The 72089-nt window shown below is 45.3% G+C and overlaps 2 protein-coding genes across 2 annotated transcripts in view; one reads left to right on the top strand and one right to left on the bottom strand.

Moving 5' to 3' along the window:
• Positions 1 to 8254: 8254 nt before the first annotated feature.
• Positions 8255 to 51164, top strand: ntrk1 (neurotrophic tyrosine kinase, receptor, type 1; the record flags this gene model as incomplete). The annotated part of the gene is made up of 17 exons (XM_083918979.1): positions 8255 to 8451; positions 15305 to 15379; positions 17261 to 17332; positions 21630 to 21698; positions 24199 to 24353; positions 27399 to 27544; positions 30219 to 30357; positions 32460 to 32792; positions 35497 to 35514; positions 35610 to 35668; positions 35760 to 35862; positions 37619 to 37774; positions 38030 to 38160; positions 39524 to 39696; positions 43547 to 43787; positions 45019 to 45177; positions 50979 to 51164. The coding sequence occupies 17 exons, from the start codon at positions 8255 to 8257 to the stop codon at positions 51162 to 51164; spliced, it is 2412 nt and encodes an 803-aa protein (XP_083775105.1).
• Positions 51165 to 57180: 6016 nt separating this feature from the next.
• paqr6 (progestin and adipoQ receptor family member VI) overlaps positions 57181 to 72089 on the bottom strand; it is a 26719-nt gene continuing 11810 nt past the window's right edge. Inside the window, exons 2-8 of the mRNA XM_083918897.1 lie at positions 70773 to 71056; positions 67813 to 67940; positions 66250 to 66455; positions 63564 to 63690; positions 63225 to 63321; positions 62240 to 62384; positions 57181 to 60642 (exon numbers count right to left, since the gene is read on the bottom strand). Of these exons, the coding sequence (XP_083775023.1) occupies positions 60377 to 60642; positions 62240 to 62384; positions 63225 to 63321; positions 63564 to 63690; positions 66250 to 66455; positions 67813 to 67940; positions 70773 to 71056 (1253 nt within the window). The 3' untranslated portion in view covers positions 57181 to 60376. The remainder of the gene's footprint in view (positions 60643 to 62239; positions 62385 to 63224; positions 63322 to 63563; positions 63691 to 66249; positions 66456 to 67812; positions 67941 to 70772; positions 71057 to 72089) is intronic.

Consider the following 72089-nt stretch of genomic DNA (forward strand, 5'->3'; position numbering starts at 1 on the left):
ACAAAAAACTCAGAGGTCTACGGAAAGATCTGGAAACAAAGCCACGCATCGCCATGACGTCATCAATGCGTGTGACGTGTTACGGCGTGATGACGTATAGGCAGCAAGAAGCATTCTCCGAGGCCCAGGTAGTGTGAGTACAAACGAGCCTGGAGGGGGGGACAAGGACCCTAAAGCACGGGGCACGGGACGGAGGCACAGTGGGAGTGAGCTCTAACAGAAACGCACCCATCGACTATCGGGTTGTCACAGCCTTGAGAGTGTTTTCAAGGTTTGTTATTGTGGTAGGATGCGAGTGAATTCATTGATAACTTCCTTCAGAGTTTCAGGAAGCATTCCCAACAATGAAGACACAATCCTTTCTTTCATTCTTTTATAATGTAGTTGTAGATCCTGTTTACCTTCTGTAGGCGTGCAGCATGTTTGCTGAAAAGCATAACAGAGGGGAAAGTGTCATCACTAATACATCTATCCATGTGCTTGGGTTACTGAAAAAATAAAAAGGTAAATACAAGGTTTAATACACACTGTACAAGAATAGTTTGCAGGTATTTTGATATATATACATAAATGAAAGTATTGGGCAATTCAATGTTTTTCCCTGATGTAGGGGATCACCATAGTTATGATAATTCACCGTAAAGGGAACGTGAATGTCTGAACCAGATTTCCTGTCAATCGATCCACTAGTTAAGACCTTTCAATCAATACCACACAAGTCAGCCTCATGGTGGCGCTGGAGGAAAAGTCAAAGTGATTTGATACATCTTCTGTGGACCATGAATGTCCGTACATAATGTCGTGCAATTCCATTTAGTAGATGCGAAGATACTCTGCAGGAAGTGAGAAGTAAGGGGATCACTGACGTCTATTAATTTCTAAACTAAACGTTGCTGTAATCCATCCAGTAGATCGAGATATTTCACTAAAAACAGCAAAATTTCCACTTGCTGGTGGTGCTAGAGGGAAAGACCGTGCTGCCAACATGGCTATAATTAGGCAAATATAGAAATAGAAACAGACGGACACTAGATTTGAACAAATATCACTCAAGCAGGAGGAAGGAGCACATTTGTTGGGGACTATTTTCATTTTCAGCCAAGGACTGATTCACATTTGGTGTCTAGTGAGTGTTTACAGCAGCAGGACGGTGTGTGTGTGAGGTTGACTGAAAAGCTCAAGTGCCCAGACTCATGATGATGAAGGCAAATGTCTCCAGTTTCCATAAACATATTTCAATGCATGTGATGAAGATTTGCATTAGGAAAGCTTTACGGAGGGGGGCCTGGCAGATCACCTGGTAGAGAGGGCGGCGCCCCATGAGTCCTCACTGCAGCAGCCTGGGTTTCCATAAAACCTCCTCAAATGCACGTTACTTTTCACACTTGCTCGAGGTTTTTACCTTTTTCAAAATAGCATTGAATAAACCCTAAATGTAAGTTGTGACGTATCAAACATTAAAATCATTTCCATTATCGACGTCGCATATAATATTATTTTGTCTTCGTCTCCGGACAATATGGACATGAAAGAGCAATTAAAACTTGAGAAGATCTTACCATTCTTCTCTCGTAGATGAGTTAGAGGGCCAATAAAGCATCTTATTGTATATAGTGTTTTAAATTACAATACTATACTCTTATTGTATCTTATATTTCTGATATTGTACCGCTGCTACGATGACCTAATTTCCCCTTGGGGATAAATAAAGTTATCCATCCATCCATCTATCCATCTATCTATCATTCTATCTATCTATCTATCCATCTATCTAACCATCCATCCATCTATCTATCTATCTATCTAGTTAGTTCCGGTTAACAACCTCTGCTACTCAGCCATGCGTAGCGCGTAGCCCCAACTACAATGTAGCCTTGTTCATTTGCCCCAAACCACATGATGATGCGTTTGCTTTGTGTGAAAACAGAAACTGATGTGTTACAGTTCTTAAATAACAATGGAGCTGAATTCAAATGTGATAACATCAGACTTTCTTTTCATGGGATTTGTTGCCTTATCCTTTCATCTCAGTGTATGGATTCATTTCATGCACTGTGTATGTGTGTGTGTGTGTGTCAGGGAGATACGGAGAGGAAGTTAGGGGGAAACATGGTGCAGATACGGCTGGTAACATGGTCAAGTCTATAACACAGGATGCAACAGCAGCCGTGTCTGTTCCCTGCGAGCGGAGTCCTAACCAGTGTATTTATCTTTGACGTGACAGTGGGGGGGGAGATTGATTCATAAGTCAAGTGTCGCAATTAACCCCTTCTACGACCATCAATCACCATAATGCATAAAAACAGTAATGTGATTAAGCACCCGGAGAGAAATGAGGCCATTATTATCAGTCAAATATCCACTATGCTACCAAACGATGTGAGGTCGAAAACTGTCCTACGCCTCGAAAGAAATTAGATTATGTGTGAATGAATTGTGTGGACAGAAATGAGCAGTATTTGGTAAACCGGCAGCCACGTTGGAATAAACTGCATCTCTTGGAAGTCAGGGGACAAAAGACTGAACGCCAAATACAGAAATCTCCACAGAAATGATTCCCCCTTCCCCCTGTATGTGTAAAACAATTCAGTTTAATTAGAGGGCTCATGTCAGCTCAAGACTTAGAAACACTTGTCCATGCATTTATTACCAGTAGGCCGGACTACTGTAACGGTCTCCTTGCAGGTCTTCCCCAAAAAAACTGTCAGGCAGCTACAGTTCGTTCAGAACGCTGCTGCTCGAGTTCTGACAAAGACCAGAACATGTGAGCACATTACACCAACTCTTAAATCATTACACCGGCTTCCTGTACGTTCAAAATCCTCGCCGAGGCCCAGGTAGTGTGAGTACAAACGGGCCTGGAGGGGGGGGACAAGGACCCTAAAGCACGGGGCACGGTACGGAAAGACAGTGTGAGTGCGCCCTAAGAGGGCCAACACGACTGGATAGTTCCGGTTAGCAACCTCCACTTCTTCTACTTACATATAAGTCACTACATGGTCCAGGGCCGAAGTATATCACTGATATGCTTCCACTGCATCAGCCTTCAGGATCACTGAGATCCTCTGTGGTTCGCAGAGTCAACTCAAATCAAGGGAAAGCATCTTTCAGTCATTATGCAACAAACAGCTGCAATAAACTTCCTGAAGACGTGAGACGTTCACCCACTCTGACCACTTTTACAACTAGACTGAACGCTTTTAGGTCTCTGCTGATGGTGGTGGTGCCTGCTGCCCTGGTCCTGTGTGCAGGTCTCTGCTGATGGTGGTGGTGCCTGCTGCCGTGGTCCTGTGTGTAGGTCTCTGCTGATGGTGGTGGTGCCTGCTGCCCTGGTCCTGTGTGCAGGTCTCTGCTGATGGTGGTGGTGCCTGCTGCCGTGGTCCTGTGTGTAGGTCTCTGCTGATGGTGGTGGTGCCTGCTGCCGTGGTCCTGTGTGTAGGTCTCTGCTGATGGTGGTGGTGCCTGCTGCCCTGGTCCTACATGACGCTTCCTGCTGCTATTATCACTGTTACTCATATATACTATCACTAGTTTAATAAACTATAAAATTTGTAGCTGTATCGTAGCTGCTATTGCCACTACTCATCATTGATCATGTTTGCCACCATTATTATTATCATTTTCATATTCTGTCACCTTAGATGTGCTTGTTTCTACTGTTCTGCTGTTTAACTGCCTTAACATGAGTCATATTCACATTACTATAGATATTATTATAGTTACTGTTACGCTTTGCTTGCATCTCTGTCTTTGTCTCTCTCTCTGTCCATCCGTCCATCTTTTCTCTCTCTCTCTCCTTCTCTTCCTCTCTCCGGTGCAGACAGATGTGCGTCCTCCACAGAGCTGGGTCTGTCTGACGTTCCTGTCTGTTATAGTGAAGGTTTTCAACGCCACCGTACTCTACGGGGGAATTGTTGGGTCTCTGTAAATCATAAATAAGTCATAGAGTGTGGTCTTTACCTACTCTGTAAAGTGTCCTGAGATAACTTTGGTTATGATTTGGCACTATAAATAAAATTGAATTGAATTTTACGTTCACCTCAGCTTTCTGCTAAATCTTTGCACTTTTAACGTCCGCACTGTTTTTATTATTGTCTGTGTTTTTATTCTCTTTGTCTTCTGTGATGCATTTGAATTCATCACGTTGTGCTGTGACGCACTTTGAGTCTGACTTGTGTATGAAAAGTGCGTTACAGATAAAGCTGCCTTGCCTAATGTTGTTTATCATCATCGTGTAAGAGGAGTAGTGGATAAAACTCTTCATATCACGTCTCATTCATCTGTTGTTTAAAACAAAAGTCTTTCAACTGATTTTTATGTTTGTTGTCGACTTCATGAAGTTAACAAGGACGCCTGGAGGAAGCTGACTGATGTGTGTGTGTGGTCGGTGCATGCGCGTCCCCTGATTGGTCATTGTTTTATCAGGGCTCATTGTCTTTCACATTCATGATGGAGAGACTCCTCATGGCAAAAGCTTGCGCTGCACTTTGCAATCTTTTGTAGAAAATGAATATAAATTGATTTACAATCTATGCAAAATGGAGAAATCCGTGCACGTAAAGTGTGCGGACGTGTGCATTTAAAGTGTAATCTGTAAGCAGAGTGTGCGCAGTGAACCCAAAGGTAAAGCCGGACGATCGAAGGATGCATTGTAACATAAACACAGGACATTTCGACCCTCTTACGTCTCATTTGTGTTTGTTTTTCCTGATTATGTTGTTAATTACACCTCCCAGCAAACGCTTCCCATTGAGTTGTTCATCTTTTAACTGCTCCGTCTGCGCTCTCACACACTTTTCCTGCAAACAGGAGCCGTGTCCTACCACTCAAAGTTGCTGAGCTAAGACAGAGGAAAAAAGGGGCGTAAAAGGAAGAGTAATTAAGCCACCAGAGAATCCTGACGACAGCAGCAAAAATGGCCATTCAGCTTATGGCCAGTAATTGTGGTCGGGACACTTTGACCCTACTCATTCACAGAGTGACTAAGAGGGATGGGGGTGGGGCGCAGTATTTGTCCCATGGGTAGAAACCGGCTCATGTAAAGAACATATATGTGTGATGGACAGCAAGTTGCAGGATTAGAGGCGCCGTCGCTGATGCTAGAGTTCACCTGCTAGCATGGTTTCACTCTCCTGTATCCTCACATAGTAGGACATATTTTAACTTGCTTCAGTTTCCCTGGCGAGTCCAGCCCTCATATCAGATGATTAGCCTTCATTTTGTGATAGAACAAGTGTCTAAGCAGATTTATCCAGATGTTAAGATAAAAACTTGTCTTTTTAAAGCCTTTCCCACTAACTTCTCACAAGTCCTCTTACTGGCTGTTGATAACAACAGCTCCCTCCTTAGGGCGCACTCACACTGTCCGTCCGTACCGGGCCCAAACAGATTCTACGGGTAAAGTCTAGTTCATTTGACCAGTGTGAGTACAACCGTACCGCTCCTAGCTGCGGCACGCTTGCCGGCCACGGGCCGTTTGGGAGAGGTGGGCTTTTGTAAAGCACGTTTGCACGTGTACGAGCACGAGTATGCGCACGTGTACGGCGGTTCTGAGGTCATTTCCTGTGCGCCTGTTGGGACATAGAAAAAAGAAGGAGGGACCATGCGCGGACATTTAAAACAATGGCGGTGAAAGGTTCACGTTGGTGTGATGCGGAGGTGGAGTGTTTACTGCAGATTTGGTCGATGAAAAGATTCAAAAACAGTCGACAAGACGCACAAAAACTCAGAGGTCTACGGAAAGATCTGGAAACAAAGCCACGCATCGCCATGACGTCATCAATGCGTGTGACGTGTTACGGCGTGATGACGTATAGGCAGCGAGAAGCATTCGCCGAGGCCCAGGTAGTGTGAGTACAAACGGGCCTGGAGGGGGGGACAAGGACCCTAAAGCACGGGGCACGGGACGGGCGGACAGTGGGAGTGCGCCCTTATTGCAACAGTTGTAGAAGAGGCCATGTGATTCTTTAAGAGTTTATAAAGAATATAAAGAAGCTGTGACTTTAATTCAGATGTTGTGTACTTTATTGAGAAGCTTACAGGAGTAAATCAGTGCTATCAATCAAATATCATAAACAAAATAAAAACATTCAACCAATGGGACCTTTCTGTCCTCTCTCCTTTCCTACTTTGTCCAAAGGTAATCCGCTCACAGCCTCCTCTGATTTTGAAGAATAAGGCAGGATGTGGTTCTCAGCCTGATTTCTCTTTAGTAGTCCCTTCGGACATCCTCCGTGGGGTTACTGGAAAGTTCAAGTTCAATTGTGTGCTACAGATAGTTGAGTGAAGAAGGCACGTGACACAAATATCATCGCCACTTCTTCTACTTTAGGTCATGTCCCCGAGACATCTAAGGTCATGAACCAGTTTTTTTTTGCTGATTTATTAATCCGGCCTCCTATTTCGGTCAAGCTACTTCCTGTTTTCTCAGCCATCTGTGTCCACTTGACCTACTCTGTCCTTTCCACCACCTTTCATTTCCTCGCAACATTAATTTCAGGCACTTTTATAAAAGGTCAGCAGTTTTCAACTTCTCAATTGTGTGGATTTGATCTTTCTGTGGGACCGTTTTGGACTGTGTGTGAGAGGAAACAAGCTATTTTCATTGGTCGCACTGTAATCCATGAAATCAAAGTTATTATATTTGAGTAACAAGAAGTTCTCATCTCATCTTCTCATCTCATCTTCAGCCTCTTATCCGGGGTCGGGTCACGGGGGCAGCAGCTTTAGCAGGGGACCCCAAACTTCCCTTTCCCGGGCCACATTAACCAGCTCTAACTGGGGGATCCTGAGGCGTTCCCAGGCCAGTGTGGAGATCTAATCTCTCCACCTGGTCCTGGGTCTTCCCCGAGACCTCCTCCCAGCTGGACGTGCCTGGAACACCTCCCTAGGGAGGCGCCCAGGGTTCATCCTTACCAGATGATCCTGAACCACCTCAACTGGACAACAAGAAGTTCTGTTGGTGTAAATGTTCATGAAGGGTGGGATGGAGGGAGATGGTCTTGCTGCTTGTTTTGATTACATTGATTGATAGCAAAAGCTCTCCTAACCGTAACCATTTGAGCTCAGTGCCTAACCTTAATCATCTTACAAGAGTTCAGTGATTCTTGGGTTACCATCCAGACATGGCGGTCTTAGATTTGGGTGTGTTATGCTAGCAGCAGCTAATGTAGCCTCGAGTTGCTAGCCTCAAGCAGAGATGAGGAGCAATCTACAGAGGTCTGATAACCTCACGCCATCTCAAATTCGCTCTGACGCCGTTTTCAGTGGAATATTTAGGCCTCAAATCTATGGGAAATGTTTCCCTTTGAATCTCCACCCTCGGTTTGTCCAGTGAAGTGAAGTTCCACAGCGAAGTATCGGAGAGTATCTGTCCGCCAACTGTTGACGTGTGTGAAAGCGCTTTCCCTATTGAGGTTTTTAAGCTCACATTCAGTCAAATGCAAACTGTGTGCAGCGCTTACAACACTAACTCAGAGACATAGTGTCCTTTGCTTTCATTTCCTATTATTAGATCCTGCTCAGAGTTCACACTGTTGAAAAACAGCCGATTGCAGCGAGCGTATCTCTCCAGCCCTCCCCACTTTTCCCACAGCCATTAAATTTATCACTGACTTAACAATCACCAACCTTCCAGCAATCAATTCTAGGGATGAAGACATCAAACTGTCGGTACAGCGGGATGTTGCTACAGTCGTGTGAGAGCACCCGAGAGCCCTGACTTCTTGACTCTGCCTGCACCTCTAGCTGCTGGCAGGACAGCAGACCTCTCACCCGGGGGGGGGGTTGGGGCAGATGAGATCTCCATCACCCCATCCCATCTCCTCCTCTCATCATCATCAACACACACCCTTCACCCCAACCCCTCCCTTTTCCCCCTCTCGCTCTCGGAGGTGTCTGGTGACTCTGGCCCCTGTTATCTTGCCCCTCCCTTCATCGTGGAAGAGAGGAAGAGAGAGGGAGAAAGAGAGAGGCTGCAGCCCACTACCACCATGTCCCCAGAGGCCCCTTGCCTGCCTGCCTGCCTGCCTGCCTGCCCCTCCTGCTGCTCAGTACAGCTGTGGCTCAGCACCAGACCCTGACCAGCTGGGATCTCAACCCTGCCAGAGAATCACGAGAAGAGCCACTGTGTGCATGTGTGTGTGTGTGTTCCCACTGTGTAAGCTGACTCTTCATTAGGTGAAGTACACAGGCGCCAACTCCAACTACAGCTGCCAAACCTCTCCGTTGGTTCTGAGAAGATCCTCTTTAGAGCATGGCTGTGGCACCCAGGGCCCTGGCACTTCCCTTGCCCCTGGTGCTCGCCCTGCTCAGCCTGGCACCGGCGCCCACCTTGGGAGGATGCCCGGCGGCTTGCCGGTGCTCTTTTGCCATGCTGCAATGCCTGGAGCCCAATGGGATCAGCAGCATCCCGACACTGGCGCAGCAAGAGAGCGAGAATGTGACAGAGATGTGAGTATAATGTGCCACCTGCTCCGCCGTGCCTCTAAATCAGCGGGAGTGGATCAGATGCCTTGATATTGGTGGTTTGCCAAGCTTGATTTTCTGTTTGTGTTTGCTTTATCACTCTGGGTTAAAGTTGTGTGAGTGTTTCATCGGCATTGGGGGGTTTTGGTTTTGATGGGACGATGTGCAAATGGTTTCATATCTGATGGGCAGTTTCAGTTTGTCAGGATTTGCTTGTTTGTGCCAGTCTGTTCGTCTAGTCCAGGTGTTAAAATCTGGTAATCATAGAAGTGACTCTGCAATCACCGGTAAGGTTTTGTGACTGAGATGGACGGATATGGATCCATTACGCTGACTGTGTCATTCAAGGGTGTGCAATAAAGTTGCTTTCCATTGCTTTCCCTGGGAACAAGTGCCTCTCTGCATGCTAAGGGCTGATACGTTTCCATTTTATCTTAAATTGGGAGTGCAGACATCTGTTTGTCTCGGTATTTGTTTAATTTTTCACATTATTTGGTGTGTTTTCATATGAAGAAAAGTCTGTTCTCAGCAGTGTGTTTGTCTAGTTATGTTCAATTGTCAATTAGTCTGCAAGGCTTTTGTTTATTGTTTGTTTATTATTATTTATTCCTCCCTGTTTGACACGGTCTGATTCTTCTCTGTGGAGAGGAGAGAGAGTTTGTTCTCTGTCTTAACTAAATCCAGATACAGTGCGACATAAAGTAAATTTACTCCTTTTTAAGATGCATTAGCAGGGCAGTCATTCTGTCACTTTGGTCATTGGAAATCAATTATGGATCTCTGCTGACAATGACGGGCATAGAGTGATGGGACCTGATGACTTATTATCCATTGTACCTCAAAGTGAGGCCTCGGGGTCTTTAAAGGACCTCGGCACAATCAGATCCTTTACTATAGTGGAAAACCTGGACAACTCTGGAGTTTTTGGGTTTTTTTTTAATGTCATGAAAGCTAATTATCCAAGTTCAAGATCCGAGTGTGGTCATTATGATGGAAAATGAGTCCTGAGTGATTGCAAAGATCTGTTTTTTTGAGTCTAGCGACACAACATTAACAGAGTTCAATACTCTACTATCTCCTCTCTGCTGCGGTGCCGTTTGTGTGCCTCCACAAAATGTACTTGAACTATACACGCCTGTAAAATTGACATTAAAAATCATACTTTTTCTTCAATAAATTACACCTAAAGGATGGTTTTAGTTAAACCTATGCAGTTTGAGTCCTGACATTTTGGGGAAATCATTATAGTTATTATTGAAGCACAGTTCCCTTACTTCTACAGGGACAGGAGACGTGTGCACTCTAATCTGTACACTGAAAATCAGAGCTACGCTTGGCTGGAGAAGGTATTTTTCAATTTTTGAGGATCAAATGTAAATTCCACTCTCGATTAAAAGATCTTCTGAGGTTGTTCTGACCCAAGTCATGTCCCTTCGCTGGGGTTCAGCTTGTGCTCAATAGATAATAGTTGAGAGAAGTGGAAAAGTTTGCCGATGTTCATTTGATGCTGTGGTCTGGAGGCTAGTTTGATGCCGGCCGTTCTTTACAGCCATACATGTCACACTTTTGATTGTTACATATTTATGAAAATGGCGATGGCGTGGGGGGGTTGGTCGCCCTTTTCTCTAGGGAGGTTATTGCTCAGATGAATAAGACTCCTTCGGCTAACAGCAGCAGATCACTGTTATTTCACATAGGCTTTTCAAAACTTTGTATGGAAAAAGGAAGCAGAAACTGACCACCTGTGATTTAAAGACGGCTGCTGTATTATTATGCAACCCACCATCAGCACCAACGTGGAAAACTAAATGTCACTCTCTGCACCGCCACACTGTTCTCTCTTTGTTCCTGTCCCCATATCTGAGCAATTAGCACTCTTTAAGAAGGAACTGCATTTGTGAAATGCTATTTCAGTGGAGCAAGTCAATTTCTTGCAGTTTCCTGCCTCTATTCACCTACACCCCACTTTCCTTCCTCCCCACGCCTGCTCATTTCTCCTCCTCCCCACCTTCTCTTCCTCTCTCTCTCTCTTATTTCGGAGGTATTTCCTTGTACCTGCAGCTAAACATGTTTCGTAGAGATCAGGGTGAGGCTTGACATTCTCTCTAAACCGGCAGATCGATAAGTGAGCGGAGCCTTTCTCTGGCTCCTGTTTACCGCGGTGCTCTACATGCCAGCAAACAACAACACTTCGCCGTATTGGCAGTGCAAGGGAATACAGCCGATACGCGGAACAAACAAGGGGCCATTAACTGTGGAACGGGGGCCAAAATTCATCATACGCCGAGTTATAAATTCAATTTTGTGAATTGCCAGTCAATGCATCCACCCGGGAACAATAGATGATATACAACCCACTTGGCTCAATCCAATAAGTAAGGGGCGATGGGTGATCCTGGGCCCACCTGCCCTGTAATCACATTATTGCTGTGTGGGTCAATCACACATGAATAAAAGGGTTGTGTGCTGCAGCTGACAAACAGAGAACTGGGAGGTTGAAACAGTGCCACAGGCTGAAAGTGGCTGTCATCAGCTGGGAATTAATGCAGGTATCCTTTTGGCATATGCCCTAAACATTATTATACAATAGGAAGAAAGATCTATATTCAATTAATGTGGTGACTGTACGCCACAGGGCTGTCCGCCGTGGACTATTTATGTACAGTATCAATCCATCAAGGCATTTTATTCTTCACTGCGTCTCAAGGCGCACTCACACCGTCCTTCCGCACCGTGCCCCGTGCTTTAGGGTCCTTGCCCCCCCTCCAGGCCCGTTTGTACTCACACTACCTGGGCCTCGGAGAATGCTTCTTGCTGCCTATACGTCATCACGCCGTAACACGTCACACGCATTGATGACGTCATCGCGATGCGTCGCTTTGTTTACAAATCTTTCCATAGACCTCTGAGTTTTTGTGCGTCTTGTCGACTGTTTTTGAATCTTTTCATCGACCAAATCTGCAGTAAACACTCCACCTCCGCATCACACCAACGTGAACCTTTCACCGCCATTGTTTGAAATGTCCGCGCATGGTCCCTCCTTCTTTTTTCTACGTCCGAACAGGCGCACATAAATGACGTCAGAACCGCCGTAGGCCTCGTGCTCGTACACACGCTCGTGCTCGTACATGTGCAAACGCGCTCTACAAAAGCCCTCCTCTCTCAGGCCGCAGTTATGCGAGGAGCGGGTGCACTCACACTGGTCAAACGCACTAGGCTTTAGCCGAAAAAACGGTTTTGGCCCGATGCGGAAGGACAGTGTGAGTGCGCCCTTAGAGGAAAATACTTTTACTATGTGTTTCATAGCGTTCAAGGTACTTTGTAGGAAACCTTAAGAACACCTTTAAGGAAAATGTTTATTCTAGGTTTATTCTATTTAATTCTCCTGGATATTTCTATAACCCATAAGTTAGCACGGGCTTTGTTCCCCTGACAATTTCTCTATTAGGTTTTGGATTATTGCAGAAAATAAGCTTATTATACTTTATGCGTGTTGTTCAGCAAGATAATCACAAATAAACACCACTTTTATGATTTCTTTTAAACTTAATGCAAAGGCCAGAGGTAAAAAGCGTAATGTTCAGCTCTAAACAGACTACACCACCCACTAGCTTCTAAAAGATTTTTACTTGTATGGCCAACACAGTCTTACACCCAACACGTGTAAAACTGACGCTTGGTCAGGGGCCATTGGCGTTAGTTACTGACTAAAAAGACCTTAGTGTTGGGTGTGAGACTGTGTTGTGTTGGCGTGATGGTTTGTATAGTCTCATTTAGCCACTTGTTAGCAACCCCCTTTTTAAAGAAAGATTCAGGTGTGGGTTTGTCACTGACATCCAACCAGAAACCCGTTCAGAAAACCATTAACTTGGAGACGAGGGAACCGGTGGAAATGCTAACTCATCTCCAGGTTTAGGACACATTCCTGCAGCACTCTATACACTATCAGGAGCAACAGATGATTTGTTTGTTTCTTGCGGAGAACGGGACCCACAGAAACCATTAGTTCAGTTCAGTTCAATTTTATTTACAGTGCCAAATCATAACAAAAGTTATCCCAAGGCACTTTACGTATAGATGAATCCTGCGAGGTACCGGAAGTGAACGCTGTATTAGTCCGGATATGTCACATGTCACCCTAAACAGTCTGTTATCTTCAACACCTGCTGTGGTGCCTCAACAAAACCCAAATTTCCAATTCATAGTTGGGCTGGAATTGGCTTCCTTTTGGTACCAGGTCCTTTTCTCTATTTCGTTGTGCACCCTGTCAGTGTAGGATGTTTCCTCAGCTGATCACCATAGCAATCCCATGTGAGACTGCCACGATATCATCTTTAACGTGACATTTGTCGAATCCTTTCAAAAGAGAATTTCGCACTTTGTCAGTTGTATGCCGTTGTTTTGTGGGCTGCGATTTCTTTAAATATTGGTCAAGTGAATTAAAAAAAAGCTACAGGTATTGACGGTAGTTTGGCCGGTTAAAAATGTCGAGTTTGTGAAGGATGTCCTGTGTCATATAGAGTTTGTTCTCTCTGATCAACCAGTGGTCCACAGCGTTTTAACCTCCATTAGTCATCAACAGGTTCATATGATATCTTACGCAATATGAGGTTCTATTTAATGCTGTAAAACATGATCGGTATGTTACCATGACCGGTTAAGTTTGTGATCATGGCGGTTAAGATTAGCCCCCAAAACTTCTCGTATCGACTCGTGGCGTCTCGACTGAGGTGTTACCAAATAATGTTACCAGGTACCTTTGGCAGTGGCAAACCAAAAAAGCATTGGTGGGGTGCCACAAGCTTTTTACGAGTCAGAAATCGGATTTCAGGGGGCGTCCCAGTTGATATTTACATCCGGAAACTCAAACAGGGGAGCGCATCATATCATACCTGAAACGCAGACCAAACTGCAGTGGTTGAATAGCATTTTGGGTAATGTAGGCGCCAAGTTTTGACAGATGATATCTGGTTGTGTCACATCGATTTTGATACTTGTCTATTTAAACTATCCGTCGTGAGTGTTACAATGTTGTAGGAGTACAATTGTAAAATGATCGACAAAACAAAAGCAGACTACAAACAGCTGATTTGATAATATTGTAGTTCTCACTACATTTTCGTTGTATTTCCTCATATTCAAGTGTTTTAGAGTTTGCTATTGTTTAAATAAAACATGTTGGGGTTCACTTTACTTTGAATGATGAAGCTCCTTAACCCTTAATGGATCATCCTGATCTCGTGAGATCCATTTTATTTTACTGGGCCTTTGATCCGTAAATTCACGTTAAACACAAACGGCAAATATCCTTTACCAACATGTTGATTACTTTCTGATCTTTGCCTCAACGCTGTTAGTACGTCATACGCTTCGTAGATCTGATTGGTCGATTTGACTCATATGTTGGTGATAGATAGGTGGTTTATCCAATAAGCTGCCAGTATTTTCGCCCCTCCCCAAAAGATCTCCAAACGAGAGTTCCCAGATGGATCTGCTGAGAAAATGTGAATCAATCTGGCGGAGTTTACTTCAAAACATGCTAATGTGTTAAAGCTGCGGTACACGCCATTTTTTTGATCGTATTCGCTGAAAACGACACTATACGGATGCCTCGCCACAGATCCCAACCTCTGTGTACTCCATCCCGTTGATCGACACTGAAGAGACAGCGGAAATCTGGTGCACACGCACTGACGAGCACGATGGGCGGTAGTGGTAAAGGGGGCGTGAGAGTTGAAAACATTGGAAATTTGGCTAAGTCACGTCGATCTGCCAGACTTGCCGACTGAATGGACGATCTGAAGAAGATCGTCCATTGTGGTCTCCTAAAGGCTTCTGAAAATAATGTTATTTCGTAATTTCATTTAATTACGATTACTTGGAAAAGCCTTTCCACGCACAATTGACCAAGGATATCATCATGTTTTCAAGAGAGGGCTGAATACATGTGCGTGGATAAATCCGTCACTATTTGAATAAAGATAATGAAGAGTCCTCCTGAGCTAAATGGACAACATTCATATACTGTGTGGCACAGAAGAGGGCGGGAGAAGAAGATCCTACAGGTCCCATCTAATCAAACCTCTCATGTCAAGAGCTGGCTGCCATTGCGTTGAGTGCTGATCTGCAGCACATCTTAGTTATTCTGAGGTAGGCTGTGTCTGGAAAAGTGGAAAATTATCAGTTGACAAGAGTTTCCCATCAGCCTCATACCCGGCGTCTCTTGCGGCATTATTCCTTTTTCCCCACTTAGCAGTAGATTAAGTTCTGATATGAGCTCGGTGGTTTGGGGGTCTTTGACATCCACCGAACAAACAGATAACAAAACAGGTAAGATTTCCAGAGAGGTCACACATATGTCAGTGGGTTTGAATTTGGACACTACCCTCCTTCAAAGCCTTCTCCATTTGCTGATCGATCCCATGGTTTGTGTGTTTCTCCGCACCCCCTCTCTCTCCTGTTCTGAGTAACAATGCCTTTAATAATGGGGTAAATGGTTAAAGTAATTATCTGGCCATTATCGACACAAAGGTTACACACGACTGTTTTGTTGCTTTCGGTGTTTAGTGCGGGTTGTCGTCGTCAACAGGTTTTTCTCTAGTTCAGGTTGTTGTGGTCTTGTCTTGGGTACAAAACCTTTTAAAAATGGCAAATCAGTATTTTTTACCGATGTATTTGTCTGGGTGAAATGGCCGTCATGATAAACACAATTGCTGATGAACTCTCATCTCCATTCTTTTGAAAATTGTGTGTAACAAAAGGGTGAAGGTCGCATGTATTTACCTTGCATCTCTGTCTCTCTCTCTGTCTCTCTCTGTCTCTCTCTCTTTTAAATCAGTTACATAGAAAACCAAGCAGCCCTGGAGAATATAACAGACATCGACCTTCTTCACTACAGAGAGCTGAAGAACCTGTAAGTAATGATTTTTGCACAAATTGGACAACTTATTGTAAGACGGCACTTATGTTGGTTCTGAAAGTACAATTCTCTGTACATTATTCAATACAACTGAATGCTCAATAACCTCGTCTTACTGTTGCCACTCCTATCAAGCTTAGATTAAATAGATTATGTGGCAGATTTAGCTGGATAGCTTTATAATTAAGCTAATGTTAGCTCTATGATTTGGTGCAATTGGTGTTTCGTGCCTTTTAATGTTTGTGTTAAAAAGAACACTTAAGATACTGATAATTTTTAAATAACCTATGATGATTATTGATCCCCAGCAGGGAAATTCAGGAATAAGTAAAAATGTTTGTTAGCATGACTCTGTTTGCCACCCCAGCTTGGTGCATATTTGTATTTCCAAGCGGTTTTAGCGTTAAGACTAACTGATAAATAGCTTAGCACTTTCGCCTCACAGCGAGAAGGTTCCAGGTTTGAATCCCAGCTGGGGCCCTTCTGTGTGGAGTTTGCATGTTCTCCCCGTGTCTGCGTGGGTTTTCTCCGGGTTCTCCGGTTTCCTCCCACAGTCCAAAGACGTGCAGGTGTTCGGTTCATTGATGACTCTAAATCACCCGTAGGTGTGAATGGTTGTCTGTCTCTGTTCGTCTCTATGTGCCCTGCGATAGACTGGCGTCCTGTCCAGGGTATACCCCGCCTCACGCCCGATGTCAGCTGGGATCGGCTCCAGCCCCCCACGACCCCGACAGGGACAAGAGGCTGAAGATGAATGAATGAACAGCAGGAGAGCGCTGCTAACATGACCTTAAATGTTGATAGCATTCATGCCCATCATCCACAAAGTCACTGGATAAATAGTGCATGCACTTGTTGTGAACAGGGCTCTTTTTAATGCAATCTATAATCGGACAAACCAGTTACCGTAGTTAATGTCATGCTCCGTGGACTTGGAGGTAACGTTTGGTTACTGTAAGCCGGACGTGCCAACAGCAGCTTTTAGCGCAGCAGTTAGTCTAATTGAATCCATTTGCTCTTGTATTTTTGGATCTGGAAAAGCTAAAAACTCCTCACATGCTCGAACTCTTACTACAGAGAGAGATGGTTTAGAAGTGAGAAGGACATGGATCCCCAACAGTGAAGCCGAAGCATCTTAGTTACACCCTATAGGTCATTAACCCCGCCCCCTCCATGTTGGCAGATGGGCCAAACTAAAAAGTCACCACAAATATATATTAAGATGTTCTCTGTCAATGTAGATCACACTGCTGTTGGTTCAAGTGTTAGTTTTTCTTGTACGTTTGGTTTGAATTAGTTATTTGATGCCATGAACCGGGGTGAAATGTCATGAGTGACAGTTGGGATTGACTCCCGATCGTGGGGTCCGGTGTATGGACGTCACTTCGATGACAAGACTGTTTCTGTCAATGTAGATAGTTTTAAAACCACACTAATGTTGGTTGAAATGTTAACTTTTCTTGTACGTTTGGTTTTAATTAGTTATTTGACGCCATGAACCGGGGTGAAATGTTATGATTGACAGTCTTGATCGGGGGGTCCGGTGTATGGACGTCACTTCGATGATGTGACTCTCAACACGAACAGAACAGAACTATTTCAGTATCCGAGATATTTTGGCATTAAATAAAGATAAAGCAGAAATACTACGCTGTTGTTCTCAAATGTATCAAAGATTTTTGGACTGTTGAACGCACTACACAAGCAATATGTCAACGTGGGCGTCGGCGTTCACCGTTTTCCAACATTTTATACACAAACAATTCATTGATTAGTTGGAGAAAACAAACTCACCCACGTTTCAGCATTTTCTGGGTACTTGTGCTTCATTTATACCAAAACAAATGCTCATTGTGCTTATTCTTCCCTCTGCAGCACGGTCACGCTGTGTAAGCTGAGGCTCATCTCTGCCAATGCCTTCCAATACAACCTCAAGCTCCAGTATGTGTAAGTGTCCTTGTCAATACAAAAGGTTTGTCCTCCCCGTGTCATGTTGTGACCTGTATGTGGGTCAGCCTATTTGTCGCTGTCAGTCAGTGTTCAGCGGGCCCTTTACTACTGCACAGCACATGAAGTGGTTGCTGCATTTCTAGAAAATCACAATGACTCCGTCGCTTGTTCCAGTTGTTGTATTACTCATCTGCAGATCTGGTGAATCTGTGAGCTCATTTAAGAAGCTGGACCCGTGCAATTGGACCCATGTGCAGCCTCACTGTCGGCCGTAAGGGAGCAGGCGGATTTGACTATTAATTCTAGACACTGTACCAAAACACACTCCTCCACTACCACCACAATCCTCTTTTTCAGCAGCATCGCCAGTTCATTTTTATTCTAAACCTAAAAACGACATCCAGCATAATTCAAACTGCGTGCATTTATTATTATTATTAGTAGTGATTGATTGAAATTCTTTATTGTCATATGCACAAGGGTAGGAGAACAAAAGTGCATCAGGATAAAAAGGATAACACAAAAAAGCCCAAGGGCTTATTTCCATTGTGGTCCCTTCGTAGTGTATGCATTTGTAAGTGTGTGTGTGAGAGAGTGATGTGTGAGAGCGTGCGTGTGTGTCAAATGCAATGTATATGAAGGTGTAGGAAGGAAATAAAACAACGCAATTCAGTCAAACACACATACAAACATACACACATACATATGCATAAGTTAAAAAGATACCATAAACACCACCATCTTGTGACCGTCTGATACTCAACCATGTTTGAAACTCACTAGAGAACCCATTGTCTTCAGATTGGTCTGTAACCCGTTCCATAAAACTGCCGCTGAATATAAAAAAGAGCCCTTTCACAAGCAAGATACCACTAAATCAGTAGCACCTCTCCTGTGGAGTAGCTGTGTGTGTTCAGTATTATAGAAAAATAAAGTAGTAGTATAACATACAGCTGTTTATTTATAAATGCAAGGCAAATTAGTGCACTTCAGTATTGGTAACAGGCACTCTTGCTTTGGGCTCTGGGAGACTGTGATGAGCACTTTCACAGTTTTCTATTTTCCAGACTGAAGGGTTGTTGATGAATCCAAAAACTAATGTGCAGATGAATCTATAGTGAAAATAACCTTTTATTGTAGTCTTAGTAGTCTAAGATTATTTATGACATACCACAGAAACACACGGCTGTTATAGTAAATATGTATAAAATAGTAACCACCTCCTTTTTAATGATAACAAGCAGCCTGGTGTTTAACCCTCCTGTTGCCCTCAAATTTGACTAACACCATTTATTCTTAGGGTCAATTTGACCGCAGCAGTTTAAACATCTGGAAAATGATCAGAATCAATGTGTGACTCAAGTGAAGTCGGGTTCTTTATGTTTTTATTTAACAGAATGAAAAATATCACTGATGTTAAACTGCATGGAGGGATTTCTGTGTGTGTGTTTTAAAGTAAGTCTGTTATTTTAAGTGCTATTTTGTGTTATTTGTAACATCTGGAATGAAAGTAACGTCCGTTATCAAGGACAGCAGCATGAATTTGACCTCATATAATATTTGAACTGTAAAATAAACAATAATAATAATGATTAAATCATCCAGATTATCAAACTGACCCAAAGGAACACCGATGCCACAAGTACATGTACGATAAGAACAATAAAAAAATTATATATAATCATGACAAAGTTAGGTTTTTTATGAGTCGTCCCCATAAAATGAGGAAAAGTCAGAAATATAAAGCAAAAAAACACAAAAAAGTCATTATTTAGAGATGTTAAACATTAAATGGGGTCAAATTGACAACAGGAGGGTAAAATCACAAACTTCTCACTTATTTATAAAATAGTTAAAGCATTCGTTGTTTCAGTTTTTATTTTTTTCATCAGTTTGACCCAGAAATAATGAATACATAATGATACTGTGAAGACTTATCGACAGGAACCATCACATCTGTCTATTCATCAGCAGCCGACCCTTATCGCCACCATCTTGTCCTCATCGTTTTACGTTGTTTGTCTGAAAGGCCGGCGGGTTTTAAGGACCAGAGATTGGGACGTGAGGGAGGAGGAGGAGGAGGAGGAGGTGGTGGTGGTGGTGGTGGTGGTGGTGGTGAGGGTGAGGTAGGCGGGGTGAGCTCGAGAAATTGGAGAAGACATCCACCAGTCACCTTTTACTCGCTCACTTTGGCGGATTATCGACAACTGATGCATAATAAATACACTCCACTAAGGGTCCATTATCACTTAATCAATACTCCACCGTGGAGGGAGAGGCTGGGCCGGGGTTGGGTGCAGTAAAGGGGTTTCTGTGTGACAGATGTATCTCTGAGATTAAGAGGGACAGACTATAACCAAAGTACGCTGGAGGACAGGACGGCTCGGACCGCTTTCCTTTCTCTCCTCCTGCTCTCGTCTTCATCCACAATCCGGCTGCAACTCAATCCGCCTTTTTTCCCCAAATTCATTACTTAAGAATGGCGTAAAAGAGAAAACGAGCTGCTATTCCCGGCTCTGCTCTCTCCCCCTGTGGGCCCGAGGAGGAATCGAGCCGGTAATGGATCAGCCCCAGTGGCTAACCCATCTGACATGAACTTTTGGGAGCAAGGAAAACAAATAATTGAACCCTTGGCCCTGCCAGAGTGAATATGTATTAGCTTCCCTGTGCGCACTCCCCAGTGTGGCTTTTGTCATCTTCAGAGGGAGGTTTATTTACAGCCCCGTTCTTTGGCTGTCTGAGGATCATTTGAGAGCTGCCGTGATGATATTTTAGTGCCCTGAGGGGATTGGCAAGAAGATATGGAGCATTTATCTATCGCAGGATTATATCGATAGCCTGACATCCACAATTTTAGATGCACAGTTACGTTATTCACAAGGTTTTCATTTACAAGTTCTTTAAATGTTGTAAATAAATCAAGAATAAGAGTCCAAAGCCATTATAATGTCCCTTTAAGGCTGCACTTAGGTACAGCCGTGCCTGAAGCTAAATGCTAATGATAGCATGCTAACAAGGATGTAACATGCTGACGTTAACGATGACCTGGACAAATGAGAACATTCACAGGCTTCATGCTGACGTTAAGCATCTTTAATCTCAACCAGTTATCATCCTAACTCACAGACTGCCGTTATTGCCACCGGCCCTGCGTGTAAATAATGTTACGCAGAGTTTGCCGCTCTCGATCCTGGAGCGCTTGCTTGTGTCTAATATCACCGCAGACAGGTTTATAGTGGGTTTTGCTGTGACAAAGCGGCGGTATTAGACACCTTGCTGTGGAGAACGGGGTGATAATATTCAAGTTTGACGGTAATTCACCCATAATGGAAATTATATCAATAGTTATAACGAGTCAGCCTCACTACAGATATCTGCCCCAGACTGGACGGCAGTCGCCACAGTAGGAGCCAAGATATTTGACGAAAATGTCAATGTGCTTGTGGCGCTAGAGGAAAAGTCAAGGGATCACCAATCATGAGGCCTCTGGGGACCATGAATGTCGATACAAAATTTCACGGCAATCCATCGAGTAGCTGTTGAGAAATCGGATGTTGCTATCTCCAGAGTCATGTAGCCAACACGACCAAAACCTCTTAGTGGTTTTATACTACTCCGTATAAAAACAGTACCACCCCCCCCCCCCCACACACACACACACACACACACACACACTCCCCCTAAAATCCAACTGTGCAGAGTTTTTCAGTCCGAGTAGCCGAGCCGCATCCTTCTTCTGAGAAGTGTTTGTGACTGTGGACTAATCACCTAATGTACTGAACCCTAAGCAAACACGCCGAGGTGTGCTGGAGGTGTTTGTGAATGTGTCTCCTGGCTGCTGTGACATACTTGCAGAGGTAATTGATCAGAACCCATTTGGTGCATTAACGTTTTTTTCCACTGAGAGTAATTCAAAGCAGGTAGGCACTGCTCGGAAAGCAAAAGCAATAAAATCACAGTAGGACTCAACTGCTGTACAGGACTGGATCACATCATCATGAGAACGGAGGATAGTTTATATTCTGAAGCCGACGTTTGAGCGGACGGCATGACACAAAACTTAAATTACACTGCAACTGCACTGTTATCTCATCGTCTATGTACAATCTGTTTAATCAGGCGGTTCTTTCCTCTCATGCTCACGATTAAGCTATTAAAAAAGAAGCAACACACGTAAAAGCTTTCCTGAACTAGGCACAGCACACTGTAGGGTGAACTACTGTTGCGTTGCATAGCGACAGAACAGCGAAACAAATGTTGTAAATATCACGTGTCTTCTCTCTTTGCTTCACAGGAACCTGGCATCGAACTCTCTGGAACACGTCTCCTGGAGGGTGTTTCATTTTCTACCACTGCTCAACCTGTGAGTCCCTCCTCAACACAACAAGGACACTCTCAGTCCTTCAACTACGTTTACATCACTGCGTTACTTTAAGAGTACAGGAGGAAGTCATCTCTCTCACTGGTGGTTGCCTACAGTAGATTCCGCAAACTGGACCCACCATTAGTTTACGATAAGTGTGCAATTTAACTTGTGATGTGCGTCGATTGCTGACATTATGTTAGTTTTAGGGTGCACTCACACTGTCCGTCCGTCCCGTGCCCCGTGCTTTAGGGTCCTTGTCCCCCCCTCCAGGCCCGTTTGTACTCACACTACCTGGGCCTCGGCAAATGCTTCTTGCTGCCTATACGTCATCACGCTGTAACACGTCACACGCATTGATGACGTCATGGCGATGCGTGGCTTTGTTTCCAGATCTTTCCGTAGACCTCTGAGTTTTTGTGCGTCTTGTCGACTGTTTTTGAATCTTTTCATCGACCAAATCTGCAGTAAACACTCCACCTCCGCATCACACCAACGTGAACCTTTCACCGCCATTGTTTCAAATGTCCGCGCATGGTCCCTCCTTCTTTTTTCGATGTCCCAACAGGCGCACAGGAAATGACCTCAGAACCGTAAGCCTCGTGCTCGTTCATGTGCAAAAGTGCTTTACAAAAGCCCACCTCTCCCAAACGGGCCGTGGACGGCAAGCGTGCCGCTCCTAGACCCTTATTGAGGAATACATCTTAAAATATTTGTATTCTGCATATTTAAATAATTAATGGTCAAAGGAGTTGTGCTAGGCCAATGTTCAAGCCTGTTTCCTATAAAATTAAATTCCCCCTACAGTGAAACTGCATTCCCAGTTGTTTAACATTTCAGCCGATCCCAGCTGACATCAGGCGTGAGGCGGGGTCCACCCTGGACAGGACGCCAGTCTATCACAGGACACATAGAGACGAACAGAGACAGACAACCATTCACACCTACGGGTGATTTAGAGTCATCAATGAACCGAACACCTGCACGTCTTTGGACTGTGGGAGGAAACCGGAGAACCCAGAGAAAACCCACGCAGACACGGGGAGAACATGCAAACTCCACACAGAAAGGCCCCAGCCTGGAATCGATTGTGAGGCGACAGTGCTAACCACCACACCACCATGTCGCCCGCTGGGGAAGGCGTGATCGGTGATTTTTGTACAGACAAGCGTCTTGGCGACAAACGAACCGTAACCTTGATTTACAAAAGGTGTCTGTCGTCACAATCCGACATTTGTCGTCTTAAAAGGCAAAGCAGCGACGTTAGCGAGCTAAGGAGCGCGCTTGTGCAGCCTCAGCGGAGAACGGCTGCTTTGAGATCACAGATTTTCCAATTACTAAAACATCATTTTTTAATTTTTCCGGTCACCGAGGGCAACATTATTTTTCAGCGCTAAATAAAGACGGACAGAGCGAAGGAGGCTTTTGTCTCGCTCCGCTGACATTACGTGCACTTACTTCTCAGCACAAAGACGGCAGGTAAAAACACAAAAGAGGACGAGTTAGAAAAGAACGAAGTGTCAAAACAGTTCATCTCGACAGCCTTTCAGTGTTTCTGTGCTCTTTATATTATTGTTCTATCAACTCACATTCACAGGAGGTCAATGCACAAGTGAATACTGACGCGCTGAAGAAACCACTGCTGCCTTTTGCACATTTAAAAGCAACGCTGTGTGAAAAGTCACAGGGTTTTAAAGAGCTGAAGCAGATAGAATCATTACTGCACATGCACTGGGTATGAACGGCTTTTATATGAATTCATAAATCTCTATGTTTCAAGTATAAACTGTTCAGATGTTTTTAAAAGGAGAGTGTGCATGTGCCCTCCTAGCTATAAAGATCATGATGTTCATACAGCACAGTGAGCCAATACTGTTGAACCCAATACATCAAGAGAACACATCTGCCAACGAACTGTTTAATTAATTTCTCCGTATAAATCTTATTTATAATCTGTGGAAAGTGGAAGCCCTAATAACGCTTGTGTGTTCTTTTTTTAGAGAAATTGAATAAAATGAGGGGCGACACGGGGGTGTGGTGGTTAGCGCTGTCGCCTCACAGCAAGAGGGTTTGGGGTTCGGGGTTCGAATCCCGGCCTGGGCCCTTCTGTGTGGAGTTTGCATGTTCTCCCCGTATCTGCGTGGGTTTTCTCCGGGTTCTCCGGTTTCCTCCCACAGTCCAAAGACGTGCAGGTGTTCGGTTCATTGATGACTCTAAAATCACCCGTAGGTGTGAATGGTTGTCTGTCTCTGTTCGTCTCTATGTGTCCTGTGATAGACTGGCGTCCTGTCCAGGGTGGACCCCGCCTCACGCCCGATACACCCTGTGATAGACTGGCGTCCTGTCCAGGGTGGACCCCGGCTCACACCTGATGTCAGCTGAGATCGGCTCCAGCCCCCCGTGACCCCGACAGGGACAAGCGGTTATAGTTGAATGAATGAATGAATAAAATGAAAGAGAATTGGTTTCTATAGTGGCTGATTTTCCTGTTTCTCTTCAGGGTTTTGAGGGACAACCCTCTCGTCTGCTCCTGCGACCTCCACTGGCTCCAGCAGTGGCAGCGTAACGAACGCGGCGACCTGGAGAACCAAATGTTGTCCTGTTTCTCCGATGATCAAGAAGTACTCCTCAACTCTCTGGTGATAGATAACTGCAGTGAGTGATATCTGGACCGTGTTGTGTCGCAGTATCGTGTTATTAGTAACGCACGTTTACAATAAGATGTGAGAAACATTCAAAAGATGGAAAATTATTAGGATTTTTTTGCATATTCACAGATTCTGGATCTTATTTAATGAGCGAGAAGAAGGATGTGTCATTTTAAGAATCTAAATTAGGTAATTTCATTGAAATTGTGATTTTTTTTGGGGGCATAAAATCACAGACACAAATTATTACTCAGTATTTTTCTATAACTTAAAAGATAGTGGCTCAAACTGCGGCTCGCGGGCCAATAGCGGCCCTCGGAAACATTTTGCCTGTCCCCTGAACTTGACATGAAATACACATTATATTTTAATCATCCATGATCCGATTTAATGCTTTCACTTTCATAAGCTTACATTTAATTCACTTCTTTTACTGCGTGCCCAACTGTGCGTCCTTAACAAGCGCCTGTCAGGTTTGAAGCGGGGGCTGGTAGCTGTTCACATGGTAACGGTTGGCGTGGGTTTGGTCAGTGAGTGTCAACGCTCTGGGAGTCCCATTGTCCCATTGGCAACAAAACTACTTGGGTAGGTTTAGAAAAAGATGGTGGTTTGGCCGAATGTTTTATAAGAAAGTTCATTAACGGAGCCCAAAATGTCAACTTTGACTTTCACACAGTAGACAAACAAGAGTCCCCTGGATGACGTTTGCTTCTCCTTACACAGACGTTTGAGCTTTAGACCATAATCGCTCTTCATACTACGTCATCTTCGTCAAATATGGCCACAGATGGGCTTGAAATTAAAGCCTACAGAGCCGCCTAGAAGGTAGTGCACCGCCTCACATCTGTGGCGGTGAAAACAACTGATAACGCTCGTTTAAAGCGACTGATAACATTCAAAGCAGGTGCTCAACCCCACATCTTTAAACACTGCAGAGTTCTTGACATTTATTAATCTCCTCCCTCTCTCGTGTGGTGTCGTGCATATTTGACATTACACAGCGTCATCCGGTAGGGCTTGAAAAGGACAAATAATCGTAATAATTGTTCCTATTCTGCATATTAATGTCTCCAACGAGCAGGTGCAGGGAAATGCAGGGAAGAAATGGGCTCAGCGTTGTTGTTTTAATCGCACGGAGCGGGAACGTCTTGTTGCCTGGAGACATATGAGGCAGTTTTGGCCCTGTGCTTTTTCTCTCAACTGCTGGAGGGGGGGGGGGGTTTTCAGCGCGCTTCACTCAGCTGTACCGTCACATTAGCGACCTGATACTCAAAGAGGATATGAAAATTTCCAGGAGTGATCATGGATTATAAACCTTGTTGAAAGCCACTTATAGAATATACCTAACATAAATGATCTATTGTTGAAGTTTGGGGATATAAAACAAATTTAGATCCTATAATTAAACTTCAAAAAGAGCTATTAGAGCGGTAGGTGTTGAAGCCTCAGTGTGACGCTCATAGCTCTCTTCCACCGGTCCACATCTGAATAATCCACAAAAGGCAAACTTTAAATATTTTACCCCAAAAAATGCTTACTCCAGGTAGGGAATGAGTCCTGACCCCAAGTGAAGGAGTTCAAGGACCTCGGGATCATGTTCACGAGTGAGGGGACGATGGAGCGTGAGTTTGGCCGGAGAATCGGAGCAGCGGGGGCGGAGCTGCAGTCGCTCTACCGCACCGTTGTGATGAACAGAGAGCTGAGGAAGACAAAGCTCTGGATCTACCGGTCAATCTTGGTTCCTACCCTCACCTGTGGTCATGAAAGCTGGGTCAGGACCCAAAGAACCAGGTCGCGGGTACAAGCGGCCGAAATGTGTTTCCTCAGGAGGGGGCTGGAGTCTCCCTTAGAGAGAGGGGGAGAAGTTCAGCATCCGTGAGGAACTCGGAGTAGAGCCGCTGCTCCTTTGTGTTGAAAGGAGCCAGTTGAGGTGGTTCAGGATCATCTGGTAAGGATGAACCCTGGGCGCCTCCCTAGGGAGGTGTTCCAGGCACGTCCAGCTGGGAGGAGGCCTCGGGGAAGACCCAGGACCAGGTGGAGAGATTAGATCTCCACACTGGCCTGGGAACGCCTCAGGATCCCCCAGTTAGAGCTGGTTAATGTGGCCCGGGAAAGGGAAGTTTGGGGTACCCTGCTAAAGCTGCTGCCCCCGTGACTCGACCCCGGATGGGATGCTTTTACGCCAGAATCACGCTTTAAGCTCTTGCATAGAGGGACATTTATAACCAGGTTTATCATGCTCCATATTAATGTCATGACTAAAACGTCCTTCACACATGGGAAATTACTGCGGCACATTTCTGTCTTGCTCCTTTTCACACTGGTCATAGCAGAACCAGAACAGACGGGGGAAGGGACACTCAAAGAGCGCTCATCTCTGCAACGTTACTCGCTCGCAATCGCAACACAGCAAACCGGCATTCTCCCTCGAATGTTACTGGGTCTACATGTCTCATGTCATGTCTCAACATGATCCAGTAAAGAGTCGCTGTGGCTGCAGGTTTTCATTCCAACCAAGCAAGAACACACCTGACTCGACTCATTCAATCACCTGAACTGCCTTCACACAGTTGATTTGTTGGACTAGGTGTGTTTTTGACTGGGTGTCGATCCCATGCAGGAAATGTCCCTGCACACTTCAGGGAAAACTGCAACACAGCAAACCGGCAAACATTTCTTTTAATTAAGAGAAGATAACTATCACTTACGAGGGTTGTGCATTTTTGAAACATGTAAAGCATGAGAACAAATGGTAAATACAGATGTGTTCCAATTAAACTATGGAGTGGAAGATGTGGAGCCCTCACAAAAGCCTTGAAATGGAAAATACTTAAGGATTACCAGGATTATAATTTGGAGGAAGGTTCCTTCCTTCTGTGCATTGCTGATATTCTGGGTTTTCTTCATGTATTGTATAGGACAGGCAAGCATAAGCCTTGGGTTATTGTGCTGATTGTTCATTTTTTATTATGTGAAATAACTCATTTTTGAACCGAAATAAACTATTCGGTCCCTCATTCATTCATTCTTTCATGCTCTGTGCTTCTTCCAGGTCTGCCTGAGGTGAGCGTCATCTCCTACAAAGACACAAAGACTCAAGAAGGAGGCAACCTCACATTTGCGTGTCACGTGACAGGAAGTCCCACTCCCAACGTGAGATGGCGAACTGATTACCTCCGCTCTCGCTTCTTTACTCAGGTAGTGGAGGATTTTTAAGTCTGCATATGTACATATCATTCAGATATTAACAAAAAAAAAACACATTTGCTCTTCTTTACAAGCAACGTCTACTGTATGTCTGTTTGTCCTGAATGGAGGATCTCTAACTCCCTTTCTCTCCCTGAGGTTTCGTCTGTTTTAATGTTTTAATGTCCTCATTAAGTGCTTTTTTGAGGCACCCTGCGCTTAACTTCCTTTTTTAAAACACACCTGATTCTGATGCTGAGCAGATCATTCAAATCAGGTGTGTTAGAGTAGGGAGATGCCTAAAACATGCAGGGCAGGAGCTCTCCAAATTTGTGATTTGTGAGTTGTGATAATGGGCTCCATGAATAAAATTGACTTGAGTGGCCAAATGCAGCTCCAACCAGCTCCTTATTGTTTCCAAACTCAGGACCATTTCCATAAATGTCTCTCTGACCTGGAAAACAACATCATCTGGTCCTAAATATTCTGGCATCATTAAAGGATATTTGTGTTTTTTCTAATAATCAACAAATTATAAAATCACTATATCCAATGAAAAGCCAAAAAACATTGATTTGACGGACACGCAAAGTTAATGTTTGTGTCCTAAAATCTATTAAAAACCCATCATCAGCGTTTTCTGTTGCTCTGGCTGAGCTGCTCCTTCATTATGGTGAACATGGGAACTGTTAAAGTGTAATTCCAGTGTAAAAGCATCCCGTGGTCTTTTGCGACATGAATTTACATCACATAAGCCGTTTCAGCCGACAGCTGTTTTGTAGATTGAGAGTAGCTAGCATGGCTAACACTGAGTAGCTCGGGGCGGAGCGCTAAACCATATAAAACGTCTTTTTTAACCACTAATATGCTCAAAATTACAGCAAACCTCTGCAGTAACGGGATTAGAGTCCCTACACATAAAACAAACACCAACAACGTAGTTAGCAAATCCAGAGTTTATTAAAAAACTACAATTCTACAAGCCTTAGCAGCCGGCTACGTCCATGCTAGTTGAATACACTGGAGTTCAGTTCAAGCTTTGGATGGTTCAGCGCTCCGCGCCAAGCTACGCTGTGTTAGCCGTGTCTGGCTGTTAGCGACTCTCCGGGATTTCTCTGTAACAGGTGATCACCCAAAAGACTTGTCTACATGGCTTTTGTGATGTAAAAAGTCCATGGGATGCTTTTACGCCGGAATTACGCTTCAAGCTAACGCGTAGAGCATGGGTGTCAAACTGATCCAGTAAAGGGCCGTGTGGCTGCACCTGAACTGTCTTCACACAGTTGATTTGTTGGACCAGGTGTGTTTTTGATTGGTTGGAATGAAAATCTGCAGCCACAGCAGAGCTTTACTGGATCACTTTGACACCCATGGCGTAGAGGGACATTTATAACCAGGTTTATCATGCTCCATATTAATGTCAGGACTAAAACGTCTTTCACACATGGGAAATTACTGCGGAAAACTTTCAGGATCATTTCTGTCTTGCTCCTTCTCACACTGGTCATAGCAGAGCCAGAGTTTATTAAAAAACTACAATTCTACAAGCTGTAGCAGCCGGCTACGTCCATGCTAGTGGATTACCGCCTACACTGGAGTTCAGTTCAATTTTTGGATGGTTCAGCGCTACGCCCCAAGCTACGCTGTGTTAGCCGTGTCTGGCTGTTAGCGACTCTCCGGGATTTCTCTGTAAACAGGTGATCACCCAAAAAACTTGTCTCGACGGGGATGCTTTTACGGTGGAATTACGCTTTAAGCTCACGCGTAGAGGGACATTTATAACCAGGTTTATCATGCTCCATATTAATGTCCTGACTAAAACGTCCTTCACACATGGGAAATTACTGCGGAAAACATTCAGGCACATTTCTGTCTTGCTCCTTTTCACACTGGTCATAGCAGAGCCAGAACAGACGGGGGAAGGGACACTCAAAGAGCGCTCATCTCTGCAACGTTACTCGCTCGCAATCTTAACACAGCAAACCGGCATTCTCCCTCGAATGTTACTAGATCTAGGGCACAGGTCTCAAACTGATCCAGTAAAGAGTCGCTGTGGCTGCAGGTTTTCAGTCCAACCAAGCAAGAACACACCTGACTCGACTCATTCGATCACCTGAACTGCCTTCACACGGTTGACTTGTTGGACTAGGTGTGTTTTTGCTTGGGTATCGATCCCATGCAGGAAATGTCCCTGCACATTTCAGGGAAAACATGCATGTGTGAATGGGGCTTATGTGTTGGTTTTGGTCTTTTCCTGGGAATGTGTTGACAATAAGACAATTCTACCTCCTTTCACTACCTCCCTGTTAGCTGTACAAATGAATGTGTGTCTGTCTATAAGCACCATTTGTGGACTTTTGTCCCTCAACCACACTTTCAGAGACCTGAGAGAGAGCCCGGGAGAGAGATGGAGACAGAGAGAGAGAGAGAATTTATGATTTTATTTCACTGTTACCTTCATAGCCTGCCTCCCTCTATGTGTGCTGTGAAGCTCTTTAGATAAACTGTAGCTTGGCAGCGTTTAAATAAAGTTCAGTCGGGCTCTGTAATCTATTGATCTGCAGTACAGTAAATTGGACCCCATTTGGTCCCTCTAACCTGTATACCTTGTCGTGATCTATATGTGGTTGTGACCTGGCTGCATTAACCTCCTCTGCTCTTTGTCTGTGCCGTCGGCTGCTGACAGGAGAGAATCTGGGGCTCCACATTAGAGCTGGTCCTCTTCCTCACCAACGTGTCTTCCAGCGACAACCTGCACAACCTAACTTGTGAGGCCGAGAACCAAGCTGGGCCCGGGGAGGACATGGTGCAATTGGACATCGAGTGTAAGTGCCTCCAAAATAAAACCACACTCTCGCAAGCTCAATACAAGTCGTTGGGGCTTAATGGAGGTTAGGGCGAGAGCACACTGGGGCCATTTTTTCTAGTGCAGGCAGGGTGGACAGCCAGAGAAAGGAAAAATGCACTGCACTGATTTCTTCTAAATGCCCCCTCTACAAATACGAGTATGTACCCACCACGCTTCTAATGGAGCTCTTTGTCATCTGCCACTCACTCTGGCGGCTGGAGAGCAGTGTTAAAATAATATGAGTGAAGTGCTGCAGGTATGGCTGGTCATTTAATGCAGGGATACAATGGAGGGGACAAAAAAGGGTGCAGAAAAAGGGGTGAAGGGTTCTCTCAAAGAACTCCTGCACCTCGTGTGCACTGTACGTCTAAATTACCGTTGCAGCTTGACCCAGGAGGTTTACTGCTGTTTTCTTCCTCCAGATGCATTAGTGCATTGGGAAGTCGAGGAAGACAGAGGAATGACAACACCCAGCGGCCCCGCAGAAGCATTAGTGATACATTACTGACAAAAATACTGCCCAAACAATATCATATATCACCAACTCAGTGACACTCATTAGAAAATAAAGCCTAAAAAGAGCGGGGGCGCCAATCAGCTGCAGCCAAATGCACGAGCATCGAGGGACAGATAATAAACATCAGGAAAATGGGGCTGATAACCCGCGCTAAGATCTGATTTGAGCCTGTGCTAATGGACTTTTCCCTCCTACTCCGGAAAACCGCTTCATCCGCAGTGATTGGCAGCCTGTAAATGCGTTAGTGCGGCTAATCTATCAACATCAGCCCCCCTGGTGGACGGACACTCGTTAACCGCCAGCCCTTTAATTACTCTTAATTACCTCCCAGAACAGTGGGTGTTTACTGCTGAGTGGCTCTCTGTGCCATTGATTCACGGTGCTCGTGTGGCTTCCCTTTCATAAAAGAGCTTTTCAAACGGGGTTTTTTTTTGTGCAATTTTGAAACTTTAGAGTTGAGTCGGATTCAGAGCGCAACTTTTATTAATATCCATCGTCACAAAAGTGAATGTTTTGTATGCAAAGGTTCCGGTTCATTACTGTATGAACCTGCCTGGATTGATACCAGGAATCCCATTTGCCACATTCTCTACAAAATGTGTTACTGTGTGAGAACCGGTCGTCTCTTTGAACGTAATCCCTTTCCTTTGAACACTGCGGTGAGAAAGCGTATGGAAGTTCAGCGGGGCTCGCTAATGGATCATTAGCAGTGATTAACAGCGCTAATTTTCACTCACTGCAAAAGACTTCAGCAAGTTGGGAATCGAAAAAAAAAGAGACGGATGCCTCAGTATCCTCTGAGCGCAGCACTTTCCGAGGCTGGGTCACGGGTTAAGAGCAGCAGGCTCGTCAGGGCGAGGGGTCTCTGCACTTGAGAGTTGTGTTCGATCTAAACGAGGCCATTTCCTGTAACCTCACATGCAGCGGCGCTTCCATGTTGCTTTTGTGGTCGGGGGGCACGACGACGACCAGGATGCATTATTCATGGCAGGTCAGCACAGGTTTGCAGTAAAGATGGAGAACATTGATTTATGGAAACTCAGAGAGGGAAACCGGCTTCACCAACCGTTGACTTCATCTCACACATGATCAAGATGCACAGTCAGCATAAAATTGTAGCACACAGGCTCGTGCACTTAAACGCTCCATGATGATTATTGGATTTATCGGCAATTACCAGTGGTGGAAATTATCAAAGTGCTATACATTCATTCATTCATTCATTCATCTTCAACCTCTTGTCCCTGTCGGGGTCACGGGGGGGGGGGGCAGCTGGAGCCGATCCCAGCTGACATCGGGCGTGAGGCGGGGTCCACCCTGGACAGGACGCCAGTCTATCACAGGACACATAGAGACAAACAGAGACAGACAACCATTCACACCTACGGGTGATTTAGAGTCACCAATGAACTTATCTATTATATTGTATTCTTCAAGTCTTATGGAGTCAGGAGCACTTCCCCAGCTTGCAGCTCAGCGTTAGTTGCAGAGGAGACACCTTCTCTTTCCCAAATCTCCATCTTGTCTCGAACCGCCCCTGAACTTCCCACCTCTCCCAACAGTTCCAGTCAAAATCATCTTCCTGAGAGACGCCGTGCAGCAGCACCACTGGTGTTTCCCTTTCGCCGTGGACGGCAACCCCGAGCCGTCCATCACCTGGCGGTACAACGGCCACGAGCTCAAAGAGAGCATATACACGTACACCCAGCTCATCCCTGACTCCGGGGACGGATCAGTGAAACACGGATGTCTCTTCCTCAACAAGCCCACCCACATCAACAACGGCCACTACACCCTGATCGTGAAGAACAGACTGGGAAGGGACGAGGCCACGGCCGCCGGGATGTTCATGGACAACCCCTTCGACCCGCTGGATCCTGAGGGGATAATTCCAGGTGAGTTCCTGAAACTGTTGTGGAGCGGCAGAAGGATATTTCCGAGCAGCATCCCATCATGAGCAGAGGAGGCCATTAGGGCAGCTCAGGGGAGGAGTCTATGTGAACATCGTATGATCTCAACACTTGCTTGGTCCAGCGTTGAAACAATGACTTGATTAATCTGCAACAACTTTCAACAAGGTCCTTAAGACACTGAGTCGTATGTCGATGAATCACTGGTAAGTAGCTCCTGAACAAGTCTGCATCAAGGACTTTATAGTAGATAATTAGAACTTAATGAAACGTTATGTAATGAGCTCTTTGAGACCTGGGAATCAACACGCTGACCACTTTCTCCATGAGTCATTCCTGATTAACTCTGAATAAGCCGGCGAGCAACATTCAACTAATAAACACTCATTAACCACTAATTGCTTAAACGTTCCTTTTTATTTTCTGCACCTTTAAATAAAGTTTATAAATGCATATTCATTAAAAGGGGCCCTATTTTTCTGTCCTATAAGTAATGTTGCAATGCCGGACGTTCATATTAAAGCTTCAAATTATAAGATAAACGGATAAACAGAAAAGATAAAACTCAGATTTCAATCTGTTCTGAACCTTTTACAACAGTTGTTTCTACTCTCAGCTCAGATTTAAGTCAACCCTGTGCTGGATTTGTTCATTTCATAACATATCATACGAAAAAGCGGTCGGGGTCGGACTTTCTTGACTTGCAAAATGACCTTTTAGGTTGCTGTTCACTACAAAGTCAAGTCAAATTTATTTATATTGCACATTTCATACGACAAGCGTGCACCTTCAAATAAAGGATATAAATGCATATTCATTAAAGGGGGCACTATTTTTCTGTCATAAGTAATGTTGCAATGCCGGACGTTCATATTAAAGCTTCAAATAATAAGATAAACGGATGTAAGTAATCCCTGTGAGCAAAAAAACTCAGATTTCAATCTGTTCTGAACCTTTTACAACAGTTGTTTCTACTCTCAGCTCAGATTAGAGTCAACCTCGTGCTGGATTGGTACATTTCATAACATATCATACGAAAAGGCGGTCAGGGTCGGACTTTCTTGACTGCAACATTAACAGCAACCTAAAAGGTAATTTTGCAAGTCAAGAAAGTCCGACCCTGACCGCTTTTTCGTATGATATGTTACGAAATGTACAAATCCAGCACGGGTTGACTTAATTTGAGCTGAGAGTAGAAACAACTGTTGTAAAAGGTTCAGAATCTGAGTTTTTTTTGTTCACAGGGATTACTTACATACGTTTATCTTATTATTTGAAGCTTTAATACGAACGTCCGGCATTGCAACATTAACAGCAACCTAAAAGGTCGTTTTGCAAATGCCATAATAAGATAAACGTATGCAAGTAATCCCTGTGAGCACCTTTTACAACAGTTGTTTCTATTCTCAGCTCAGATTTAAGTCAACCCCGTGCTGGATTTGTACATTTCATAACATATCATACGAAAAAGAGGTCAGGGTCGGACTTTCTTGACTTGCAAAATGACCTTTTAGGTTGCTGTTCACTACAAAGTCAAGTCAAATTTATTTATATTGCACATTTCATACGACAAGCCTGCACCTTCAAATAAAGGATATAAATACATATTCATTAAAAGGGGCACTATTTTTGTGTCATAAGTAATGTTGCAATGCCGGACGTTCGTATTAAAGCTTCAAATTATAAGATAAACGTATGCAAGTAATCCCTGTGAGCAAAAAACTCAGATTCTGAACCTTTTACAACAGTTGTTTCTACTCTCAGCTCAGATTTAAGTCAACCCCGTGCTGGATTTGTACATTTCATAACATATCATACGAAAAAGAGGTCAGGGTCGGACTTTCTTGACTTGCAAAATGACCTTTAAGGTTGCTGTTCACTACAAAGTCAAGTCAAATTTATTCATATAGCACAATTCATACGACAAGCGTGCACCTTCAAATAAAGGATATGTATACATAATCATTAAAAGGGGTCCCTATTTTTGTGTCATAAGTAATGTTGCAATGCCGGACGTTCGTATTAAAGCTTCAAATAATAAGATAAACGTATGCAAGTAATCCCTGTGAGCCAAAAAACTCAGATTTCAATCTGTTCTGAACCTTTTACAACAGTTGTTTCTACTCTCAGCTCAGATTTAAGTCAACCCCGTGCTGGATTGGTACATTTCATAACATATCATACGAAAAGGCGGTCAGGGTCGGACTTTCTTGACTTGCAACATTACCTTTTAGGTTGCGGTTCACTACAAAGTCAAAAGTCAAATTTATTTATAAAGCACATTTCATACGACAAGCATGAACTCAATGTGCTTCAAGAAATTCAAACAGCTAACACACATAGCAGCTACATAAAACAGCTTATAGGATAAAAATAATTAAACATAAACATTAAAACCAAACATTTAGGACATTATAAAATCATACAAGATGCATCATTATCATTTAAAGAGCGTCGTTCATGTGGAAGAGACTTCCAGAGAGGAGGACCAGAGTGGCTGAAAGCGCCATGAGCTGATCTGGAGTTGATTCAAAGATTGTTCTCAATCAAAGGTCTCGTGGTGGTCCACCAGAAGAGGAGGGACTCTGCCTCTATCGCTAAATAATCCGTACACTCTTGAATATCACGTATCAAGTTGCATCGTTGCTTCTCTGTAATGTGTTTTGTGCTCTCTCCTCCCTCATGCTAGTCCTGGATGTGAACCCAAGTAAGTCTGGGGTTGAAAGTTTCATCACTGCGTACTTGATGTGACGTTTGTCTCGAGTCATTTCTCTTTAACAAAGTCTCATTCCTGCTCCTCAGTTCCCACAAACAAATCAGACATGGACGTCACAGAGAACCCGGAGAGTCGAGTGTTTGTGGTACGTCGTCGTTCCAGCTACAGACGTGTAATAATGATCATGATCAGTGATGTCAGTGAGTGTGACTGCAGACCTGTCCTTGTTCCAACAGGTGTCTGTGGCCGTGGGTCTTGCGGTGTTCGCCTGCACCTTCCTCCTCATCATGGTTCTGGTGATTAACAAGTGCGGCCAGAATTCAAAGTTTGGTATTCACCGTAAGTCAAAACACATTATTTCGTTTACTGCTTGCAAAAATATTGCTGCTGGTTGATTAAAAGGGACAGTTTGACATTTGGCTTATTACCTTTCATGCTGAGAATTAGATGATAAACTTACTTATTTACATGTTTTGGGTAAAAAAGTGTGTTTCCCAGAGATGTTGAATTATCCTTTTGAGGAAATCTGCCCAGTGTCTAAAGCATCAACAGGTGGACATATTGGATTATCACACACACACACGCACGCACGCACACGCACATGCACATGCACACGCACACGCCTACTTCCCAATAAAATAGCTGTGGCATTCTCTGTCTGATGATTTGGTGCTTACCAGCACCTCTAACATCAGGTTAACAAGTTATATCTTGTTTGTTTTTTCCATAAAAAACAAATAAAATTAACATGTTTTTGTATATGGAGTTACTTGTAACTATTTAATTTTATTTTTGAACTTTGGACGGAGCCAGGTTTACCCGTCTCCCCCTGCGTCTCGTCTTCGTGCTCAGCTCAGTTAATCAAGTCTCAGTTGTAGATATATCTTTAAAGCTGAAGTTGGTAACTTTCTATGGATTCTTTTTTTCAATACTTACTGTAATTGTCAAATATTTTTTTCTCTATAAATTCATCTTGAAATGTATGTTTGCTTTCATGCCAAAAATCCTGGTAAAGCCCTCTCCTGTGTGCTTAATCGAGTACTCTTATTCAACGCGGTCACTTCACCTGCGGCGTTAAGACCTTTTGTGTTGGGATCAATCTCGCAGTGAATGACCGATGTCACGTGACTTTCTGTATCACTCGTATAATTCAACAGCTGTTACGTTTCCGCGCAGTGAGAACGCGATGAAAGGAACTGATCCGAGCAGGTGACAGTGTCTCGGCCCGGAACCGCAATCTCAACGCGTGCGTTCAAACTGAAAAGAGCCGTAATCAGACCTTCTGCCAAATTATTGTTTCAAATCGCAGATTGGTTCTGTCAGGCTCTCGGGAGGTAATGCGCAGGAGAGGCCGACTACTATAGAAGTTCCACTGAGCTGCAACTTCGCACACGGGCAGCCGCTGTGTCGGCCGCGCTAAAGTGCCTTAATTACAGCATGAGAATGGCGGCGGAACCCTCCCTTCGCCACGTGGTGAGGGCCATTAAAGAAGATGGATGGATAGATGGATGCATGAAGGAACAGCTAGATGTGATATAGCTCCACTCAGACCCCACCCCCAAACACACACACACACACACACACACACATCTACCCTTCTCACTCTCAAAGTGCCTAAGTGGGCCTGATTGCCTAAGTGGACCCTGCTCCCTCTTTCCTTCCCTCCATTGCTCCTGTGCTCTCTCTTTGTTGTTCCATTTTCTACCGTGTTGGACTCTAGGGGTTCTGTGGTTTGCCTTTCTGAGTGGGGTTTCACAATTTGGGCCCCACTTGTTTGGCTTTTAAAAGAACGCCCTGTAGTCAGGGGTTGCTAACCATTCCGGCTCCTTTCCCCTTCTCTCTGTTCAATGTGTCCTGATTGCCGCACGGTTGATGATGGTGATTATTAGCGCCTATCATATGTCGCCATGGCACCAACAAACGTGCCACGTCCAAGTCGGTGGCGGAGATCATCGATACCTCGAGCGAAAAAAGAGAAATAAATAGTTTTGAATTCTCTTTTGATGGCCGCTGCAATCAGAAGTGGTTGGAGGCTGATTAGGTGTCGCACGTCTCTCAATTTTTGCTTGTTTGCATCATTTGCCCGTTTCATTAGGTTCGTCAGTTTTGGGCACCGAGGACGACCTGGCTGTGTCGCTCCGTTTCATGAACTTTGGAACCAGCCCGCCCTCCTCAGATGAAGACTCCGGGTTATCCAGCTTCGTGGAGAATCCACAGTACTTCTGCGGCATCATCAAGGAGAAGGACATGTGTGAGTGTTACGGCTGCGCTGATGTTTGACCGTTTCTTAGTGAATCCACGCTTAAGGCTCATTCCTCTGAGTATAATGAAATGTCAGTGTCTTGATTGTTGGTGTTATTTACACCAAAGATTGTCTGTAACATTTGTTTTTGTCTGCCAAAGTTAACTAAAGTAGTGAAATCTTGAGACAATTTAATTAACTTTTGGTCCAAACAAGACATCATTTCACCCTGATTTCAAACCTTTTCTGTGTTTTAACGTTCAGGTGTGCAGCATATTAAGCGGCAGGACATTGTGTTGAAGTGGGAGCTGGGCGAAGGAGCGTTTGGCAAAGTCTACCTGGCAGAGTGCGCCAACCTCAGCCCCGACAGCGACAAGATGCTGGTCGCCATCAAGGTGATTACATTTACAACATCACTTCATCTCTACGGCACTGTCACTATTAACGTGGTGTTAGAGAGAGCTGAGCCGGAAGGCAAAGCTCTGGATCTACCAGTCAATCTTGGTTCCTACCCTCACCTGTGGTCATGAAAGCTGGGTCAGGACCCAAAGAACCAGGTCGAGGGTACAAGCGGATGAAATGTGTTTCCTCAGGAGGGGGGCTGGAGTCTCCCTTAGAGAGAGGGGGAGAAGTTCAGCATCCGTGAGGAACTCGGAGTAGAGCCGCTGCTCCTTTGCGTTGAAAGGAGCCAGTAAGGATGTCCCATGCTAAAGCTGCTGCCCCCGCGACCCGACCCGTGATGAACGGTTGAAGATGAGATGAGAAAAGCAGTACCTGATTTTTATCATTTAAAAAAAGTTATTCAAGAAGCAACAAGTTACTGTATTTGTCTATATGAACTGCAACACGCTCGCTCAGTGCTTACAACAGCCAGTCCATCTTTCCTTGCATGTCATCCTCCATCTCTCCACTATCTAACAAAAGTAACTTAAAGTACTCAAAACTACCGCTTCATTCTACATCAACAGGAGCCCGAGTAAAACACGCTGCACTTATGCTTAAATCTCCTGTGCGCTGAAAAACCATCCTGCGGTTTAAGAGTGAGAAGTCTTTGTCGAGCGCAGTCAGGTGGTTTAATACGCAGCTCATGTTACAACAGGTTAATGCAAACCACAGCGAATAAAAACAAAACGATGACTGTGACTGCGCTCAGATTTATCATCCCATTAATCAGACGTGTGCTTTTACTGCAGCACATCATCGCTCGTGAGCAGCGGCGCAGCGAACAGATTCTAGACACTTCCTCGGCCCTCCTCCTGCAGCTCTCCTCTCTCTCTCCTCAGCCCTTCACACAGTAAACCGTGTGAGAGTAACAGTTTACAGTGTCTGTATGAGTCGCTTATTTTAAAGGCTAAAGTCGAGCAACATCTCTGAAGCAGATATGACGCGTTTTATTTATTATCAGACTCTTTTTGATAGGTCTATCTTCCTTTTTTGGGGGTTGAATTGCAGTGCAGGCAGTCGTTTCTGCAGAATTTCCCCCCATTGAATGAGGCTATCACCATCTGAAGGGATGTGCACGTACATCTGTATTTGTAAGAACGCTCTGCCTCTCTGAAATGACCAAAGTTTCGCATCAAGCTAGAGGAGGTGCAGAAGCCTCGAAAGGCTTATTCTGGAATTTTCCACCACACGATTGCCTTTTTGTACGCTCCTCACTGTTGGTTGCTTTTAATGTGGTCGATCTAAGATGTAATTTTACTTTAAGCCCAATAATCAGCGCATTTGTGTGAATTCACACCCTTTGGGTTGTCACAGACTCTGAAGGACGCCAACGAGTCGACCCGGCAGGACTTCCAGAGGGAGGCGGAGCTGCTGACGGTGCTTCAACACCAGCACATTGTGCGATTCTACGGCGTCTGTACGGACGGAGAGCCGCTGGCCATGGTGTTCGAATACATGAGGCACGGAGACCTCAACCGATTTCTTAGGTATGTATGTAGTGTGATGGCGAGTTCACTTCCAACTGTCCACCCCCTGCTGAGGCATGTTAGAAACTGAATTACACAGTTAAGGTGAGCCAGCAGCTAAATGGGAAACAGAGCCATCGTTTTTTCATCATATTCTGTGCATGTAAACCAAAGACTATATGGAAGTGAAGCCAACTCATCTGGATCTCCCCCTGGGGGGCTGGCTGCAGTACAGATCAGAAACCCCAAGAACGCCATGTAAGCGGATGGGACAAATTAAAAGGTTGAATATGGAGAATGAGCAGAACACCACCATCTATGGTCTCAAGATCGTAGTGGCCACATCAAAAAATAATTCAAGCAGTCGGGTTGTCAGGTTCGTTGCCCAGTCGCCGACAGGAGAACGGAGTCTGTTTGAGCCTGTTTGAACCCGCCCCTCCAGAAAATCACACCATAAAACAAGTATTAGAGGAGTTTGATTGACATTTAGCGATACCCATTAGCATTAGCCGTTCCAGCTAAGTGCAGATGAAAGTGATGTTAGCATCAAGGAGAAGCGTAGCCATGTGGGCGTGTGTTTTAATGCCGTTTCGCTCCTTTCTCTCAGTCCATGGAGCGAATGCTCAGCTTGTATTGACTCTGGTTTTTGCCCGTCTCAGCTCACTCAGCTGCTGGGACAAATAACCATTTCACCCGGTGCCAGCCTACAGTAGCTGCACCCAACAACAGACAACCCTCAATGCCGGCTGCTATTGACTGGTACAATGTAAAAAGAAAGTCATTGTTAAACCCATCAAAAACTACTTTAAATATTAATTCAGACTCAATATATTTTTTTAATGGAAGAGCGATACTTTCATTCTGTACCCCTCAAAACTCCCCATGGATTTTTTTGTTGTTTTTTAAAGTAAAGCTTTTAATAAAGATTCTACATATTCAGCCTTTAAAGTGCATGTCAGGTTTCTGTCAGAGTAGTTTGGGTTTGCTTTTCATGCCTTTATTTATTAGTACAGCTAAAGATTGACAGGAAATGGAGAGAGACTCAGGATACGTGGGTAGTTTCATCACGCTGATGTTCAAGTGTTCAGCTTATATAGTTATGTGATGCTATAAAACCTGGTTGAAACATGATTGACAGCTCTGAGTTACTCTGATTAGTGCATGAGCGGGACATTGATACCGCCTGATCCTTACTGTGCAGGGTCCGGTTGCAAGATTACAAGATGGCTGCACCCACATCTGGAATATTTTGGCTTCATTTTTGTACAGTGGGAGGAAGTGGAGTGGTGTCGTCCGTCTTCATGTACAGTCTATGATCTGTGGTCAGCTGAGACAGTATCAAGCAAACCTGATGTGTGCTCAGAAGTCAAACCCGCTCTGCTAACCTCAGTGGACCGTGTGGTTCCAGTGGTCACTGTGTTTAAGTAGAGACGTATCAACGAGGATGCCTGTGGTTCAGTGCATAGAGTAATATTTGGCTGCTGCTGCTTTTCCTCCGTCCCTTAAGTCCTACAGTAGAAGATTAGCTGGGGACCTAGAACGTTTGACACGTCTTTCTTGATAAAATACCAAATTGAAATCACAAAACTGACCCAAACGCGTCTTAATATCAGCTATGGTTTGTTTTCACTCACTTTATTACACATCACCTGACCGTCACAGACAATGGAGGCAGCGGTGAATTGCATAGAAGGCCAGTTTAATTTGTTAAATCAGAAATGAGGACAATCTTGCATTCTACGTCTTTTGTTTGGTGCTAAAATGATGTCGAGGCACGGGTCAAATGTATTGTTTGGAGGCTCCTCGCATGATAACAGCAAATGGGTGCTGGGTTTTATTTCAATACTGATGGATGCAATAAATAACCAGCACTTAAGAATAAATAGACAAGAACTGTACACTGAACTAACCTGACGTCTCAAGAAGTAGTTCATAATAACACTTGTCTTTGTTATGTAACCGTGGCGACCAAAGAGTTTTAAAATGTCTTATTTGACTCACTTTCTAAACCTCTGGCGGGAGCTAAAGGAGCGACTGAGGCCAGGGATCGTGTTGACCTCTCAGAGCTCGCTTGGCACCTGGGAAACCATCTGACAAAACTCTGAGAGCAGACGCAGTCGACGCCGTCCGCCAGGTGTCCTCCATAAGGAGACAGATTGCGAATGAAAAACAGACAACACACACACATGCGTGCACACACCCTTTGCCTGAGATATATGTTCACCAACGGATGGAAATCGCATTTCCAGCAGACAGAACGGGTGAAACGTCTGAGGGCCCCCACAAAGCAGCTGCTTTCCCACCCTGCCACCTGCCCTTTAAACTAATAGTGATTGTATAGACAACTTCCTTTGTAAGGAGGGGACAAAGTGGAGAGGAGAGATATTAGGATGGATGGAGACACATCATCTGGGGTTTGCTCATTTAGGCCGGAGTTGGACGTGAGAGTGGGTGTTTATGATCCGCACGCACGACCGAGAGTCAATGTGCTCTGCATCTCCGAATTGCATTATTGCAAATCAGCTGTAGGCGTATTACAAGCCTTATGTTCTCTATTAACCATCGCTGTAAAATGGCTTTATTATGGGGCGACAACACAGCGTCTGCAATGCTCTCAAGAGCTCATATATGTCAGAAATGTTCACTCTGCAGATTGCATGCTGAGGTCATTGTCCTTCAGTTCACCCAAAGTTGATACCATTGTTACAAACCTACCGGGAGCCCAATCCCAGCATTTGATTAATCGAACAGCCAATGGAAACAGAGAAGAATAGCAGAGGCCAGCGTGTTCTGTTTGTCCCTGTACAGATGGAAATGTGTGCTCATGCGGTCCTCTTTACCCTGGACGGAGGTCAGGGAGTTCACCACCGATGCAGAAAAGAAAAGCCATCATCAGGAAAATAGTCTTTTTTAAACAGTATATCCGCAAAGCAATTTCAGTCAAAAACAGTATTTTAGAAATGACATCATCAGAACAGTACTTGAAAGCTGAGTCATCAATTCGCTCAATTTGTTTCAAGGATTTTCTAGAAATCGAGGGCCAATTTTGTTTTACAGTTTAAATTCAACTAGATTTTGAATGTAAATTGAAGGCTTTACAGTACTGCTTACATGAACAGTGCTGTATATATAAATATATTGTTATTTGCAGCGACGACTGGGCCTTTAACTTAATTAAGTAAAGCAAACGAAGGGTATTGGCAGGGTTGTTTCAGTGCCATCATTGAAAAATACCAACTTAAGAAAATCCAGATGGGTTACCTCGACGTGATTTATTGATCTAATGCCACGGTGCCTGGAAAAACCACTCTTATGACAGTTTAGTGGTGGTAATAAGTACCACAAGTGATGGTCTTAAGTATAATTGAGTATTTCCATTTGATGCTACTTTATACATCTACCCCATTCATCAGTCAGAGGGAACACTCTGCGTTATTATCCACTATATTAACTTTACAACTGCTAGTTTTCAAATTGTACATCAACACAACTCATCGCCAACCTCTTATCTCGGGTCCGGTCGCGGGGGCAGCAGCTCAAGCAGCGGACCCCAAACTTCCCTTTCCTGGGCCACATTAACCCCTGCAGTCTGCCAACCAGCAGTCCGGGGTTCAATACCCACCTTACCCATACTCATGTTACATCAAAACATGATAATCTTATTAAAAAAAAGAGCATTGCTGTTGCATGTTCCAAATATTGTTGCTGTTAGAAGATCCACCAAAGAGACATTTTCCCTCTAGACAAATAAAAGGAAGCTTAAAAAACAAGTATGAACCTGAAAATGTCTCCTTTTAAAAAGAGAAACCAATGTAGAATCAAGCAGCCTTGATCCAAAAACACTCACACGTTCCTTGTGCGTCACCTGTAGAGCTCACGGACCCGATGCTCGTATCCTGGAGGAGATGAAGATGCCCCCGCTGGGTCAGCTCACTCTGCCTCAGATGCTGCACATCGCCGCCCAGATCGCCTCAGGCATGGTCTACCTGGCATCCCTGCACTTCGTCCACCGTGACCTGGCAACCCGCAACTGTCTGGTGGGAGAGGGCCTGGTGGTCAAAATCGGAGACTTTGGCATGTCCCGAGACATCTACAGCACAGATTACTATCGGGTAAGAGGCTCCTCCTGTCCGCATGTCGAAGTTTTCTTTGGGCAAGACACTGAACCCTGAATTGCTCCCCGTGCTGCGCATGGGTGTGAATGGTCAGATTAGATCAGGGGTAGGCCTTCCGGTCCTGCAGAGCCACTGTCCTGCATGTTTTAGGTTTCTCTCTGCTCTAACACACCTGAGTCTAATGATGTGCTCATTATCAAGCAGCTGATGCTCGTCACAGTTTGATCATTGTTAGACTCAGGTGTGTTAGGGTAGGGAGGAACCTAAAACATGCAGGACAGTGGCCCTCCAGGACCGGGATCACCCACCCCTGGATTAGATGGTGTGTAGATGTCCACTGCCATCAGTGTGAATGTGACAAGTAGTGTGAAAGCACCTTTAGGAGTCAGAAGACTAGAAAGGCGCTTTATAGGAGCTCTTTTCAAAACGCTATAAATCCATTTTAATAGTTTTCAGGAAAATTACGTTTTTTTACCCAGACATTTGGTTCATATTCATTAATCTTGTCAAAATGTTTTTTATGGCTCAGTCTTAACATGTTGAACGAACGCACGATACAAAAAACTCTCCTGCTTCAGAGCGCCGCCATGTTGGATCGCATAGAGCGCTCACTGGATTCTGATTGGTCGAGAGGACGTATCGCGTTCAGGCTAAAAATAGGTTTGGCGCTGGTCGCGGTTTGGAAAGGAACTGCATCTTGAGACCATTTTAAACAAGGAAATAAAGTGATCTGGCAGAAACACTGATGAAGCAGTGAAAAGGTTCCGTTACAGCAAAGTGGCTCAAACTAATTTTTTTAAATTTGGCTTTTATGTCGTTTTGGAAAAGAGCTCTTCATATATAGAAGTAGAAGTCCATTTACTACAATATTCTTGAAGCAGGGGTTCAGCCAAAGTCAAAATCAGGACTTTTACTAACTCTATGTCGTCTGGCCTTGTGTATTGTCTTGCTTTGAAACGCTGTGTGTTCATTTTCTTTGACTTAAAGCTTTTTTGGACGTTATAGCTCCTATTGTCCAGCTTCTTTGCCTCACATGGATTTTAAAGCCGCTGCTGTGGGTATTGACGGTTCAGGGCTGAGCAGGAAAAAGAGGCTCTTTGAGATGTGCTTAAAAATGTCACAGGGCTGAACTCCATCAACAAAGCTGAGTGGTTAAAGTTCACCTCAAGACTTCTCGTGCAATAATGATTTAACACCACGTACATTGCCTCATCGTCTCCCTCCTCAGGTGGGCGGACGCACGATGCTGCCGATCCGCTGGATGCCCCCCGAGAGCATCATGTACAGGAAGTTCACCACGGAGAGCGACATCTGGAGCTTCGGCGTGGTCCTCTGGGAGATCTTCACCTATGGCAAACAGCCCTGGTACCAGCTGTCCAACAGCGAGGTGGGTGGGGACGGAAACTTTGATGGTCGATAATAAAAAAAAAAATCTGCAATTGGCAAATAATTCACAACAGATTTAATAGATCTATTTTAAAATCACAAAAGGAAACAACCACACAAACACTTTGAGTTATACACTTCTTTGTTTTCTTGCCATGAGTCAGAGTTGGAGATCAAAACCTCTCTCATGTCCGTACACAATCACCGTGACAACAAGACCCCATAAAATGATTGAACCTGGAGTAGTCACTCATTCTCTCAGTCTGGATTTCATTCATGTGTCTTTCTGAAACTAAACCCAAGTGTTCCTCAGGTTTACTCACCATATTCTAAGACAAATCAGCCTCCTCTGTGGTCTCCAGCCCTGCTCCTGGAGATCTACCTGGCCTGTATGTCTTAGCTACCTTCCTAGCACACCTGATTCTAATGATCTGCTCGTTCTCAAGCAGCTGCAGCTCGTCGGCTTGAGAACGAGCAGATCATGAGTACAGAGGTACCTGAAACACACACAGGGCAGTTAGCTCTCCAGGAACTCTACGACAATTACCATTAAAAATCTGTCATTTTTGACCTTACAATAAAACCTTCTGACCACATTAAGCTTCACCACAGCGCAGGCAACTGGTGCGGTCCATATTCATAAAAACCCGTGTGTGCATTATAAAAAAACCAAGACCATCCTTGTGTGGACATGTGGTGAACCCATGGATGCATTACTATAGTTAGATACTAAGATTAGAAGAATATTAGAGACTAAGATTAGAAGATACAGAAGTTGCAGTTGGGGGCCTGGGTGAGCTTAAAGTGCTGTATGAGAGGCCGTGTTTCAAAATGGTTTTGCAGTAATTTGCCTAGTTACAAAGGTCGATGGGTGTACTGTGGCTCAGTTGGTAGAGCTAGTCGGCCAGAGGGTCGGCGGTTCGGTCCCCGCCCTGCCCTACTTGTGTCATGGACGTTGTGTCCTTGGGCAAGACGCTTCACCCACCTTGCCTCGTGTGAATGTGTGTGACTGCTGTATGTTTGAGGAGGTGGTCGGCGTACTGGTGTGCAAATCTCCCAAAATGAACCATAACTGATTTAATGAGCCATTCGCAGTTTCACTGTACCGGCCGTGTGCAGCGCCGTCGTATAGGGGGGAAAGGTGATGACAATTCTAAGGGCCCACAGCCAGCCAGGGCCCACACACTGCTCCAGTAGCCTCTATGACAAAATGATTATGCACTGAACTAATATATATTCATACGAATGAATCCGAATTAAAACAAAGCCACAAGTTGTACAATACTCTATATATATGTTTATTCTATTCAATAACCCCCCTGGCCCCTTCTTAGAAAATGGTTTGGTCCACACCGCGGCTCTTTCTTCCCGGGGTTCTTCCTCATCGGAATTAAGTGCTAGCCGGTAGAGAAGCTAACTGCAGCAGAGTCAGTATGCCCCCCAAAAAACACAAGTCTGGACACCAGAAAAGAGTTGAGAAAGAGGTCAGGTGTAGGAACAGCAGAGCAGGGGCCCAAGACATCAAAACCTTTTTTTTTAAGAATGGTGAGAGTAAACTACCGAGGGCGGCTTAAACAATTAGCCTGCTTGTTCATTCATTTAATGTCTGTAATATTACCTTTGACGGGGCGCAGGCTGGAGCCTACGCTAGCTGTCATCGGGGCCCGCTCTGGACAGGTCGCCAGTTCATTAAAAAAAAATCGCCAGGTCATTGTAGAGCGACGGTTCCTAAAGTAGCTATAACTGAACGTTACTAATTTAGGGGCTACCACCGTGACTGTGTGTTTCGCACATAACACTGTCGGACAGTGCTCCAGTAAGCGCCCATTCAGAGGCTGCATTCAATTGTATTATGACCCATTCAATTTCTACTCAGTAATTATGAGCATCTGACGAAGGTCAGTTACGTTTTCATGATGTGTTCAATGTGGTCTTGTAAAATGTGTCATTAGTGGGACATTTGAATAGTCTAAATACAAAAAAAGTTAATTGTTCAAAGATTTGTCGTTGTTGTTCTGTTTTTACAACAAAGTAAAAAAAAGACTATTTAGAATTTTGGACAGTTTACACTGACTTTTGAATGGTTTAAAAATATTTTATCCATATCAGGACTTGAACCAGTCACCTTCTGGTTCCCAACGGACTGAGCTACTGACGCCCACCATTATTATATACAATATATATAATTTAACAATAAACCTTTATCCTCTGCTGCTTCAGAATCAGCAGTGCCTGCTTCATCTGAGTTTGACCCCACAGCAGATGCTCACCCCCAGCAGTCCAATGATGCCTTTGATGGTGAGTGAGTAAACACCTTGGGGAGCTAGATGAGGAGCTCTGGGTCAGCATAAGATCCTTCCTTGGTGTACAAGAACACAGATACTTTTTTTCTGTTTAATTTTTTCTGTGCAGTATGCAGAAGGTTACTTCATTATGAATGCCAAATTACTTATGTATGCACAGTGTGCATCTACCATAGTGTCAGTATGGTAGGGTAGAGGGGCCCACACCGATATTCTTTCAGGGGGCCCAGAATTCCTAGCAACTGCCCTGGCCGTGTGTACTGAGACTTTGAGAGACGCACATGCTACTGGCAGGATCAACCAGGTAGCCCCCATCGTGGCCCTGGGGCCCGGGGTCTGCGTTGGTTTAGTGTGCCTTTGCTCAAATGAAGGTGTGACATTAAAGGGGTGTTTTCTTGATAGTTACAGTTTGCAAAGTGATGAGTTTACAGAGTGTATAGTGGGGTTTTCGAGCCTTTTCACCCAAAACAGCTGCATGTTGTGGTTGGAAACACCATGAGAGCGGTGGGAGTGACCCGAAACAGTAAAGTTACGGGTCGGACAGATCAAAAACAATCTGGAAATCTCTGTAAAACCCTGTAAATCTGAGAGGAACTGCAGATTAATAATAATTTTTAGGTTCAACTCTACAAATGTGGTCATTAAGTGCTTTAAATATGCTAAAAAAAACACTTTTATTGCCCCATTTTTGTGCAAACACATTTGTAAATGACGTAAAATCAAACTTTAAGCACAACACACTTCAGCGTAGTGGAAGACACTTACGTTGCTGAAGTTCTTCGCCGCCCTGCACTCATAAACGAATCAATAGCTTCATAGTAATTAAGGGCCGTCCAGTCTAGCCTTTTCAGCCCGAGTACCAAGAAGTGGGACTCCATTGCGACCGCAGCGGTGCTATTACAGGCCAAAACCCTCTCTCCTTTCAAGAGAAGGGTAGATCACTTTTCCCTGGCACTCAATTCTAATCTCATTGGCTCTCATTTTTACCCAGGGCCAATGAGCTTTAATCTTGTTAACCTAATCCGTCTCGGCCAATGAGGGGCAGGTGAAATTATCATGTCGCCTAAACACGGAGCGGCAGAGACAAATCGTTTCAAAATACTGACTTAATGCCGTGGCGACAGCAGCCATTTTGGGTGGACGCTGTGAGTGCTTGCGTTGGGCTGAAAGGCTGACTGAAGGGCCATTTTGGTGTGAATTGGCTTAGTGCTGACAGACCTCTTCTGTTCATTGGCTCGAGCCGAGGTTAACAGTGAGGTAGAGATTGAGTCTGTAACCCCTTCAAATGGAGAGCGCGGTGAAATCCTCTCTCTCATCCTCGACAGTGATTTATTCCCTGAGCGGCGGGCGAGTGTGAACTCAATCAGTCATCGCAGCTATTAGTGTCGGAGCTGGAGGTTATTCATATTTTGGCTGCGCTCATTTGTTCCAGAGGTCCCTGCTAATGGAGACATATCTATAAATCTGCACTCACGAAGGCCGTTGGGCCAAAAAGTGTTTGTTAAAAAATGTGCATCCTTGGCGCAGCATCCACTGCCTCTCTGAATTAAACACCAGCAGGTCAAAGTTTTTATTTATCCAGTGAAAAATCTCAACATCTGCTGTGTGGGTGGTCACCTAATTTTGTGCGGACATCGATCATTCAAAGAGGACAAAGTGCTTTTGGTGACTTACTTTTCCACCATGATGGCTCTTTTTTTATTGAAATTTCTAGCAATTACTGAATCACGAACCATGAACTTTGTTATAGTCCAGGGGTCTGCAACCTTTACTATCAAAAGAGCCATGTTGCCTCTTCCACCAGATAAAATTTGTCTGGTGCTGCAACACATATTTGATGTCACAGCTCATAAAGGTTTATATGTAGTTACTGTTGACATTTTATTCCTATTATTACCCGTCCTAAAACTGTGGTTGTTCACTAATTCTCTCCACATATCAGGCACACAGGTAAGACACCATCATGTGAACGCAAATGAATATGTCCACGCAACACGATTTTTGGGGGGGGGATTTATCCAGCAGCAGCACGGGTCACCAACTCAAGATTAGCCACCTGCAGTGAAGACCAAGGATGTGACGCATATTTTAGTTTCACCTAATATTTTTTCAATATCACCTTGATCTCCGAGGTAAAATGTTTTCCCTTGTCCACTGTGCAAAAAAAAACATGTTATTTACACGTTGTTTATAGAATTTTTTGGCAAAGCTAAAGGGAGCCACTGATAAGGGGCTGAAGAGCCGCTGCGGCCCAAGAGCCGTGGGTTGCAGACCCCTGGTATAAACGTTCATGGTCCCCAGAGGTTGGATTGCAAAAACATCGATCCCCCTGACCATTTTCCCCCGCGCCATCATCAGCTCAAAATGTCTGTCCAATTCTTCACTTTATGATGAAATACCTGCAAAACCAACAACATTACGATCTTCCTCGGCTGCACTTTGTGTTTATCACTTAACATGTTTGCATACTGGCACGCAACATGTTAGCATTATCATGTTGTGCATTCATGCCGCTGCAGATAGTACCCCCTTAGTGTAGGCAGGATCTAAGCTGATCACCATAGCGACACTGCAAGCAACTATCACCTTCAAAGCCATGTCACTGAATCCTTTCACCAGCAACCAAACAGAGGAACATCTGCACTTCATCATGTCTTTGACGTAATGTGTTGTTTAGGTTATTGGGCCGCCATTTTTAAAATTCTGGGTCCAGTAAATTAAATATTGCGGCTACTATTGATGGTAGAATGGCCATATCGCACTTCTGACCAGTAGGCCGCCTTTTTTTAAAACCCGCCTTCTAGTATTGGCTCAGATCAGGAGCCTCATTCATGGCTGTATCAGGAAGAGTAAGGTTGTCACGGTAATACAGCTTTATACTTTGATAAAATACCAGTGTTAAAAAACGACACTCGACGACTCTTTCATTTCCACGGCAAAAGAAAAACAATCTATTCTTTATTCACATGCTGCGCACAGAATCACTGAACAGCTGATTTCCTCCCTCTTTGTCTCATCTGTGCAGCCTTGGGTTGCAAATCTGATCGTAGATGCATGTTTTTTTATAGCCTTGATACTTCATCCACACTACGATCAAATGTAGATCATCAAACGTGGCAACCTTTAAAAACAGGGGAGTACCAGGTGCTGTGTATCTACAAGAGGAGTAGAGTGGAGTCATACCATGCAGAGGTAGAGCAGCATCAGTGTAACAGGGCTGCTGCTGTAGCTTAGTCTCGTTTACACTCTCAAATATCCACATTGACCTCTAAAATCACCCAGCATTGGTAAAGCTCTCTGTGATACCACCAGAGGTTCGGCAAAAGAGGCGATTACTCCGTTCAAATTTGGGTGAACTGACTCTTCAAATCACAAGAAGTCAGTTTGCAGTTGAATTTAAAGTGAACCGCCAGAGAGCTTTAGTCATGATGCGTCATGGGCCGACTGAGGGCAGATGCTCATTATTGCCCTTTTAACGTAATTCTTTAATTCCCAACAGGCCATCGAATGCATCACGCAGGGACGGGAACTGGAGAGGCCCCGCACCTGCCCCAAGGAGGTGTACCTGCTGATGCAGGGCTGCTGGCAGAGAGAGCCCCAGCAGAGGATGGTCATCAAGGACATCCACAGCCGCCTGCTGGCCCTGGTCAAGAACCCGCCGGTGTACCTGGACATCCTGGGCTGAAGCTGGCGAGGACCAACGAGGGGGGGGGGGGTTCAGAGGCTGGGGAGGCTGAGGCTTTGATTTGAAACCTAAAACGTGTTCCTTTAATCACATCGCTCTAATCAGGGGTCATTACTTTAAACAGTTCCCTTCTTGGTTTGACTTTTAAAAATATACGTCCCTGCGTTTTCATCCTCGGTGCGTGACGGACTCTTGAAGTGACCTTTAGTTTTGTCTCATCCCGGCTCGACCCTGACCCCCGCGTTCTCTGGAAACCTGTCACATGTTTACCAAAGTGTTTAATGTTTATCTGAAGTGGGATCGGCCAGATGGAGACATGCATGGATAAGTGTTGAAGTAACTGTATATGGGCTTCACGGTCGTCGCTGGGACTACGATCTCAGGTGACAGCTTGTCGGGGGATTCTGGCTGTGACCTGCGGTACTGTGCGTTTTATATACGACTCTGCAGCCGACACTCGTGTTGGAAGGCAATTAGAAAGTAAACGGATGAGTACAATAGAGGGCGCTTCACATCACGAGTCAAAAGTGGAAACCAGTTTCTCCCATTTGGGCACAGCCGACAGTCACGTGTACAGAACGGTCAGTGATTTTGGATACGTTTTGATACGGGAGGTTATTTAAAGGCTTTCAGTAAATGTATATAACATATCAAGGTTGTACAATCCAAACGTTGTGTCAAATGCAGTGTATCATATGAGTATTTTTCAAGAGCAAGGAGAAAATGTCCTACGTTAGCAGTGAAAGTGTGTGTTTACCTCAGCATTGCTGTGAAATACGGACGTAAAACAGACTCTCAGAGAACAGCAGTTTGACCCGCGGCCCGCCCGCGACACTCAAGAGTGGCTTTTGTACGAGTCAGAGATGTTCAGCGTGCTACTGTGACGACCTTTACAATCAAAGTGCCGCGGTGAAATTCAGTAAGGGGGGGCGAGACGGTGGGGAGGTGATGGCTTCAGACGTAACAGATGGTTAAAAGTGAGTGAAACTCCAGCAGGAGAGGGACAGATGGCACCGACACAGAGACGGGAGGCGAGGTATTCAAAAAAAAGAAGTTTGAATTCAACCAAATGGGACATTGGGAGGGTGTGTGTGTACAAACCGCTGCGACGCCTTCACGTGTAAATACATGTACATACTCTGTATTAATGTCTAAAACAAATATATCTTCATGTATTGTTCCAGCACTTTGTTTATTGTCTGCCCTTAAAAAATAAACAAACTTGATTACAAAAAAAAATGGCTGCAGCCTTGGCGGGAAACTACCCACTCACTCCGTCATCACGGTACGCTTCAGAGCACACAATGACTGGGGCCGCCATGTGTACTTAAAGTTAGACACCTTAACAAGGCTATTCAAGAGCTTTCTATTCTTTTTGACAAACTAATCAGCGACCTGCGACGTCTCGCGGGATCCTCCGCGGATGGGTATTGAAAAGGAATAATCAAGTCTCATGTCGCCTCAAGACCGGGCCTCCAGCAAACAAACACCCTCCAGAACCAAACCCCTCTCTCTCCCTCACACCACCACCACCACCACCTCCCTCCCCATCCTCATCACCACCACCCCCGTCCTCCTCATCACCACCACCACCACCACCCCCGTCCTCCTCATAACCACCACCTTCTCTCTCCCTCACACCACCATCACCACCCCCGTCCTCCTCATCACCACCACCACCACCCTCCCCATCCTCATCACCACCACCACCCTGCCCACCCTCATCACCACCACCCCCGTCCTCCTCATCACCACCACCACCACCCTCCCCACCACCACCCCCGTCCTCCTCATCACCACCACCACCACCACCCTCCTCCTCCTCACCACCACCACCACCTCCCTCCCCATCCTCATCACCACCACCACCACCACCGTCCTCCTCATCATCACCACCACCACCACCCTCCACATCACCACCCCCGTCCTCCTCCTCATCACCACCACCACCACCACCCTCCACATCACCACCCCGTCCTCCTCATCACCACCACCCCCGTCCTCCTCCTCATCACCACCACCACCACCACCCTCCCCATCACCATCCCCGTCCTCCTCATCACCACCACCACCACCACCACCCTGCCCATCCTCATCACCACCACCACCACCACCCTCCCCATCACCACCCCCGTCCTCCTCATCACCACCACCAGCACCACCACCCTCCCCATCACCACCCCCGTCCTCCTCATCACCACCACCACCACCACCACCCTCCCCATCACCACCCCCGTCCTCCTCATCACCACCACCAGCACCACCACCCTCCCCATCACCACCCCCGTCCTCCTCATCACCACCACCACCACCACCACCCTCCCCATCACCACCCCCGTCCTCCCCATCACCACCCCCGTCCTCCCCATCACCACCCCCGTCCTCCCCATCACCACCCCCGTCCTCCTCATCACCACCACCACCACCACCCTGCCCATCCTCATCACCACCACCCCCGTCCTCCTCCTCATCACCACCACCCCCGTCCTCCTCCTCATCACCACCACCCCCGTCCTCCTCATCACCACCACCACCACCACCACCCTGCCCATCCTCATCACCACCACCACCGTCCTCCTCATCACCACCACCACCACCACCCTGACCATCCTCACACCACCACCACCACCCTCCTCCTCCTCACCACCACCCCCGTCCTCCTCCTCATCATCACCACCACCACCACCACCCTCCCCACCCTCATCACCACCACCACCCTCCCCCTCATCACCACCACCACCACCCTCCCCATCACCACCACCACCCCCGTCCTCCTCATCACCACCACCACCCTGCCCATCCTCCTCATCACCACCACCACCACCACCCTCCCCATCACCACCCCCGTCCTCCTCATCACCACCACCACCACCACCCTCCCCATCACCACCCCCTGCCCATCCTCATCACCACCACCACTACCACCACCCTCCCTCCATCACTCTGTATGCAGAGCGTCTCCAGGGAGTGGTAATGGATTGTGAGTAATGCTATCGTCCCTTTCTCTGTCTCTTTCTTTCTCTCCACCTCCTCTGGTGGAGAGAGAGAGGGGGGGGGGGTGATGAAAACACTTGGAGGACTCGTGTCTGGCTTATTGTTTCTTCTCGTGTCTACAAGCAGATTGGGAGCCCGATAGGATTAGTACACACTGTGGTGTTTGTCCCCCCCCCCCCGTCCTTTAAGGGGCTTCATTCGTGGCTCCAGAATGAGTCTTTTTAATAAGCACTTGAGTCTCGGGCCTGGTTAGATACGGGATACGACTACAATGAGAGCTGGAAATGAGACCTTTTTTTGAAAATGGAGCCCCTATTAGAGCCGTGCATCAGGAAACTTTCCTTTTTAATCTTCCACCTCGTTGTAAAGCCTAATGCTCGAATGCAGGGTATTGATTTTTGTATGGTAATTATTTCTTCTGCGATAATGTCAGTGCAGATTCATTTGGGTCTGCAGCTAATAATAAACCCCTGTGTGCTTTACCATCCATCAGGCGAGGCTTTAAAGGCAGCAACTGAGGAGGAAGAGAAGTCCTGCACAAAAGTGTTGAGACGGTTTTATTCAAACCAGAGAATCTGAATCTATAAAATCTGACAGAGAACTGAAGCAACAATGGGAAACAACTTAGTTTGGAGGTCACAGTTATACAGACTGTGTGTGCAGTCTGGAGCTTTCAGGACAAAGATGTTTTAATACTTCACACTTTAAAAAAAGCTCATTGTGAAACATTTAAGTCATCTAATCTCCAAGGCTTCCTGTCTCCCAAGATTTGAAGTGAGGAGTGAGAAAGAAGTAGTAGAAAGTCGTGATATGCCTCATTTTTTTAGGTTTAAACTCAGGATGTTGACGAGCCTCACACAAAAGAAGCTCTACTGGAAAACAAGTCAAAGAAGCTCTCAGGACATAAAGAAAACTCCGGTCTGAAAGGCTGAAAATTCAACTAAATATCTCCTATGTTTGTAATGGGACTTTTAGGTTTCCTAAATGATCTTTTGGGGATTGACACACTGTTACAGCACCGTCTGCAGCCCAGTTCAGGGGGACTAAAAGCTGATCAGCAGACAGGAGCGACGGGCTGCTCATCCTGAAGCACACACACTCTTATTGTAGAGTCCTGCCCTCTGCTGGTCACACACTCACTGCTCAGGGGCAGGGGATAAAATGAAGGAGCTGTAATATGTTTCATTTGTCTCACACACACACACACACACACACACACACACACACACACACACACACACACACACACACACACACACACACACACACACACACACACACACACACACACACACACACACACACACACACACACACACACACACACACACACACACACACACACACACACACACACACACACACACACACACACACACACACTAATGGAGAGATGTTAGAGCGAGGGGGCTGCCAGTGACCGGCGCCCCGAGCAGTTGGGGGTTCGGTGCCTTGCTCAACAGCACCTCGGCAGTGCCCAGGAGATGAACTGGCACCTCTCCAGCCACCAGTCCATGCACCATTCATGGTCCACACAGGGACTCGAACAAGGGTTCCCAGCCAAGTCACCAATGGACTGAGCTACTACTCCCCCCCCCCCCCCTCATGCGGCTCTTCAGCCCCCGTTTCAGTGGCTCTTTGCAGCTTTGCCAGAAAATAACATGGAAATAAATAACGTGTTTTTTTGCACAGGGGAAAATCTTTCCAAGGGAACGCCTGTTAGCTTGGAGTTCAAGGTGATTTTTAAAAAAATATCACGTGAAACTAAAATATGGGGTTACATTCTACGTCTACAGCCCAGCGCCTTTCCCTGCAGGTGGCTAATCTTGTATGTCTGACCCGCTCTGTCGTACGCTAACCACGGACGATCACCCCCCAAAACACAGGTGATAATATGAATACAGTGTTTTCTTTAATTCAATTCAATTCAGTTTTATTTACAGTGTCAAATCATAACCAAAGTTATCTCAGGACACTTCACAGAGTCGGTAAAGACCACACTCTATGACTTATTTATGATTTACAGAGACCCAACAATTCCCCCGTAGAGTACGGTGGCGTTGAAAACCTTCACTATAACAGACAGGAACGTCAGACAGACCCAGCTATTGTCGTTCTATAACTTAATTAATGCAACAAACTATAGTTCTTGTACATATTATAAAACTATAGATAAAACTTTAAAAGCTGTGATATCAAATATGTTTTATGGCTCCAGATAAATTATATAGGGGGAGAAGTTCAGCATCCGCGAGGAACTCGGAGTAGAGCTGCTGCTCCTTTGCGTTGAAAGGAGCCAGTTGAGGTGGTTCAGGATCATCTGGTAAGGATGAACCCTGGGCGCCTCCCTAGGGAGGTGATCCAGGCACGTCCAGCTGGGAGGAGGCCTCGGGGAAGACCCAGGACCAGGTGGAGAGATTAGATCTCCACACTGGCCTGGGAACGCCTCAGGATCCCCCAGTTAGAGCTGGTTAATGTGGCCCGGGAAAGGGAAGTTTGGGGTCCCCTGCTAAAGCTGCTGTCCCCGCGACCCGACCCTGGATAAGAGGCTGAAGATGAGATGAGATGAGAGAGGCAAAATGTCTCTTTAGGCTGTAAAGTTTGCAGACTCCTGGTCTAAGACGATAAAATGGGAGTATATTGCACTGTTGTTGTTGCTATGGACACGACATATATAAAAGTACAGCTGCAATAAAATCAATCAGCAACTACTTTGATCATGAAATAATTTGTCTTGGTCATTTTTAAAGTAAAAAAAATACAAAACATTTGAGGAAATCAACTTAAACTGTGCAAAATTAAACTGGGATTTATCGTTTTCATGGAGTTTGATGAGCAAATAAATGACGCAATAATAAAAATGAACGATTCGTCGATGCATACACGTGTACTGCATGTTATGAAATTGCTGTTGATCCCGTGGTACAAGTGTACAAAAGGCATCCAGTCTTATATAATAACTCCAGTGACAAGTATTACACTTATAAAAGGCTTAATTTATTACACAAGTCTAGTAGAACACAAGTAGCAACTTACAAAGTATACACAGCAAAGAACAAATGAGTATTCATACACAGTTATTAGGAGTGGTTTCGTTTCTTTTTTTAAGAGACACAGGGAACAAACAGCGCGTCGTATCCAAAGGAAACGTTTTTAAAAAGGCACCAATGACGTCGTTCAAACCCCCCCCCCACATTTCAAATTCACGTCGTATCAAACGGTTCATCTTCGTCTTTGCTCTCAATTTCACGTTTTCGAACCTTCGATTCACACTGGATTCTTTTAAGTCGTCGTGAGAAAAGCGCCTGGTTTCCCTGATCATTACAACCTGAATCTGCTTTTTCCACTGCGGAGTAAACCAACAAGGTCCACGTGGTTAACAGTGATGCGGTCCGGGGGATATCTGGGCTGGGAGTTGGTATTTTGGTCCAAATCAACGCAAAAACACGCAACGCAGAAAGGCGACATCAGCCTGGATCTGTTTGACGCGGGAGCCTCGAGGTTCAGCGTCCCAGAGCTTCATAACCGTCACACGCCGCTGTGAAGAGAGTGCAGGCATCCGACGGCTGCGAACGAGCGAGAGGAGAGGAGAAAAACCCAGCAGCTCAAGGATAAATGAGTCCAAACTAGCTCGGGTCGATGGCTAAGAAACCACGACAGAAGCCAGTAATGATGCAATTCCAAGAATCAACAGGGTCAAACGGAGGAATGCTGTACGATGATGAACGTAGAGGGGGAAGAAAAGGAAATCGATCGACGCTCGTCGGCGGCGACCGCATCGAGGGAAAACACTGCTCCGCTTTGTCTGCACCGTGAAAGCAGACGTGACTTTAATACCTCTGCACACCGACCTTGAAACATCTTAAACAAACGAAACAAATACAAAAAAATGTGTGTGTTTGTGCTCTTTGTGATTCTACACGTTCACTCTGCGCCCAACGTTTCTACCTCAGCATCCACCGTGGATCTGTATCACACCTCGTTCCCATAGTAACACGTACGTTTCCCCCTCGTATTAAACTCTACCAACACAGCTGAAAGACATCTGTGACTGTGTGTGTGTGTGTGCGCGTGTGTGTGTGTGTGTGTGAGTCACATGCATCCTGTGAGTTGTGGTGTTACCGGTGGAGTTAAACGTGAATTGACACCAAACGCGCTTTAAAAAACTTGTATTATACAAATGTTTGTCAGGTCAAAAGCAGCATTGTTGGAGTCTGCACCTACAGTCTGTGCTCCGACAGAGACGTCTCCCATTAAAACCCATTAAACAAAGCTCCTTTGTTTCTCTAGCACATGCTTTATGTACAGCACTGTTACGCTGCGATGGTGATGTTATTAACGGATTATCATTTTTGTCCAGTATTTCAACCTTAACAGTTGATTTCCTTAAAACAGGTGAAAAAAACTGAAATTTTAACTCATTTTTCTGAATCTTCTGGAATTTTATCATCAATTAATTTGTACTTTTTACGCTCAAATCTACTGTTTTGCAGAAACTATATAAGGTATCAGCTGGGAGGAGGCCTCGGGGAAGACCCAGGACCAGGTGGAGAGATTAGATCTCCACACTGGCCTTGGAACGCCTCAGGATCCCCCAGTTAGAGCTGGTTAATGTGGCCCGGGAAAGGGAAGTTTGGGGTCCCCTGCTAAAGCTGCTGCCCCTGCGACCTGACCCCGGATCAGAGGCTGAAGATGAGATGAGATCATTTCCAGAGTTTTGTCCAAGAAGAAACGTAAAGATGTGTTAAAGTTACAAAATAGGAACATTTAAGACGCTTGAACCGCCAAATGTTAAGTGACTGAAACTATTAAACGTATACCAAAACAGGAAATAGTTTAATATAGTTATTTAAATGATCCGTCTGCACTTTTCTTTCACTCAGTTTAAGAAAACAAATGTTATTAAGTCACTAATTACAGCGCCTCAATCATTCATTATCTAATCTATGGCACCCTAACCCCCAAAAAAGAAAAACACTCCTCTTACTCCTGCTCATGCACCTAAAACAAGCAATAAATATAATAAAAGTCTATAAATATATCGTTATTTTAGTGGTAGATGTGTACAACAGTCCCAGGGACAGAGAGGTTACTGGTTTGTTTATGCACCACAACACTGCACCATGTTAATACGACCCCAGACTACGGCTTAATCTACCTTACCTCCATCCAGCGTCTCCCTCTTTAGCCGTAACCCTTGAGTTATAAAACACACGTGTCGGACGTTTGACTGGAAACATGCGAAAGCGTATGAAGTTGAAATAAAGCCGACGAACGCAAGAGAAATGTTCAGGATAGATCTTTAACGATACGTGATAGACGAACGAGAGAGAGAGGGTTCAGTTCCCTCAGAACGTGGAAATTGTTCGAGACCTTCAGGGGGGCATCAGGCCACTGTGGCGTTGTCATGGGAACGCACTGTTATAAAAGTGGTACTCGTCTTTTAATCACCTCTGCACAGAAACAGGGTTTTTTTTTCTTGTGCTGAGGGCAGATTGGGGGGTTTATAATAAGGCAGGCACACAAAATAAGAACCGCATAACCTGCAAATCAACTGGAGTCCATGCACGGTGGATCAATCTGTGTTATAATACAAATGAGGGTCGACTGAGATGAAGAAACACAGGACAACCACACAACCAAGTAATGAAGTAACAAAGAATATGCTCAATAGATCCGTAATAAAGTCAAGAAGATTCTGGCCTAACATGCAAAAAGATGCCTCGTTAATCCAGAATATAATCCCTGCAAACTGTGGCATCTGAGGTTTCCAGTCTGAGATTTAAACCTGTACGTGTAGAGGTCTACTGTAAACATGGTGAGTGGAGTGCGGGTCTACAATAAGGCACCTGTGTGCTGTGTTACATCAGCACGCTTCCTTCAACCCAGAGCCTTCTCCACGGCACATTAAGGAACCTTAACAATAAATTAAACCGACATTTTGTACACCGTACAGACCGACACCCTTAATGTGACATCGGAGAAAGGCTGCGGTAAATGCGACTGGGTCCTCAGCTGCTGAGTAAACACACTGTGTTAGAGGAATGCTTTAGCGCTGCGCGTGACGTATCGACATCTTCGTCTCTGAAGGATCAAACTATTGGTGTTAAACAAGCACTACCGTGTACTGTCCGTCATCTCAAACAAACACCGCAGACACAGACCAAACCTTTCCTTTGGGAAGTGAATCAGACATTTTGTGGGTGGGAAACATGCCCTCACTTCTCCTTGCACTCGCACGTCGACGCGCGGGGCAGGCTGGAGCCGTGGCACGGTTTCCAAAAGAGTGGGGTGCTGAAAATGCCGATGACGCCCAGGTTGAGAACGAGGCTGGCAACAAGCACCCCGATGGTCCCCAGGAAGGAGGGCATCGCCCCGTGGGCCAGGAGCCACGTCCGTCGCGTCGCCATGTCCGCCATCACGCCCTCCATCTGGAAGTGGGTCCCCACCACAGCGCTGATGTGAAAGAGCTGGTGGCTGTGGCCTGCGTGAGGAGGGAAGAGGAGAGTCAGCGTGTGAAACGACGAGGTAAGGATCTGCAACTGCTTAAATGTGCACAGCTGAAGCTTTCACCTCTGCCCTGCCATGTACAGACACAAAAGAGTGATGTCTTGGTTTTCAGGGCCCAGACACACCAAGCAGACATGAAAGCACTAGAATGAAGGCCGACTGTCGCGCTGCCTCACGTGGATGCGTCTTGATCAAAACCGCACCGCAAAGACTAAAAAGCTGAGGGCCAGTTACAACGTACGCTCTGCACCTGTGTAAGAGGAAATAACTCTCCATCACAGCAGGCGGCGCTAGTCTGTGTTCGGCACTCAAACAGGGAACGCGGTAGACTGACAGGACGAGTCAAGGCGCCGGCTAGCCCGTTAGCCCGTTAGCACGTTAACAACACAACCCAATGTTACTGTGCCTGAGCAACAATGACTCAAACAATTATGAACTGTTTTGGCCATTACCTCATAACAAGTGGGTTTTTCTTCCCTGTCGCATGACTCTAGCCGTTTGTTTACTTTCTTCACAGTGCTTTCTCTAACAGACGACGACAATTAAACACGCTTATGCAGCCAAAAAAGAGTCGGCAAGGGCTGACAAGGGTGGACAAGGGCCAGGACACACCACAACAGACTTGGGCTACAGACGCTCACTGATGGCCCGGCATTGACTGACGGCCGACTGTCGACCTGTTGTGTCAGAGCTCGAATTAGGAGCTGAAATGATTACTGGATTTATCATTAAGTCATTATTGTGAAGACTAAGCAGCAACAATTCATCGTTTAAATGATTTATCCATCAAAAGTAACAAATACTGTGGTTCGTTGTAAAGTGAACATCTTATTGGATGTTGTTTGGACAAAACCAAGACTTTTAAAGATGTCAACCTTGTTAGTTCAAAGTATTTCTGACTTTTCATAGCCTACATGACTCATCTGTAGGCTACGAAAGAAAGGTTGAAATCATGAATAAATGCTAGTTTGTACCAATAATTGTTGCAGCTCTTTAAAGTGGATCTTTTTCAGGTTTTTAATTAAACAAATATGGACAAATACGCTTCATTATGTCCATTATTAGTGCAACAATCCATGATAATGACAAATGCTGTCCAGACTATTATCCAGAATAACCTTAACACTTGTAAATTCACACAATATCACATAAAAAGTCTGTTTGATACAGAACCTTTGTTCTTTGTCAGTCGAGTCCAGACGTCAGCGGGAAACACATTAAGAACAGCTCAAGACATAAAATATAGACGTTGCAGCCTCATGTGGGGGGTAAAACCTTGCTCATTTACCTGCTGGAGGCACATTTTCAGCAGCACATAAGTGCTCAGTATATAATTTAGACATCTTTTTCTTTCTATGCCTGCTGTTTTTCAAACTTTATGAAGTTACACTCAATCAGTCCTGGGGGCTGGCGGTGCAAGTGCCCTCTTTAACTCCACTGGAGCAACTAGGGTTTAAGGCTCTTTCACACCTTCTGCATGCACCCTCATTATTTCCTCAGAAGGGCATCGAGATGTGAAGCACTTAACAGTAGCCAGTTACGACCTATAACAACATCCATGAAGGACATACCAAAGTAGTCGAAGCGTCCTGGGGCCAACCTCTCCGGCAGGTGGGCGGTAAACAGGAAGCAGGTGAGGAAGGCGAAGAGGAGGTGGTAGCAGTGACTGGACAAGGCGTCGCTCGAGCTGCAGCTTCCCCCGCAGCAGAGAAGGACCTACACGCAGCAAACACACAGATTTTAACATGAAATAGTGTCAGAAAACACTAAAAAACACGTGATTTATCTCAAAGTGCTTCAACAGAAGATTAAATACTGATGGAAAATGACAGCAGACATCATCAGTTTAAGGGCGCACTCACACTGTGCCTCCGTCCCGTGCCCAAACAGGCTCCACAGGTAAAGTCTAGTTTGTTTGACCAGTGTGAGTGCAACCGTACTGCGTCTAGGAGCGGCACGCTTGCCGGCCACGGCCCGTTTGGGAGAGGTGGGCTTTTGTAAAGCACGTTTGCATGTGTACGAGCACGAGCATGAGGCCTACGACGGTTCTGAGGTCATTTCCTGTGCGCCTGTTGGGACGTAGAAAAAAGAAGGAGGGACCATGCGCGGACATTTAAAACAATGGCGGTGAAAGGTTCACGTTGGTGTGATGCGGAGGTGGAGTGTTTACTGCAGATTTGGTCGATGAAAAGATTCAAAAACAGTCGACAAGACGCACAAAAACTCTGAGGTCTACGGAAAGATCTGGAAACAAAGCCACGCATCGCCATGACGTCATCAATGCGTGTGACGTGTTACGGCGTGATGACGTATAGGCAGCAAGAAGCATTCTCCGAGGCCCAGGTAGTGTGAGTACAAACGGGCCTGGAGGGGGGGGGGGGGGGGGGGCAAGGACCCTAAAGCACGGGGCACGGGACAGAGGGACAGTGTGAGTGCACCCTCAGGTATTAATGCCTGGCACTAACCAGCTCTGCACGCTCACATCAGGATACAAACAGACAAAACAACACATAATGTGCAAGTGTGCGTACATCTGAAGACAGTACTGACACTCACCCTGTAAAACAAAGGAACAGTGTCAAATATAAAAGGAAGGACAAACGCTCCCGTCCTTAAAACTTTACTTCTCTGGGGGAACTGCAGCTCCAGGAACCTGTGGAGGCAGACAGAGGGCTGTGATCCACTCTTTTTATTCCCTTTTGTACACAGCAAAGAGCAAAAAAGGACACATATGCATGCAGAAAGAAACAAAAAGGTTAGGGATACACTGAGTCATCGTATTGTCTGCAATCAGTGGTAAATAAAATGACATTCACAGTTAATTAGTTAGTTAAATATTACTTTAAATGTATTTTACGTTATGGGTCAGAGGGGCTGCACGGGGCGGTCTCTTACCTGGAGTAGCAGGACAGACTGGTACAGAACAGTGTGTTTCCAATGGCGATGGGCACGAAATGTTGATGGAGCCAGCTGTTCACCAAGCAGTCTGGCATGACGTAGTACCCGTAGCTTATGGCACAACCTGAGAGCAAACACAGGGAAAAACAAAGTTAAATGATTTGAACGACAGGTTTTTGTATAAACTTTCGCTTCCTACCTCTCCTCCATGATGATAAATATGTAAGTTCAATGATGCATGTGAATGTATGTCTCATGCATGTACACATTTATAATTTTGTACAGCTAATAGGTGCTTTAATACGGTCACAAAATTAAACCAGGATGCTCTCTTGATATCCGTTTTCACAACTTGTAGATTTTTGTTCTGGTTGCAGAGAAACCTAAAGAAATGGTGCTGCAGTGTCTTTTTTGACTCGACCACCGGGAGTCGCCAAAGTTACCCTGCTCACTGTAGCAATAACAATCAAAAGAAGCACAGTGTAGCTTTGTTTTGTCGTACTGCACGTGTTGTACTGTGTGTACGGCCATACTGTACAGTTACTGTGCTACGGGGAGCTCTTATCCCGGAGACAGACGTTTTAAACTGGGTGAATCTTGGCACTCAGAGGCTTCACTGTGGTATGTTAGAGATCACTCTGCAGGGGATCAGCCCGTCGGTGAAAGGAACTCAAGAGGCACTTAATGTTTGACTGCTGGTCTGCAGGTGGGATGTTATACTATATATGCTGCAGAGTTTAGAGAAAAGACAAACACACTACTGTGTCATCTGCACACACTGAACATATACACGGACCGGTTCACCTTAAAACACAACGATACTGAAAGTTGAAGGCAGACAAAATAAATCTGTCTTACAACAAGCGTCTGAAATGTGTTTCCTCAGGAGGGGGGCTGGAGTCTCCCTTAGAGAGAGGGGGAGAGGTTCAGCATCCGTGAGGAACTCGAAGTAGAGCCGCTGCTCCTTTGTGTTGAAAGGAGCCAGTTGAGGTGGTTCAGGATCATCTAGTAAGGATGAACCCCGGGCGCCTCCCTAGGGAGGTGTTCCAGGCACGTCCAGCTGGGAGGAGGCCTCGGGGAAGACCCAGGACCAGGTGGAGAGATTAGATCTCCACACTGGCCTGGGAACGCCTCAGGATCCCCCAGTTAGAGCTGGTTAATGTGGCCGGGAAAGGGAAGTTTGGGGTCCCCTGCTAAAGCTGCTGCCCCCACGACCCGACCCCGGATAAGAGGCTGAAGATGAGATGAGATGAGATGCACTGGGCACGGTACGGATGGACAGTGTGAGTGCGCCCTAGGATATCGGTACCTAATATGTGTGTGTCTCTTAATTTATGTGGACATAATTGTTATCAACACTGATGGTTGCGGCATTGTTAACAGCATTTTCAACTGCAACAAACGACCTAACGTAACGCACAAACTAACCGTCACAGTGATCAGGGGAACTAAACGATGGCAGCTATACATTTGTAACGGACTGAGAAAGGAAATCAGTTTGTGGGTTAATGAGCCAAAGTCCTGCTCCAGGTATTAATGCGTGTGACGTGTTACGGCGTGATGACGTATAGGCACCAAGAAGCATTCGCTGAGGCCCAGGTAGTGTGAGTACAAACGGGCCTGGAGGGGGGGACAAGGACCCTAAAGCACGGGGCACGGGACGGAAGGACAGTGGGAGTGCGCCCTCAGTTTGTGGGTTAATGAGCCAAAATCTTGCTCCAGGTATTAACGCCTGGCACTAACCAGCTCTGCACGCTCACGTTACGATACAAACAGACGAAACGACACATAATGTGCAAGTGTGCATACATCTGAAGACAGAACTGACACTCACCCTGTGAAACAAAGGGACAGTGTCAAATATAAAAGGAAGGACAAACGCTCCCGTCCTTACAACTTTACCTCTCTGTGACGTGTACGTACTCGCCTGCACATAGGCAGACAGACATGACAGCAGATGCTACAGGAAGAAGAATTCAAAAGACCACTTATGCAACAAGTCTCTGGATTCTCACGGGGCAAATACTTCACTGTAAACGCTGATACAGCGACAGGGAGATATTACTGACGGGATAATTGGCCGTAGGTGCAGATAAAGCAGCACAACTCATTTCTCAGGAGGGAGGCAGAACGGGGGGTTTCTTTTACATGTGGTGTGAAATCAGACGTGACCCGAACACGTCCAGTTGACACATGCAGCGTTGTTAAAAAGGCTCATACAGTAGATGCAGCATTCTTCAAGATTTTCCAACGGATTTTACGCCCTGAGACACAAAAGCTGACGACCACGGACTACAGGGGAAAAGGCTTTTGAGACGTCTCGACTATTATTTTGAAAGGGATCAAAGACCACATCGGTAATGAAGGGAAGTTGAAGTAATGGGTGAGTGGGTAGATAGATAGACAGATAGATAGATTAAAATCAGAAATACAAAATAGCACAGTATCGCAAATTTAAACACTATATGACAATATACTATGTGGCTTTTAAGGAGCAAGATAAAGAGAGAAAGGTGCGAAATTATGCGCTATTATGAATGTCCACTGATAACTGGTTACGAATGTACACTCATAACTGACTTAATGTCAAATATGCACCAATCACTCGTTGCCTTGCTCAACTCAACAACAGTTGTTGAGAGAGCTCAGACAGTTGCTCCTTCACCACCTCTGGGAGTCTTACCCAGACTGTAGAGGCTGAGCGCTCCGTAGTCAAAGAAGTAGCAGATGTGGCGGGACTCCGGGGACATGGTGCTGAAGGTGTGCGCACAGCTGGAGGTGAAGGGGTAAATACAGATGAGCAGCATGTACACCAGCAGCGGCCAGGTGTAGCTGTCCGTCAGGAAGTTCATGGTGGAGCAGAGGACACTGAAACGCCACAGGAAGTACCTGCAAGACACCATTTTGTCTCGTTTAAGCACTTTTACGAACATCAACTCAAAGCAGCTTGTATCTGACGTCTACAGTGTGTTTGCCGAGTGTTTCGAGGCTGTCGGACTCGTCTCGGCGCCCCGTTTGTTTGGATTCAGGCTCTGCGTATTTTCGGGGGATCCTAGCTCAACTTTTTCCCACCTTTCTAAAAAACCTTCATAGCACATTTAATTCACCTGTTTATTTTCCCTTTAGGAAGGGATTTAACAGGATTACATCTCAGATACTAAACTAAGATCCTCAAACTTCATCTGATCCGTACAAACATGTCCTGTTTTTACAGCTGGGAGGTTAACGTGTGTTCAGGTTGCTGCTCTTTTAGTCCTGATACCAACTAGATTCGCTCTGGTCTCAGTCTCAACTTCGTTTTTGGTTAAAACCACTCCGTGTTGTTATGTGGGAAGATGTGGACGTCAATAGAGTATGACCGTAAATGTTTGTTTAAATGCTTATTGATGTAAAAATTATGTTTTGGAAGCAAGTTGCACACAGCGATGAGTGTTGATCTTTTGGTAATATTCTCATTAAAGAATATCACTTTATTATCTAGCTTATAGTTATATATTATATTTATACTCTATTACTGCACTATAGTTCTGTTTACGTCTGCTCATTACACACATGTATCACGTCTGACTTCATCTGAATCCGATCACTGTCCACTTATATCTTCTCTGCACTACAGTTCTGTTCATACCTGTTTCAACAGTCTACTGCATGTTTACACTGTTTACATCATATACACGTCACATGTCTTTCTACATCTCACGCCGACGATGTTCTCTGTATCTAACCTGTACTAACACACTAACATCCTGACACTTATTCTAACCTGTACTAACACACTAACATCCTGACACTTACTCTTCTCTTACACTTTATCCTTGTGTTAGGTTAAAATGTTTTTGTATAGTTGCACTGTCGTGATTTGCTGCTCTGTGTGCCCTGAATTGCCCCCCGGGGACAAATAAAGTTTTTTGAATTGAATTTGAATTGAATTGAATTGAAAAATGTTGTCACAATAAGGAAAGGGGCACCAAACTAAATCTGGACATTAAATGAATGTGAAATATTAAAAAACACCCCCGGGTGGTTGAATTACTCATCAGCGAGCACTTTAAATAACTCAAAGTGAGGTATTATTGTATTATGTCTTCTTATTGTTGTTGTTGGCTTTTGTTTATTGATTTATTTATATATAATTCTACGGGCTGAGAGAGCCGGGGCAGATGCATTTCATTGCATTTGAATGTACAATTGTACTTTTTAATGTATACGACAGCAAACCAAACTTGAAGTCGTTGCACACACACACCATGTTGGAAGGAAGTGGGTCCAGATGTTGACCGTCTCGTTGTTCATCTGGAAGCTGCTGAGGACGCAGTCCAGCGCTGAGCTCTTTGGGTGACGGTATCCAGAGATGATGCTATCCTCCCTGAACACCTGAGGACCAATCACACTGACCAGGTGAGACATCACACGGAACAAAAGCCTGCAAATTCACAAAGATCTGGACCGTAATTGGGTCCATAATAACTCAGGTCCTGTCAGGACCCAAAGAACGAGGTCGCGGGTACAAGCGGCCGAAATGTGTTTCCTCAGGAGGGGGGCTGGAGTCTCCCTTAGAGAGAGTGAGAGAAGTTCAGCATCCGTGAGGAACTCGGAGTAGAGCCGCTGCTCCTTTGTGTTGAAAGGAGCCAGTTGAGGTGGTTCAGGATCATCTGGTAAGGATGAAGCCTGGGCGCCTCCCTAGGGAGGTGTTCCAGGCACGTCCAGCTGGGAGGAGGCCTCGGGGAAGACCCAGGACCAGGTGGAGAGATTAGATCTCCACACTGGCCTGGGAACGCCTCAGGATCCCCCAGTTAGAGCTGGTTAATGTGGCCCGGGAAAGGGAAGTTTGGGGTCCCCTGCTAAAGCTGCTGCCCCCGCGACCCGACCCCGGATAAGAGGCTGAAGATGAGACTTTCTCTGTGGATGTCAGAGCAGTGGTTCCTTGCATGTTTTGGGGCTTTTGACCCCTTAAAATGAAGCCGTGTCTACTTGCAGCTTCTTGTTTTGTGTTTAAGTAATTCTTAAAGGCAAGATCTGATAAAATGTCAAACATTTCACAACAAAAATTAATGATAGCTTAGAGAAATACTACTTGTGTGTGTGATTACGCCAAGAAGGAACATAAACAAAGACGACAACAATGTAAATATTTCCGTGTTGTTTGGAATAGTTTGCCGTAGAACATTTCAGTAACTTTAAATGTTTTGCAACTAAATCAGTCAAATAATCCACTCATTCAAAGCGTGTATGTTCCTTTAAAGTGTCTTTCTTAGATAAATATTAGTGTTCCTGCTTTATCACCAACTGATACATCAAATATGTTGTTCAACCTCTGCTGACTTGAGATAAGCTTTTTCGTTCGCCGTCGGTGCCCGATGGTGCTTCTAGCACACGGGAAGTGATGTTTCACACAGCAACAACAGTTTATATGGAAAAAACAGATGAGGTATGGATCATAAACAGAAGCAAGGAGACAACGATGACTCACTTATCTACAGAAACTCAAAACATTTAAACTCTACAAACTCCAAAATCAAGGAAACGTCTCGGTATTTGACACTGAAATGGTTGCATGGAGGTTGTTTGATGTAAAACCACTTTAACAAAGACGGCTTATCACTCGAGATAAGGTCGCTGCAGCCGGGTGGTGCCTGCCAACGCAGACGCTTGAGCCGCAGGGCTCTGCCTCCTGTTGAAGGACGGTCTCTCCGCCACAGTCAGCGACCGCAAATCCTTCCTCCTGAGGCGCGAAGGTTTAATCTCACACTAGATCACGTTTATTTGGGTCAGGCTTTTAGGAACAGGACGTTGTTTTTGACAGTGTATAAATACTGGGGGTTAAGTGATTTAAGTGGGCACTCACACTGTTCTTCCGCACCGGGCCAAAACAGGTTTGCCTAGTGCGTTTGACCAGTGTGAGTGCAACCGCTCTGCACCTAGCTGCAGCCAGCTGGCCGTCCACAGCCCGTTTGAGAGAGATGGGCTTATGTAGAGCGCGTTTGCCCGTGTACGAGCACGAGGCCTACGACGGCTCACAAGTCATTTCTGTGCGCCTGTTGGGACGTAGAAAAAAGAAGGAGGGACCATGCGCGGACATTTAAAACAATGGCGGTGAAAGGTTCACGTTGGTGTGATGCGGAGGTGGAGTGTTTACTGCAGATTTGGTCGATGAAAAGATTCAAAAACAGTCGACAAGACGCACAAAAACTCAGAGGTCTACGGAAAGATTTGGAAACAAAGCCACGCATCGCCATGACGTCATCAATGCGTGTGACGTGTTACGGCGTGATGACGTATAGGCAGCAAGAAGCATTCTCCGAGGCCCAGGTAGTGTGAGTACAAACGGGCCTGGAGGGGGGGGCAAGTACCCTAAAGCACGGGGCGGAAGGACAGTGTGAGTGCGCCCTTAGTGGGCATTTAGACCGGATCCGGTGGTCCAAGTCCTTCCCATCACTCTGAATGGGGGTAGTGCGTTCAGGCTGCAGCGGTGGAAACTGCACAGGGTGCCGATACAAAAGCAGCGATGAAAAGTTTAGACAGAGTCAACTTTTGGAGAAACGCAATCTGCGCTGCGGGATACGTTCTGAGGCAGTGTGAGAGTCCCGTACAGTTAGTTTTTTAAAATACTATGAGGGTAAAGCACTTAACTGCCCGGGAGCTCGTGTAACAGCTGCATAAGGCTCAGTCCCTCCATCTCTTTTCTCTCTCTCTTTCTCTTTGAAATGAAGCTGCCTTCAAGTGCAGTAGGAAATGTCAGGATCATAACAACAATCTGACGGAGAACAATAGCCTTATTCTGAAATAAAAAGCCTAGCTCTAGCCTAGCTGGAGCTGCCGGAGGCTGTGTGAATGCGACCTAAGTGTGACGAAGCTGTAGAGGTGGAGCAGAACAACACTGGGATGATTGTAGATACTTCCTGTCAAAAACATGACAAGGATGGGGTGGTATCAAGTTTTTAAATGGAAAAAATCCCAATATTAATCACACTTTTCTGAAATATAGCTACTATTTTTATTAATGGAGCTCAAAGCACCACCTGGTGACCCAATGCTGCACCAGTTTCCTGTGTTTTACACAACCAGTGATTGCAGACGACCTGCCTAAGATGGTGACAGGTAGGTTACTTCATAAACCGAGAGTCACTGCAGGACATTTGACATTTACAGCAGGGTAACTGTGTGATAACTGTAAGACTGTGTACCTCGTCCTCTTTCCGTCCTTACCTTGGGGACCTGATGGATGTCAAAGAGCTGGGGAAGCTTGATGCTGAGCATGTCTGTGGGCAGTCTGATGGCGCCCCTCCCTCTCTGACACACCTCCCTGAGCCTGGCGCGTCCCCCGCGACAGAGGACAACCCAGACGGGGTAGTCAAATACTGGCATCCGGGCCCCTTGTCCTGGAATGTCAGGCTCCCATCTCAAGCAGCGTCCCCATCCTTGGCTCCAGCCCTGACTCCATCCGCCTCCGACGCCACTACCGACCCCGATCCCACGCCACACTGGAAACACTGCGGAGGCACACAACAAAAACACGAACAATGAGACGCCAACAGAAGAGAAACATCTGGATTTCTCCACACCGGCTCTGCATGAAATTCAGAATACAATTCAAGATTCTTGTCGTCACTTTTCGAGCTTTGCACGGTCAGGCGCCTGCCGACATTAGAGGTCTACTGCAGCCCGTGTCACCAGCTGGTGTCTGAGGTCCCCTGATCAGGGGTTGTTGGTTGGTGGTCGCTCCAGGCTTTAAACAAAAAGGAGGACGCTTTGCTTTTGAGGTTCTGGTTCTTAAATTCTGGGGAAGGCAGTGTAGGGCTGGGCGATATAACCAAATCTTCTATCCCGATATACTTTATATACATAAACCTACCCGAGGAGCTAAGACTCGCTGAATCAGTCACTTCTGTAAAACACACTTTTATACACTTCAATTCAATTTTATTTTATCTATAGTACTAAATCATAACCAAAGTTATCTCCGGACACTTTACAGAGTAGGTAAAGACCACACTCTATGACTTATTTATGATTTACAGAGACCCAACAATTCCCCCGTAGAGTACGGTGGCGTTGAAAACCTTCACTATAACAGACAGGAACGTCAGACAGACCCAGCTCTGTGGAGGACGCACATCTGTCTGCACCGGAGAGAGGAAGAGAAGGAGAGAGAAAGAGAGAAAAGACGGACAGATGGACAGAGACAGACACACTTCCAGTAACTATAATAATATATATAGTAATGTGAATATGACTCATCTGTTCTGCAGTTAATACAGCAGAACAGTAGAAACAAGCACAGCTAAGGTGATAGACTATAATAGAAGCGTCCAGCGTCATGCAGGATTATGGGATGCATGTCAACGCACTTGGTAAACGTCTGTTTAGGTAGTGCTACATAAATATATATAAGTAAAGCTATTATTAATATTATAATGGGTTTTCTCCGGGTTCTCCGGTTTCCTCCCACAGTCCAAAGACGTGCAGGTGTTCGGTTCATTGATGACTCTAAATCACCCGTAGGTGTGAATGGTTGTCTGTCTC

Source organism: Echiichthys vipera (assembly GCF_963691815.1).
Source record: "Echiichthys vipera genome assembly, chromosome: 8".
NCBI classification, from domain to species: Eukaryota; Metazoa; Chordata; class Actinopteri; order Perciformes; family Trachinidae; genus Echiichthys; species Echiichthys vipera.